Source organism: Gobio gobio, assembly GCF_949357685.1.
Source record: "Gobio gobio genome assembly, chromosome: 13".
NCBI classification, from domain to species: domain Eukaryota; kingdom Metazoa; phylum Chordata; class Actinopteri; order Cypriniformes; family Gobionidae; genus Gobio; species Gobio gobio.
Genome location: NC_137106.1, coordinates 9,768,773 through 9,840,755, shown reverse-complemented (window position 1 = coordinate 9,840,755; position 71,983 = coordinate 9,768,773). Strand labels below are relative to the sequence as shown.

General features: G+C 37.9%; 2 protein-coding genes across 2 annotated transcripts in view; both read right to left on the bottom strand.

The window, feature by feature from the left end:
- The window catches only part of plekhd1 (pleckstrin homology domain containing, family D (with coiled-coil domains) member 1), a 13,467-nt gene extending 9,060 nt beyond the window's left edge, over window positions 1-4,407 (bottom strand). Inside the window, exons 1-3 of the mRNA XM_079833881.1 lie at window positions 4,041-4,407; window positions 3,366-3,459; window positions 2,732-2,821 (exon numbers count right to left, since the gene is read on the bottom strand). Of these exons, the coding sequence (XP_079690007.1) occupies window positions 2,732-2,821; window positions 3,366-3,459; window positions 4,041-4,192 (336 nt within the window). The 5' untranslated portion in view covers window positions 4,193-4,407. The remainder of the gene's footprint in view (window positions 1-2,731; window positions 2,822-3,365; window positions 3,460-4,040) is intronic.
- A 7,084-nt stretch (window positions 4,408-11,491) lies between these two features.
- On the bottom strand, window positions 11,492-46,417 carry slc39a9 (solute carrier family 39 member 9). Its single transcript, XM_079832866.1, has 7 exons — window positions 45,840-46,417; window positions 43,162-43,270; window positions 39,021-39,221; window positions 38,875-38,949; window positions 34,107-34,192; window positions 31,752-31,886; window positions 11,492-13,405 (listed from the first exon to the last, which is right to left on the bottom strand). Exons 1-7 carry the CDS (start codon window positions 45,933-45,935, stop codon window positions 13,172-13,174), a joined length of 936 nt encoding a protein of 311 aa, XP_079688992.1. The 5' UTR covers window positions 45,936-46,417; the 3' UTR covers window positions 11,492-13,171.
- Window positions 46,418-71,983: the final 25,566 nt, after the last annotated feature.

Here is a 71,983-nt window from a genome sequence, read left to right as displayed (position 1 = left end):
GCGATATGTGGCTAGAGAATTCTACACACCCCCGTTTTTATAGCATCAAATAACTAACTAAAACCAAACTTATTTATAGAACGAACACTTGAACTGACATCTGTGTGATGATAATTGCGTAAAATGACTGAAACCATCTTTGAAAAAATTATATTTGAAGTGTAATTTGATTGTTTAGTATGTCACATTACATTTCATGGAGAGGGCGGGGTTTATGACATCACCCATAGATTTCTGAAGAGCGTTTTTGAATCCTAAAGTCGGCCATTGCCATCTTGGCAGCGCGTCACTCCTGGATAACTGAAAATGCGGGATGTGGGTGGAGCTGAGCTAGGTGCCTGGTTGCTGAAACCATAGATATCCATAATAAAGGCTAGATGTCTTACGGCGGAGTCTCTAACGTCATCACCGGCGGCCATCTTGTCACAGCCAGGGCTCTGTGGTACCGGGTGTAAGGCGAGTGATCTGCATGAACACAAATACTCTTATCTCACTGAAAACTTGACGGATTTACAAATGGTTTGGTTTCTTACAAACATTATTAACGTGGCTATAATTCTGGATGCTTGAACAAATTATGAATAATTTTTCATAAGTATGCAGTGTCATAAATACATCTCTGACGTTTATAACAAACCAAACAGTTTGAAAATCGGTAGAAAATTGAGCAAGTTATGGTTATTTAAAAAAGTGCAAGCACCCATGAAAACATTGTTACGAGTGAGTGAGCTGCCTGTGACAAGATGGCCGCCAGGCACGGACGTCGACCTCCATTGGCCAGCAGCGCGCACGAGACATCTAGCCTTTATTATGTACATCTATGCCTGAAACCGCCTGCCTAGCTCGACCATAGTGGCAATCCACCTGTCACTTGAGTGGCCACGCCCTTAATTATGCAAAACTAAATATAATTTAAATGGTTGAGTTATGAAAAAAATTCACCCCCCTCACAGTTATCATGAAGGGAAAAATTAGCTGTATTGACCAAAATCACCTTTTGGACCAGGCTGTAAACATATGTGAAGTTATTAAACGTAATTTCGGGAGGAGTACGCCCATCTAATCTTCCAATTAATACCAAGGTATAAAACCAGCAGCTTACCTCTTCCCATTTTTAGTTCCTGCAGCATCCCTCCTCCTCCCCTGCTCCTCCTTTTGTACAATTTTGCCTGTTATAGGGGGGCAATCGGAGCTCGGGTAGAATATCCTCTCCGAGCCCCTCTATAGCAGACAGCAAGCCAAATCTGTTTACCACTTTCACTAAGATTATATGGGCACACGAACTCGTGAAATATTTTTTCTGCAGTAAAGTTTGGCAGTTTAACATGGGGGAGAGAGATAAAGATTTGACTCCATTTTGGAGGCGGTCTCTAGCAGCCAGTCGATGAATTGCAGTTTAAGTCACTTCCGCGTTGACTTCAAGAGAGACTGCGGGATTTTTTTTACAAAGGCAGTTTAGTTTGGGGCATGAAAAATTGGTAACGTTAATGTGTGTGAAAGCTGTCACGCGTACCTGGGAGCGCACAAGGTAAGTTAGGCATACAGAACCAGAAAGCAACAACACGGACTCGGGTGCGCGCTTTTTCGGGAAGTCCATTTAAATAAGTAAACTTGCGCACGCGTTTTAGCTGATTACAATGTATTTATTTAAATAAACATGTAAGGAATGATAGTGTGTTGATTATTTACCTTGTAAATGAGCGAGAATGAGCCTGCAGTGCAGTGTATAGCGTTACACGTGTGCCATCAGGGCAGCAAATGAATGGCAACCCACGTTACCCACCGTCTCCTCTAAAGAGTCAATTTGCAAGCAGCAGAAAGCCACCTTCATACGACACACATACAGTAAACTAAAGCCAAGTGTCGTTAACTCAGCTGCGCATAATAGCACCAAATTATTGAAAACACACAATATTGACCCGCGTTCTGGTTTCTATCATGCGCCGTGCACGTTTGTGATGACGTAAGATGCACGCAAATGCACCAGGTTCAATAGAATCAAGTTGAGTGTGAAACCAGACCAACGCTACGGGGAGAAAACAGTTTTCTCATTGAGAAGTGCATTACAGGTTATATCAGAACATGTAAAAGTGTTTTTTTTTATTTATCTTGGATGCATGTATACCTACTGTAGAAGACAACATTAGGATATAGGCAGTGATGCCAGTAACACGTTACTCTAATCTGACTACTTTTTTCCAGTAACTAGTAATCTAACGCGTTACTATTTCCAAACCAGTAATCAGATTAAAGTAATTTATCCAAGTCACTGTGAGTTACTATTGTAGTCATTTTCCTTAGTAAATATATATATTTTTACTTTCTTCTTGCGTCTCGGTAGGAGTATTTATATTAAGTGAAGTCAAGAAAGACTGTCTTTATACATTTTTTTTATTAAAACATGTTTTTGTTTTTTTTCAGGAAATATTTTCTTAATTTCAACTTAATGTCAGGAGATACATTGTTGACGTTACTGTTAAAAATGTACTTCCAATAAAGTGAGTGAGCAAAAACGGTTGTCATTTCTATGTTGAGGCGGCAGGGGTGTTGTCGGCAACTGCTGAATGTAACTAATAAAGTAACTTGTAATCTAACTTAGTTGCTTTTAAAATCAAGTAATCTGTAAAGTAACTAAGTTACTTTTTAAAGGAGTAATCAGTAATCAGATTACTTTTTCAAAGTAACTGTGGCAACACTGGATATAGGGGCACAAAAAATATACTGCTTTTACAGTGAAGTCCTCGTGGTTGATGACCATGGCAAACGGCATGCTTTGATCTTCTCTTGGCTCCACAATGCATCCACCCAATGGAATCACCCCCTAACATGGAGGAAACGTTTAAAATACATATCATGACTATAGCAAGAAATATATTAGAACTAGTGCTGTCAAAATAGATTAATCGGATCCAAAATAAAAGGTTGTTTACATAATATCTGTGTGTACAGTGTATAATTATGTATATATAAATACACACTCATTCATAATACATTTAAGACATATTTGCATGTTTATACTGTATATATAATTTATATTATATATATGAATATTTTATATATAAATTAAAACAATTCTTAAATATATACATGCATCTGTGTGTATTGTATATATACATAATACTCATGCACAGTACACATACATATGTAAACAAACTTATTTTGTATGCGATTAATCACGATTAATCGATTTGACAGCACTAATTAAAACAAATTGGACATATTTTGCTCTGTTATCTGGTTAGAAAACCTTTTAAAAGTAAGCAATTATCATCTGAATAGCTGAGTGGGATTATATATAATTAAATATATATGAATTAATATTTAATTAGCTTAAAATGCATAATAAAAATAATGTGCAACCGTACCTTAGGGTGAATGTTGAAGTATCTATTGGTCTCAAAGCTTTTTTTCTCGTTCTCTGCATAGTACAACAGAAAACTATCCTTGATGATGAAGAATCTGTGGTGAAAGCACAAACAGCAACGATTTACAGTAACAAGAAATTCAATAATCACCTCGCAGCTAAACACATTTACTCCTTTAAAATAGGTAAGCACTAGTTGAAAATTCCCCATTGCTTCTTTCACAAATTCATAAACGACCATAAATATAACATTCATTTTACGGGGATTGATCTTTCCTGGAATTGATCTTTATAAGTCCTAATGTACGCAGTACACAAACCCGGCGGCAGCACAGAGCGCCCTCATAGATCTGACTTACTCAGCTTTAAAGGTACATTTAAAGCATCTCAGTTCAGTAAGCATTATAATGATGGGTTACTCGATATCAGCTTAGCTGCAAAGCTTTTAAAGTGCTCTATAACAAGGCACCAAACAAAAAATATAATGTGCTTAAATTAAACATTTGACTGCACAGCAAAAATACCAATGTAGCTTCTTCTTATGCCTCGCTATAACATTATACATTACATAACATGCACTTCATGTGTGTCTCTGCGCAGGGAATGGAAAACATAATGAAAATACAATAATTTTAATTTCATCTTTATGTTTCTCTTTCTTAGAGATTGTTCATACCTGCGGGACCACTTGGCCGAGGGCCTTCCGAAAGGTCTCTTCCACAGAACCCCATGCAGTTGCACTTTGGTGCTGATATCCAAAGCGTCCGTGTCTGCTTGCTCCATGGAGGTCCAGGATGAGAGTAGGGAGGACTTGGACGAGGAGAACATAGCTGACTCTTTAACAGGAAGTGGGAGACGAGGAGGTGTGGTAAAAAAATGTCAATGAAGTTAAAATAGTAGCATGTACACTCTCCAATAATCCTATAGAGATGCACTCAATCAGGCAAAGTCTGTGATGATGTCCTCCAGTCATTCAGCGACGTGGAATGATGTATCTGCCAATAGTGACATCAGCTGGTATTGGACAGTGTGGAAATAGAATCAGAGAGGGAGGGAGGAATAGATATGAGAGGGTTAGACCAAGAGGCTTTGGGAAAGAGTGTTTTTTTTTTTTTAATCTGAGGTACGTCATTTGGTATTTTGAGGGGAAATGCTATATGGATTATCTCACTTATGACGTTAGATCTTTTTAATGTCATAATGTTTCTAATGTTTTAAAAAGAAGTCTCTTATTTGGTCACCAAGCCTGCAAAAAAAAAGAGAAGAAAACAGTAATATTGTGAAATACTTTACAATAAGCCGCAGGAACTTTTTATAATAAAAATATGATCATCTAACAAACCTTTTAAATATTATATATATATATAAAATGTTTTTTTAATTTTTATCTTTCTTCCCAATATTTGCATTTTTCACACATTACCTAATTTATGACGTTGGATCTATATATATGCAGCCAATATATATGTATATATGTATATATATATATATATATATATATATATATATATATATATATATATATATATATATATATATATATATATATATATATATATATATATATATATATATATATGTATATATATATAGATATATATATATATATATATATATATATATATATATATATATATATATGTATATATATATAGATATATATATATATATATATATATATATATATATATATATATATATATATATATATATATATATATATATATATATATATATATATATATATATATATATATATATATATATATATATATATATATATATATATATATATATATACAGTATGTGTGTGTATAAAACACTGTTTTTCTAAACTGTTCAGAAACAGTTCTTTTTCCCCCTATGCCCCAGACCAGGGGGGCGAACTCAGGTCCTGGAGAGCCTCAGTTCGGCAGAGTTTTGCTTCAACCCTAATCAAACACACCTGAACAAGTTAACCAAGGTCTGAAGGGTTACTAGGAAGCAGGTGAGTTTTATCAGGGTTGGAGCTGAACTCTGCAGGACTGAGGCTCTCCTGGACCGTAGTTCTCCACCCCTGATCCATTGTGGAGCAACTATGCTCGAACCAGAGCTGTTCGGACCAATCAAATTGTCAGGGCAGGCTTTAGACGATGATGGACAGATGATCAACAGTAACGTAATCATCCACGTCACCAAAGAGCACTTAGGTTGAATTCGCTCTAATCCTTAACGGAGAACTTGTTGGTGTATGCATTCACCTTTACTATTCCTCTCAAAAATGATGATTGTGTTGGTAAGTACTTTGTGTCTCCTTAAATTCTTTTTACAACAGATTTTACACTCATCTTCTTCTACTTCTTCTTCCAGCGTGTGTGCAGTTGAGTTCTGTTGACAACTATGCGTCGCTCCATTGCTCTGATTGGTTGTAGGTCTATCCAATTAAGTGCAGAGGCATTTTCTTTCCTGGTTCGGTTGAAACATGCCTCATAATCACAGCCCAATGGAGCAGGAGCAGACTCATATTCTGACTAGAATCTGAGTATGACGACGCCAGGCTAATCATTTCCACTACTAATAACAAATGTTGCCCCTAATAAAGTTGTATCAAATGTTAGCATACTTGGTAACCAAGGAGACAACAGTGTCAATAAAAACCATGTTGAAATGCACAATTTATTAAAATATTATTTAATTGCATTACTGATACTTAAAATTTTAGAACATTTTATTCCAAAAATGCTTAAAATGTAATTTCTACCACACAATATTTCCAAACACAATAAATAATTTGAGATACAGTGTGGTGGAAATTACATTGCTTCGCAAGAACTAAGAAATTTGTTTGTTTTCTCGAGATGGCAAGAACAAGAACAAAGTTCGTTCTGGCCAGGACATTCCATACTTCACGAAAAAAGCAGGTGTCAAACTTCCAGGGAGTCCTTAGAGGCCCCGCCCACTGCAGAACGCGTTTAAATTTCGACCAATCACACAATAGTTCTCGGACACCCACAAGAAAAAAGTTCTGCTCAGATGATGAGTCGAGAACAAGCTGCAAGAATCTAATGTTAGCTTCACTTCCTGTCTCCAGAGAAACCTTCATCTGATCAATTTTTGAAGGCAGCATTTATGTATCCTTCGCTGCCTTTGATATCCCACAATCCTGTGCGTTCCATTCTGTGACAGTTGAGCTGGAAATAAAGATGGCGTCCGAAAGTTGCGTTTGCTGGTCAGTTTGTGTGTAAACGTACGTTTTTTACCAACACTTTCCACCTCTGATGTCATTTCTAGCGAGAAATTACTAATGTAGTAATTCAATATTTGTTTAGTTCTCACCAAGGCTCTCTCTATTTTGCTGTAGATCATGAAACTGCCTAAGAAGTCTGTCTGAAATTAGTTTTGTAGGTGCCTTCATGTACAAACGCTGCCTTACAAGTCATTGTCTGATAAGGCAGCGAGGCAACAAGTCTAGAAATAGAAGTAAAATAAAGTAAATATTTAACGTAGTATTTTTTTTTTTAAAAGTCCAGAGGGACAAATGTACTTATAGTTACCAAATATAACCTATATTTGACAGGTGGGGAAAGGAGATTTTAGATACTGTTCTTCTTACATAAAAGAGCAATCTGTCCAATTTCACAGACAGATTAATCGGCTAAAGAGCCATTTGGTGTGTTTGTGTGTGTAAGTGTTAGGAATACAAAATGTATTCCTTTCCAAACTACTTCAGCAAACACGCATTATGGATCTATATATGCTCGTAAATCTGCTATGTTTACAGCGTTTCATCTTATTCACCATTGAACATATGGTACTGCATACGTTTATGAGCATGTAGTTTGCTAATGGATCAGGGATTATGTACCCCAGACACTTAACACAGCTTTAATATCCAGTGGATTTATATTTAATAACACTTCATCTGTGACTTTACATGTGGAATAAAGGTTTACAGTCTGAACCTTGTTATTTGCGTATACTGTACATCTTAAAGGAATGTTCTTGGTTTAATGCAAATTAAACTTTTAGCCACAGATGCTGTCGATAACCACAGAACATGATTTCAGTTTGTAAAGCAGAAATCACATTGACTGAAAAGCAGGCATATGTAGGATTTAAAAGCAGGGAACTGAATATTCTGCTTCGTTATATTGTATATACAGGGAGTGCAGAATTATTAGGCACGTTGATTTTCTGATCATATTTTTTTTCCAGGCACATTTGACCAATTCCAAACCACAGTAATCCTAATAACTACTATTGATTTAGTATTTAATAATGTATAAGTGATATATAATTGTTCATGAAGGCTGGAAATGAAAATCACCTTATATTCAGGTGTGCAGAATTATTAGGCATGTTTTCTTTTACAGATAAATTGAGCCAAAAAAGAGATTTAACTCAGACTGAAAAGTCAAAAAGTATTAAATGCCCATGAGAAGGATGCAATACTAATGCAATACTAGACATTGCAGTTAAGGCGTGACCATTGGACAGTGAAATGCTCGTTGGGTCAGCAGGATCTGACAAAAACATGTGGCGGAGAAAAGACACCTGTTAACTGCAAAAGAATTAAGAATTAAGGTGAAGAATTAAGGGTGAAACCATCAGGAACCCTTTAGTCTCCAGCGCCACCATTTTCCAAAGCTGCAACCTACCTGGAGTCTCCAGAAGTGCAAGGTGTCAGGATCTCAGAGACTTCAGTTAGGTAAAGAATCCTAAAAAATGACCCCCACTAGATAAGAATCACAAGCTGAAGTGTTGTAAAATACATGAAGAAGGTTTTTTTATAGGCTTTATGGACAGATAGGTTGAGAGTGACTCTTGAAGGACCAGCACCACATCCTCTAGTACCACTGTTTGAAGAATTCATCTTCCAGAATCTGGCAGTACATTTTGGGAGTTCATTTTTAGTCCATCTCTGCAAAACGGACTTCAGGATGGACTAAAATGAACTCCCAAAACGTACTGCCAGATTCTGGAAGATGAATTCTTCAAACAGTGGTCCTAGAGGATGTGGTGCTGGTCCTTCAAGAGTCACTCTCAACCTATAAAACATATAAAGCCTATAAAAAAACCTTCTTCATGTATTTTACAACACTTCAGCTTGTGATTCTTATTTAGTGGGGGTCATTTTTTAGGATTCTTTTCCTAACTGAAGTCTCTGAGATCCTGACACCTTGCACTTCTGGAGATTCCAGGTAGGTTGCAGCTCTGGAAAATGGTGGCGCTGGAGACTAAAGGGTTCCTGATGGTTTCACCCTTAATTCTTCACCTTAATTCTTAATTCTTTTGCGGTTAACAGGTGTCTTTTCTCCGCCACATGTTTTTGTCTGACCCTGCTGACCCAACGAGCATTTCACTGTCCAATGGTCATGCCTTAACTGCAATGTCTAGTATTGCATTAGTATTGCATCCTTCTCATGGGCATTTAATACTTTTTGACTTTTCAGTCTGAGTTAAATCTCTTTTTTGGCTCAATTTATCTGTAAAAGAAAACATGCCTAATAATTCTGCACACCTGAATATAAGGTGTTTTTCATTTCCAGCCTTCATGAACAATTATATATCACTTATACATTATTAAATACTAAATCAATAGTAGTTATTAGGATTACTGTGGTTTGGAATTGGTCAAATGTGCCTGGAAAAAAAATATGATCAGAAAATCAACGTGCCTAATAATTCTGCACTCCCTGTATTGTGTTATTGTGCCCATGCTGACCCTGTCCAGCACCTAAAGCGGCAACAGTGGACACCTGAGCATCAGAACTGCACCACGGAGCAATGAAAGAAGGTGGTCTGGTCTGATGAATCACGGTTTCTTTTACATCACGTGGATGGCCGGGTGCGTCTGTGCGTCGCTTACCTGAGGAACACATGGCTCCAGGTGCACTATAGGAAGAAGGCAAGCCGGCGGAGGCAATGATGCTTTGAGCAATGTTCTGCTGGGAACCTTGGGTCCTGCCATCCATGTGGATGTTATTTTGACACATACGACCAACCTAAGCTGCAGACCATCTACACCCTTTCATGGAAACGGTATTCCCTGGTGGCTGTGGCTCTTTCAGCAGATAATGCGCCTGCCACAAAGCAAAAATGGTTCAGGAATGGTTTGAGGAGCACAACAACGAGTTTGAGGTGTTGACTTGGTCTCCAAATTCCGCAGATCTCAATCCAATCGAGCATCTGTGGGATGTGCTGAACAAACAAGTCCGATCCATGGAGGCCCCACCTCGCAACTTACAGGAATGAAAGGATCTGCTGCTAACATCATGGTGCCAGATACCACAGCACACCTTCAGGGGTCTAGTGGAGTCCATGCCTCGACGGGTCAGGGCTGTTTTGGCAGCAAAAGTGGGACCAACACAATATTAGCCAGATCTATAGCATTTCTCACAGCGGGCGTCAATGGCGGAGCAAACCCACTATAATTATAAAAATACTAGTTATTTTCGCTTAGTTATTTAGCTAGATTGTAGTTGTTTGGACCTCAAATATGCGTAAACATAGCACCAATTTGAAAATTTGTTTAGAAGTTTTTGAAGATGTGAGCTCCAAGCCGTTCAGCTATCCGCCGAGAACAGCATCATCCCGGCCAGTCCTTCGGGAATTTGCAGCTGGCTCTTATGTAGATAATATAGATAGTAGGGGTGTAACGGTACACAAAACTGACGGTTCTATGCCGACATAGCATTAAATAATCAAGACATCACTAACAGGTTAAGTAGAATTAATATATATATATATATATATATATATATATATATATATATATATATATATATATATATATTGCATATATTTAGTGAAAGAGTTGATTTCTCTAGTGAATTAACAGCTGTAGACACTGAATGACTTCTGACTCTGAGGTAAATGATGCTGCGTGACATTGTTTACAACCTGTTTGACGTCTTTCCGCGATTGAAACACTGATTGAGCGATTACAGGACATATGATACGTTTCAGTAAGTGTTATCCTCCACATACCGTAAGATTCTTACCTTTATTCTTCTGGAAGAGATCGCGTTCACTCGCGTGCGCGCGCCGTGGCCGCTTGAATTGACGCGCGCCTATACAGTGATCAGTCCTCACATTGAAGAGCGTCAAAACAGCATTTATCGTTTGAATTTCGTGATAAAATGGACTGAATACTTAATATGTTCGAGTGGGAACTAGGATTGAAGTGTGTTCCGCGCTTAAAACAAGCCGACTGTTAACTGTTAAAGATTGCATTCATAACCGTTCGGTACACACGCGCACTGAACCGAAAGCCCTGTACCGAAACGGTTCGGTACGAATACGTGTACCGTTACACCCCTAATAGATAGTGTTTAAACATTAGGTATAATTCATTGTGGGTATATCAAACAGGAAATCTTCAGTCTTATTCATCTATTACAGTTCAAATCGACCAGAGCAACCATTGACTACCATAGTAGGGAAAAAAATACTATGGTAGTCAATGGTTGCTTTATCTTCTTTGTTACAAACATTCTTCAAAATATCATATCTTGTGTTCAGCAGAACAAAGAAACGTTTGGAACAACTTGAGGGTGAGTAAATGATGACAGAATGTAATTTTTGGGTGAACTATCCCTTTAAGGTCCATAACTTTATATTTTTATTCAACTTAAATCCTGTAGAGTGCTGCTTCTGTACTATAGACTGACTTTTTTTGCTTGTTTTTATTTTCTTTTGTACAAACTACTAATACTTTTATCATGCCTATGGTGGCCTAATCACAGCCGTGCTGATAGAGCCATATCGCACTCATACTCAAGTAAAATTGCTCATATATTTCATCTAATTGAGTAAGCTACTGATATTATTTGTAGAATATCAGAACTCAGATGTAATCTATAATAGCATCATATTTCTGGGCTTCAGTGAGACACCACTAAAAGTTGAAAACGTTGTAAAATTTCCTAGATTGCTGTCAAAACCCATAAGGTGTGCCTGTTCTTAATAACTGGACAATAACTGTGTGAAAAGCGCAATCCCAATAAATGTGAATTGAAAAATGGTCTTTAAACGATTACTCATTTCTCATTTATTTGCTTCATTAATTTACAATGTGAAAATATTTCCCAATGCAATTCCAAATGTGCTTGGACAGGCAAAATAAGGTACGTAGTAAGATTGGCATCCATTAAAAAAAGAAAGTTTATTCAAATCATGAACAAAGACTTTTGCAACCATTTTAAGTTAAACAATTGCGAGAAAAATAAGGCATACTCCTCTTGTGGAATGATCACATAAAAGCCCCAAAACTCTGAACTCATCACGCTTCATTGTAAAATCTCGATCCCAATACCATCACCCTTCCAACCCAGTCTCTGCATCAGCTCTGAGCTTAAGAAGAATCAAAGTCAATATGGCACAATTTCCCCTAACCAATCACCATTAAGTTCCATTACGTATCTGTGCCAAGTCTTTAGGAGGAGGTCATGTTGTAAGATTCGCATTTTCCCTTCAAATCAGCATGAAATCTTTCTCGTCCATATCTTCCACAATTTGAGGTTGATGCTGCGCTTGTGCACTACGGTAAGATGGGGGTGCTAGAGAGCTAAAAGCATTAACATAGCTTTCAAATACACTATAACTGTCATTTTTCAGAGCAAGAATGCAACACTTTGTAAACCAGGACCAGGATGTTGCTGGTGTCCAAGTTCGCCTCTTAACGCTTTCCTATTGAAGCTTCAGAGGCAACCTTAAAAATAGTTTGGTGACAAACACAACCGCTTTCCAGTTCATGGATCACTCCTTCAATTTTACAAGTTCAGAAATCCCCCATATAATCTTCCCAACTCTCTTCGGTTAACACAAAGAATAAAACTCATTCCATAAGCAAAAATGAGACTAAAAACTACTCTATGTCAAACAGGGATGTCAAATACGGCGGTTTTGTCTTGTCATTTATACAGAGAATACATATTTACAGTACACAGGCTCTGCTCTGAGCAGGCATCACAGTACAAAACATCTGACTGACCAATGAGATCCTTTTTTTCCAGGACTAAACAACCAATCATGTTCGAATAAGTCAAATAATAATGCTGTACATGCACTGAACTCAACAGAACAATATGTTCATCCGCTAAACCTTTGGACACCGAACATTTCAAGCGTCATTAAAACAGAAAAAGAAAAGCTTTAATATTTAAAACTCTACTGGCAAAATTAAGGTTATATATGTCCAATACCCAGATGCATGATGTAATTAGTTTATAAGAGGAAAATAATTTTAGCGGTAATCAAGTTAAGAAAAAAAAAGCCCAGTTTATGTTCCCATTTTAATGGAATACTGTTATCGCATTAAGATCTGTGCAAAATCAACTTTAAAAATGACTCTGCGTCAATGAATTTTATGTTTGTAAAGTATCAAAACTTTTTTTATTTTTGTAAATGGGCACAACTTTGCCGGTTCATCTTTTAAAAGATCCATGGACATATTCTCCATATAAAAAAAAAAAACAAGAATACTAAATTTAAAGCATACATGACAACCCATCAACAACCGATTCTTTTAAACAAGCCCCGCTGAAGAAAAAAAAAATTAATGAGTTGGACACTTGATCGCTTTTATTCGTGTATGGTCGTCGTAAGCCGTCAGTCGCAGTGTTTTATGGAGCGGCAGGGCAGCCCATTTCAGAAGTCCATATGCGCTTCCTCAAATCCTGTTCGTGACAGCAAAGTTCCTGCGTTTATTCCAACCGCTGACTTGAATAAACCGACAGAGGCATGATTCAAACCACTTCTGTGAGCTTGTTGTTTGGCCAATGCTGTTCAAAGTCCCATTTGCACTTTTCGGACGTGTGAAGAACACTAGTGCTGGTGGCCGATGGACAGCACTAGAGGTATCAGACAGCCTAGAACCAGAGCTCCAACCTCCACTTTGCTCAGTCCTTTCCCTGAGCTGCCCCCGGGCGAGTGGCTGTGGCCGCCCATGCCGCCCACTTCCGGGAGGACGTGCACTGTAGCCACGTACAGGAAGGTGCCGGCTGAGAACAGCATGGCCACACCGGTGGCGTTGACGTCAGAGAGTGCCTCTTTACTACTCTGGATAGAGAAAAGGGAAAAGTGTTAAGGCCCAGATATAGTCAAGTTCATTTTTGTTCTTCACTTGGGGGGTAAAACAAAGTTCAAAATATGTGAGCAGTGATGTACTGTTAAGCTGCGTTTCCACCGCAGGAACTTTCCCCAGGAACCAGGGACTTTGGGGTGGTACTCGGTGTGTTTCCACCGCAGGAACCAGGGTCTAAATGAAGTTCCGGGTAAATATTTCCCCCTCCGAACGGCCCAGCTCCTGAAAGTTCGGGAACTTTAGGGGGTTGGACTTGGGCGCTGAACATGCGGATTGGTTGAGCTCACGCAGCATTTTATTTCAACCGGCATTTTTAAAAGTCTTGCAAGGTCCGTTCTGCATTCAGTAAATATCAGTCTTGCGCTTTCTGTCCGATGGCGCGCGTTCATCTCAGCCATCTCACGATTAATGTCCGTAATAGATGATTATAACATACGTTGTCTTATTTTAAATCTAGCTTAACGAGCTTTCAGAATACGCTTTAGTATCAGTGCTCGTCTCTTTTCCGCCGTTTTGTTAATTACCTTTTTAGTAAACCAATACATAACCAGCAAAAGCAGCGCTGCTTGCATCTCCTCCAGTTGTTATTGTTGCAGACAGTGTCGCGCAAAACTGATTACTGTCCGTCGCTGACTGGGAGGAGCAGTCGCACGCTGTCCTACATCACTGGACATAATTTGCCTAATCTTCACGGTACTTTAGACTGCAGTGGAAACGCAGACAGTAGCAGGTCTGGGAGGAAAAAAGTTCCTGTAAAAAAAGTTCCTGGTACAAATTGTTCCAGGTAATTTCGGTGGAAACGAAAAGTCGGGCTTCAGCGAACATCCGACGCCGCAACACAGCTGAGAGCTATGGTTTGAGGAATATGTAAATATGTGCTGCACGCTTTCCTCTCAAAAGCAAAATATAAACAACAAAATTATGAAAACAGCAAAAAAAAAAAATGTATAAAACATAAGAAATCTGATCATAGCAAAATGGATATGTTTGCACGGGCTCTGCAATTCAGCACTCCAGTAAAGTCACGTCACGTTTATTTATATAGCACTTTATACAATAGATTGCTTAAAGGGTTAGTTCACCCCAAAATTTAAATTCTTTTAAAATCTTTGGAACACAAATGAAGATATTTTTGATGAAATCCGAGAGCTTTCTGACCTCACATAGACTGCAACATAATCACCACTTTAAAGGCCCAGAAAGGTAGAAAAGACATTATAAAAATAGTCCATGTGACTCCAGTGGTTCAACCTTAAAAGGTCCCATGGTGTGGATTTTTTAGAGAGAGAGCGAGAGCGAGAGAGCGCGAGCGAGAATTTTTTTTTGATTTTTGGAAAAAACTTTAATCACAAGTAGCCAAAAATACACTAATTCACATTTTCACTTTTTTTTTTTTTTTTTTTTTTTAAATAGACAGCTTCAAAATCAAAAACAAAAGATTAGATCATCTTCAATTATTGTACACAACACGTCATGACTGCACCATTTCATTTTAAAAGTGGAAAGATCATTCATAGCATTATAAAAGCTGAAATCAATCAGCGTTCTTGCTTTGAGTAAGGACCTAAAAACCACAATCACATCATCATTACACCTTTGTTCTATTTTGCTTTTTCTACTTGTATAAATCGCCAATTTAGCTTGGCCAAGAATAAAATTCAGTAATTGAAACTTGATACGTTTTTTCTGCACATACTTGAAACCAAAAATAAAAGTTTCTGAATAAAAATTCTCATTGAACCTGTCACACATTTCTTGAATCAACACAAATAAAGGTTTAAGCCTAAAACAGTACATAAAAGCATGAAAGACTGTCTCTTTTTGAAAACAAAAAGGACAACCTGAGTTGCTCTCAGAATCCAAAACAGAAATAAAAGAATTTACCGCAATGGCCCCATGAAGAATTCTCCATTGCAAATCTCCCGTCTTTTTTACTAATGGTGGTTTATATAAAACTCTCCATTCAGGTTTTACATCATTTCCTACTTTAAAAACTGAACGCCATGGGGTATCAATTCTTTTGTCAAGCATTTTCTTGTTAAGGATAAGTACACACATTTTATACAGGTCTTTTCCTATACAGGAAAAAAAAATCAACTGAAAGGAATTTTCCTTGATTTAATAAAATACCCGTACACTCTTCAAAATGCGGCTGGATTAATAAACAAGGAAAAGGGTCCTCACTATCAGGGAAACTGTTCCCTGAAAAAAAGTCCTCCAAAATAAGTTTTTCTTCAGTTGTCAAGGTTTCCATCAGCTTGTTTACAAAACGAGTGGTCGAGCAAATAGATCTTAGTCCCATTTTTTTGGTAACAGCCTCTGTGTCTTTAAAATGAGGTCCTGTTAAAGACAGTAAATGACTTAACACAAACACTCCTGAATTTTGTAGCACCTTGCTGAATCCCTGTAGAAAAGTGGGAGATGAAATGTCCAATCTTGCCTTGAGAATCAAAGGTTCATTCAATAACCAGTAAATGGAATGAAAGTTCTCAGTCTTTTGGATGTGGAAAAAACTCCAAACTTTAAAAAGATTCTGATAAAAAGGGGACAACTGTGAGAGGTTCAGACTTTTGGGGTCCATCAAAAAAAGAGGTTTGTCCATGGAAAAACCTCCAACAGTCCGTAGTAGAGCGCAACTAATAGCTCTCCAGCTTACATTCACTGGGCCATCTAGAAGTCTTTGTAGAAAAAGTAACCGAAAAGTTGTAATTCTGCTTTGTAAATGAATTAACCCTTGACCACCTTCTTCTTTAGGTAGATACAATATGCTCTGTGGGATCCAATGAAGTTTATACCAAAAGAAATCAACAAAAACAGCTTGAATTTCAGCCATCAGTTTTGCAGGGGGGTCAATACATGCCAGTCTATGCCATTAAAATGATGCAACCAAATTATTGACAATAAGTGTTCTTCCTCTATACGACATATTAGGTAGAAGCCATTTCCATTTGTCTAGACCAGCGGTTTTCAATAGGTGAGGCGCGCCTCCCATGGGGGGCGCCAAAGAGCCACAGGGGAGGCGCGACGTGAAGAAAAAATAAAAATAAACCATATACTCGCGTCGCGGTATACTGGGTAAAAGCTATGCGGGATACTCGCGTCGTGGTACAAACGAGTTGACTGATTACTGACAAGTAGTAATGCTGACAGATTAAGCAATGGCTCCTTCTGGCTCAACGTGTGCACAGGTGCTCAAAAAACTGCAATACAATTATTTTTTTAAGGGGTAGGCTATGTTTATTTTTTTCAATCATTTTAAAATTAATTGGAGAATTAACTTGAATGTGCCTAATAGCCTATGTGTTGTAGCCATTAAATAAGCGCATTTAGTTTCATATGTTAAAATATTATATGTTATTTTTTTTCCATCTATATGTTGATTATGAAAACTGAACGAGTAAGATAGGATACATCGGGGACATGGAGTGGGTCAGACATGACCACTTCATTAAGTTTCGTTTTGTAGAAAGACTTTCTTTAGTTTAAAGTGAATTTCGTTTTGTATAAATTGTATCTTAATTTTAATAAATGTTTATTCAACAAATTGCCTGGATTTAATAAATAAGAAGCAAATATAGCCGCGATCAATTGCATTGCACGCGTGAACTGGAGAGCATCATAAATTCATATCTCATATCTCTTTAATTTTTTATTATAAATTAATCGAAACTCAGTTTATGCCTCATAGACATGAAAAATATTTAAGAAAGCTTTACATTTCTTTAAACGAAACTATTCAAAACGAAAAGAAATAGGCTAGCTAACGTTACTCAATGTAATCCATGATGTGCATTTCTCTCTGTAGGCTTGGCTTCTTCAATACGGAGATGGCGATCTTCAACTTAATTTTTGCAGCTGACACAGACAGAAAAGACTAGTGTAGGCCTAATACAAATCAATGCACGAAATCGAACTTTTTTATTTTAAATTTTTATTTTATTCAGCTCGAATGGGGACTTGAAGCAGAGACTAAATGCCGATCACGCGTTTCTGGTTGTCTGTGGAGAGCGAGTTCCCTCAGATCTCCACTACGGCTATGCAAGTCCTAATCCCCTTCACCTCCACTTAGGGTAGAGTGGGGGAAAACGCCCCCCTTAAGGAAAATGTGACATTACAGTGAAACAAAACATAAATGTGACTTGAATTGCCATCCCGGTTTTGAGTGACTATGGCAGGAGTTATTCACCAAATATTAAAATTGCACAGCCTTCATAATTAATTAGTATTTTGACTGAAAATATTTTTGTACAAAGGGGGCGTTTTGCCCCAGCAGTGGGGTAAAACGCCCCCCAAGGTGGGGCAAAATGCCCCCTTTCTTCCCAACCAGTTTGCTTCATAGATCAACAGCAAAATGAGCAGACTATAGTTTTTAATCTCTCAAAGTAAAAGGCAAGTAATGTATCAACATGTATATATATTAATATTTATTTGAGGAATGTCCAAAATATCAAAATTTTTACCATTTATATTTATATATAAGCCATGCAAACAAATATGTTGTAATAAATAAATAAACATTAATTAATTAGCCATTCACAGCCATTTTAACATTTATATTTATACATATAACTAAGCCATGCAAACAAATATGTTGTAATAATAAATAAACAAATAAATAAATATATACATAAATAAACATTAATTCATTAGCCATTCGCAGCAATTTTACCATTTATATTTATATAACTAAGCCATGCAAACAAATGTGTTGTAATAAATAAATACATAAATAAACAAATAAATACTAAATAAACAAACAAATAAATAAATACATACATAAATAAACTTTAATTCAGTAGCCATTCACATAATCTAATATGTTATTATAGTAATTATGATAGAGAGAAACTATGCCCTTTGGGGGGCGTTTTACCCCTCAGCGTAGGGGGCGTTTTACCCCACAAGCTATGACTTTTTAAAAAAATGTTTAATTTTTAAGATATAATTATATTCCTTATAAATAACATTTCCTCTCAAACTACAGACTTCACTATTCATCTATCATACATCACTGTGATATCCTGCAGAACAATATTCTCTTAAACACTTGTTTACTAATATCTGAAAATTATAGCACTTAGCATGTAATCCTCTTCTCTTCAAATACGTCGCTGGTGTCAGCTTCTCCAAGGAGATTTGTTTATCCCCGTTGTCAACGAAGTGCATAGCAACAGTGAAAATATATCTTGACTCCCTCTAGTGGTTATTTTGGGAAAAGCAGGTGGGGGGGCGTTTTACCCCAGGGGGGCGTTTTCCCCCACTCTCTACTTGTGTGAGTGTGGGTTTTCCGCACTGACCATGATTAAAAATAAATACAGATCAAGGCTGCTGGTGGAGGACGACTTGCGTTTATTTCTCTCTGAAGTGCAGCCCCGCATCGAACACCTCTGCGCGTAAAAAGCGCGTCCTCATTGTTCCCACTGATATGGGCGGTTATTCAAAGTTCAAAATTAAAATTCAAATGACGTGAATGACACGTGCAAATGACGTAAATGGTGCATTTTGTTTATTGTTTAAATCTGAATGTATGATTATAAATAATTTTAGCCAAAAAACATTGTAATGCAAATCTTTTTGAACATGCCTTCAATGCAGTTGACTGTTATGTGTTATGCGCTGTGAACAAAAAGCGTTGTCGTTCATTGATCAGAGAGCTGTCCATTGTGCTGATTTTGTTCGAGAAGATGTGCATTAAAATGTGCGCTTAAAGAGATAGTTCACTTTAAAATGAAAATTCTGTCATCATATACTCACCCTCAATTTGTTTCAAGCCTGTATGAATTTCTTTCTTCTGCTAAACACAAAGCAAGATATTTTGAAGAATGTCAGTAACCAAACAGTTAACTGGTCCCATTGACCTCCATAGTATATATATTTTCTTACTATGGAAGTCAATGGGACCAGTTAACTGTTTGGTTACTGACATTCTTCAAAATATCTTGCTTTGTGTGCAGCAGAAGAAATTCATACAGGCTTGAAACAAATTGAGGGTGAGTATATGATGACAGAATTTTCATTTTAAAGTGAACTATCCCTTTAAGACCCAGACACAAGTTTCACACTTGTAACATTCACATGTTAAGCATGTTTTGTTGACTTATGGTTAGGCCTACTGATGTTCTGTGATTTTTAAAAGTAGCCTCAAATAGGCCTGCATAAAGTTGGAAGTTATTTGCTGTTGCAAAGATTTATGAATGCACTTCTTAAAAAAAAAAGGAAATAAAATACAATATGAAAAAATATTTACATTTTATTAGTTGTTATTGAAACTCATCATTGCCAGGAACACACAGAAGATGGCATTTACTGCCGAGGCGTGTGTGGGTTAGAAGAGGCGGACAGGATTTTGGGGAAGGGGGGGCTCGGCTGTCCTTACCTACTCTAAGGGGAGGCTCACATTCACACAATTTGAAAACCCCTGGTCTAGACGACCTCTGACTTTTTGTAACATTCCATCCCAATTTTTTTGAACAACATTATCATCTCCCAAAAACACCCCAAGATATTTTAAACCCCATCGATTCCAACATAAATTTTCAGGAAGAGTTGGTTTTCCATCATTCCAATCTCCTAATAAAAAAGCATCACTCTTTTTCCAATTTACCTTTGCTGAGGAGCATTTTTCAAAATCTTTTAATAATTTTGATAAAACATGTATATCTCTTTGACTATTGATTAAAATGATAAGATCATCAGCATAAGCTGATAAACAAAAATTAAAATCACAATGTGGTATTCTTAACCCCTCCAATTTCTTCCTAATTTGTTGGAGTAATGGTTCAATTGCGAGAGAATATAGCATCCTGACAATGAGCATCCTTGTCTGATTCCTCAAGTAACCTTGAATGGAGAACATAAAACACCATTAATCTTAATTACACTTTCAATGTCACTATAAAGATTTTTTACCATACCTAAAAAATTCTCATGGAAACCAAAAGCTTCCAAGGCACACAGTAAGACTGATCAGCATGGATCACCTGTCCCATTACTTTAGCCAATCTACTTGCCAGTGTTTTTGAAAGTAACTTATAGTCACTGCATAAGAGTGAGACCGGCCTCCAATTTTTAATCTCAATGAGATCTCCTTTTTTTGGAAGAAGAGTCACCACTGCTCTTCGGCAGCTCAACGGCAGCCCGGCATTCAACAAGCCGTCATTGAACACCTCCAGCAGATCAACTCCAATCTCAGTCCAAAACGTTTTCAAAAACTCAACCGGTATCCCATCTATACCAGGAGTTTTTCCAGACTCCATACCCTGGAGTGCACCATGGAGTTCCCCTAAAGTTAGGGAATTCTCCAGCTCATTGTTGGATTCCACTGAGATCTTAGGTAGGTTTTCTAAAAAACATCTCTCTCCACTATCTTTAAGCACACACTCACTTCTATACAGAGACTGATAAAAACGCATTGCCTCCTCACGAATCTCTCTAGGATTAGATAATAAATTACCATCCTCAGACCGTAAGGCGTGAATTATGCGCTTTTGCCCATTTTTTCTTTCATGGCCAAAAAAGTATTTAGAAGGTGCGTCCATCTGATCAATATTCAAAAATTTTGCACGGACCAGTGCCCCTTGTGTTTTATAATCTATCAAGTCTTTGAGTTCAGCTTTTTTTCTTAAAAAGGTTTCTAAAAATGTAATATCACTTGAGGTTTGGGTCAATTTCTGTAAATCCATTATCTGTTTTTCAAGAACTTCTAGTGAGCGGGTTAAATCTTTTGTGACATTTCTAGTGTATTGTTGTGTAAACTGTTTTATTTGCACCTTGCCATAATCCCACCATTGTTGTAAGGAATTAAAAGAAGACTTTGTCTTTTTAAACTCTTTCCAAAAAAAACCAAAAGATTCTATAAAAAACATATCATTTAGAAGGTTCGTGTTAAAGTGCCAATATGCACTTTTAAATTTCACTGTATTTAAAATAAATTTACAACTCACCAAATGGTGATCAGAAAACGATACTGGTGTGATATAGCATTTATTAAACATGTTCAAGTGATGCTTAAAAACATACAACCTGTCAAGCCTAGCTAAAGCTAAATAATTATCCCGCGTATGAGCCCAAGTATACTGTCTTTCATTTCCATTCAGAGCTCTCCAAACATCACACAAATCATTTTTTCAATTAAATGAATTAGACGTTTTCTCGAGACCATATGCGGTTCAACATGATTTCTGTCTCTATCAAGTTCAGTGCAATTAAAATCACCACCTACAAACAGTAACTCTTCTGTGCAGCAATTTTGTAAGGTTGAACAAAGAGTGTCTAAAAGCACTATTCTTTCCACCGGTGCAGTCGGGACATAAATACAAATCAAAACAAAAACAAAACTTTCATAAGTAGCTCTAACTTTTAACATCCTACCTTTAATAATTTCATCTACATCATACGAAATTGGTTTAAAATTCTTACTAAATAAAATGGCAACTCCGCCACTTAAATTAGAGTTGTGACTTAAAACAGGTATTCCATTGAATTCTTTCATCCAATCAATAACATTATCTGAGCTACTATGTGTCTCTTGTAAAAAAGCTATATCTATACCTTTCTGTTGAATTTCATCAAAAATGTTTGCTCTTTTCTTAAAATTCCTTGCACCATTAACATTTAAAGAAGCGAGATGCACTTCACTCATAAGGAAAAGAAAAAAAAGATACAATTTACAAGACCAAAGAAAAGAGCTATCTTTATTCTTTATATTAAATAGCATCATTATTTAGGGCATTGTTGGTGTTCCTCACAATTTTTTTCAATCTATAAACTTCTTTGTTGGTGAAGCAATCTCCATCCATCAAACTTTTTGCTTTATCAGCAAACTGTTTCATATCAGGGAAGTAATCTTGTACCCTCACTCCTCTCTTGTTTTTCGTTGATCTGAGGAACAATTTTATATCCTCAAGTTCATATGTACGATACACAGATTCGCTCTGTGAAAAACTTGCGCTACATTCTGAGGAATCACTGTCACTCTCGGTGTCTTGCGTATCTTTTAAGTCATCAGTTTTACATATTTTTGCATCTAGAGACTTATTTTTCATTTTTCTTTTTTGAGGTATCTTAAAAAGGAGCTGCTCTTGCTCTGATGTTAACTGTACCTCACACGTTTCGCTTACAGATGTTACAATCTGTTCATTTGTTATCGTTCTACTTTCTTTTTTATTACCGGCTAAAGAAGCCAAACTCATCGACTCGCTAGAAACCGCAGCTACGGATGTGTCATTAAGCGTTGACTCTGCTTGTTCACGCCGAGATGGGGCTAACTCAGCTTCCAACTCACCGGGAGGATTTTCAAAACTCTCCGTCACAACCGAGCCTCCAACCGGCACAGTCAAATCAGCCTCCACTTCCCCGTTACCTTCACCATTCTGTTCAACATTTCTATTCTCGTTTCCTTTCTCCACTACATTGCTTTTGGTCGGGCAATTTCGAATCAAATGTCCCGTTTTTCCACATCCGAAACACTTAGTCTTTCCAGTAGTAACAAAAATAGTGTAACTAAAATCCTCAATCCGAAAATTAAGCGTTAGATCTAGATCAGCGTCATCTGGAATGATCATGTAGGCGAATCGCCTAAAGGAAACTATATGTTTTAATAAAGGGGATTCACTACTAATTGGTATCTTTTTGATTGGAGACACCAATTTACCATAACGTGACAACGCTTGCGTTAAAATCTCGTCACTCACAAAAGGTGGCACGTTAGATAGAGTGACTCTTTTGGCAGGCAAGGAAAAAGGAAGAACTGAAACAAATTCTCCACTAATTACGATTCCCCGCTCAACCAACTCATTAGCTTTTTCCACGCTATCCAAAAAACCCACTAAAGCATGATTCATCCTGGAAGCGGATAAAACACCAGAGTGTCCAACCACTTCCCCAACAGCCAAGCAACAGTCCTCTATGTTCACCCCCGACGCCACCTTAACTGCGTGACGTCTCGTGAGTGAACACAAACCCTGCACCCGCTGGGCCGACATGCTTCCTACAAACGGATAGCACACGGCCCTAGATATAGTACAAAAAAACAATAAACACAAAAAAGACAAACAAACAAGACAAAAAGTCAGCTTAGAGAAAAAAAATGATAGAAAAGAGAGAGAGAGAGAGAGTCTTCTTCCTCCTTATTCTACATGTGGAACTCCTCTTGAATACTTTTACAAAAATTTTTTTACCATCACAGCCGTTGTGATGAACGAATCGTCAAAGTGTGGATTATAGCATTATTTTTAGATCTTTTCCTATCACATTTAAAGCTGCAGTGATGAGCATTGAGTAAACAGACAGTCTGTTGATCACGTCAATGCAGTGATCTCCTCATTGCAACGCTATTTCTCTCACAAAATGCCATCACCACAACTAACAGCAAACACGACGTCGACATGAATACACAGGGCTGTACGTTAACTTTTTATATAACTCCGATTTTATTTGTCTGAAAGAAGAATGTCATACACCTAGGATGACTTGCGGGTGAGTAAATCATGGGCTAATTTTCATTTTTGGGTGAACTATCCCTTTAAGCAGAAAATATTTCCACGTGATAAAAAGCAAAGCCTCCGCGAACACCTACCTATAACGTAATCGCCAGGGACCAATGGTAGTACAAAGGTGTTTACCAGCCGGAGCTAACTTTTCCGGAAAGTTTGCTATGGTAAGCCGTTTCAAACTCCCAAAACAAATGTAGTTTTGGCCTGATTTTGTTCTAATGACGACATCAGTTCGTTCTTCGATTTCGCTTGAAGTATAAAAGGCCCTTTAGATGGCGGGTGAATCTAGGACACAGTGAGGACATTAAATATTTAAATACTTTTTGGGAGGACATTAAATATTCAGGATGCTCGTTTACATCCCAGCAATAAAAATCACATCGCATCTAAGCCTGGAAATCAGAGAAAGCAGTCTAAAGAAACACAATTATGGGGTGTTTCACAGCAGGGGAACAAGAGGTGAATAATCTCTACTCTGCCACCTCAGCTGTTCCCATGGCAATGGGATGCCTGCGGGCGAATCTGAAAAACATAGCGTGGGCCTCCATGGTGGTTATGTAACCCTGGTGAAGCATCAGTTATTGCTGTGAAGTTATACAGAGAATAATAAACCTTGTGCCATTATAGAGACATTAGTAGACGTTACAAAACAAAAAAACTAACACAGTTACTAAAAACCTATATGCAAATTAAGTACATATTTAAACATTTACCGCATGATTTACTCACCCTCAAGCCATCCTAGGAGTATATGACATTCTTCTTTCAGACAAATACAATCAGTTATATTAAAGGGGAGATGAACTGAGAAATCAACTTTCCTTTGAGCCTTTGGTGTATAAAAGTTCATCGTGATATAAGAATATCCTGTAAGTTTCAGAGCTGAAAATGTCCTTGTTAGTCAAAGAAAAGCTTTTATAGACACCAGGCCCAGAAAACGAGAGATCTCAGAATAATGTTGACCATTGACGTAATAGGACGCAGAAGCACCGCCTCAAGCCCGCCCACCGACTCGTGAAAACGGGTCGCGCTACCGAGCAATAAACATCCCGGTTCCAGCTCACGTGCGTAAGACATTGCGTTTGTTCGCTTCATTTCACCGCGGAATCGATTGTAAACAAGATAGAGGTCGAGACTGGATTTGCAGACATATTGAGATTAAAACACAATGCTGTGCCTTCTATATTGGATCCGACAGGAACGGTGCAACACACACTTGTGAGTAAAACATGTTTTTATATGTGTTAGTATAACGTTGTTACATATCGTTTGATATCTATTGATTACATACCTTAGCACGCTGTCACAGACTGGAGAAGCTGTTATTGGTTCATTCGTGATCAGACTCGGACTTGTAATGCCAGCTCGCAAAGCCCAAAGTCCCAGGGCTATGTGATTTTCAGATGGGCTATAGTGAAATAACATTCCTTTCTTGTGCACTCGCGTGTGTGTGTGTGTACGGTTCGCGGTTATATTCACTGATGATTGGGCAAGCCAAGTAATACAGAAATAACATTCCAATCAATCGTGGGTGGATGAGAGATGAATCATTGTGTTTGTTTGATAAAGATATTTTGCGAGGCCTGTGAGCGTTTCCCCAGACGCTATCAAAACAATTCCTCACGTGTACTGACAGGGGAGCTGAAGCTCAATAAATATACAAATCTTATCCAATCCTAGCCGTGTGCGTTTACTCTTTACAAGTCTTCAGCGCGGCACGCCCATCAAAACCGACCGTTTTTTTCAGAGAGAGTCAAAACCAAGGCAGAAATTAGCCTATTACTTATTCATTATGATGTTTCTGAATGTAAAAACCACGCAAACGTCAGAAGTTGACCTCAGACAACAGTATAATTTTTTTTAAAAAGTGCATCCATCCATTATAAAAGTGCACCACACGTCTCCAGGGGTTAATACAGTCCTTCTGAAATGAAGCGATGGGTTTGCGTAAGAAAAATAAAACTAAGTTTTAAAGGACAATATTTAAAACCAAGTAAAATATCTAGTCCGTCTTCTGTATTCAACTTACTGAAAGGTTGGATTCTGAAATCCACTCCTGCTTCAAAATACCTATACATATATCCAAATTAAAATTCATAATCAAAGCCTTAAAGCCTTAATCAATATTTATCTTTCTATATTATATATTTTTTTAAATGATTCTTTCCAGTTATTTTGCTCAATCAATAGGACCAATGATTGTTTCTTCCTTTATATTTTCTAAAGTTTGAGTGGTGACTGAGGGTCTGTCCTAGTGATGTGTCACTAAACACGAACATGTTGTCGTGTGTTTGGATTTTGGAGGCATCACACACCCCTAACCTGATGGGAGTGCAGTAACAGTGATTGCTCATTTAGCCCGGCTTCCAGAGATGAAATATGGATAGGTCTTTTATTTTTATATTATATTTTATTCCCTTCATATTTCCTTTTACTGAAACACTAAAGAATTATGAATATGGCCTGTACTATTGTCGGTACCTCTCACTGAGAGAAAGCGCATGTTATCAGTATGTTTAGGGAAACTTTTTCTTGTTAGTACTAGAGCTCACCAACTCCAACCTTGAAGAGACTGTGTATCTGTGTATGTGCGCTGTATTCCATGTTACAGATCAGAATTGGAGGTGGATTACGGGCATCCTAAGAGATGGGTGGACTTGTTGTTCTGGGCAAGCTGGCGCCTGCTCCAGAATCTGGAAGGTCACTACGTGCCTAATTTCCGGGGTGAAATGACATTTTTTAATATAACTATAAATATAATGTCATATACACCTAGGATGGCTTGAGGGTGAGTAAGGCCCAACCCCAATTCTATTTAATACCCCTTTGCCTTCACCTACACGTTCCCCTTGCAAGAGAGAAGCAAGGCATAGGGGTGAAAATATTCCCCTAAGAAATGGAAATCATCATACCCCGTTTCTTTTATTAGTGTCCTGTAACATTTAACCAGTATGAACAGCAATGAAGTGCATAGGCAATATCTAACAGAAATCAGGCGCGAGCACGTTTAACAAATTACTCACTCCCAACGTTGTTTTGTGCTGAATTTGGACTTAATAAAACGGCGCTCGTTTTCAGTTCAAAAAAAAAAAAAAGAGTATGAGCCTTCGAGTTTCCTAAGACGATATGATAAAGAACATACAAGACTGGTGAAGCCGCTTTTCCATCGGGCCAAACTGTTCTGTTTGTTTATTAAGCGTCCCATTCCGTGCAGATCTGAGCCAGCTGGTGCCGATATGGTTTTGTTTTCTACTGTGGTGCTGCAATAACGATCATACGTTATATGTCAAGTCAGTCGTTGCCTTGGTAGTTTACAGACAATAAGTGATGTAAATATCAACTGCGTTATGAAGGATGACCAGATATATATATATTTTTAATTTTTAAACCATTACTATGACATTTTATAATATTATTATTTGTGTTCACATCACTAGTTCTCATCAATAGTGCGTTAAGCAAGCTACAGAGAAACTGGCAGCCAGGCGACACACAAGTGATCACAAATCCTGAGTGGCAACATACACACATTCTAGCAGCACGGTAGCCGGTGGAGGGAAACTCATCATACCCCTTCGTTCGAAGTGTGGTCCTGAAAAATCTTCATTTGAAGGGCTATCTGGCCCTTCCCCTTACCCCTACCCCTTCACGTGAACGCGCAAAACGAAGGGGTAGGGGAAAGGGAAGGTCTAAGGCAGTGGTTCTCAACCTTTTTTCAGTGATGTACCCCCTGTGACATATTTTTTCAGCCAAGTACCCCCTAACCAGCGCAAATTAAAAAAAAGACTTAAAACAGAGCACTGTGCCATCGGTGTCTGATTTATTCAACTTTGGAACAGATAAACACATACAAAATTCAAACATTTAAAAAAAAAAAAAACTATTTTGAACATTTTAAATGATAATAATCCATGACTAAATTTATTGCAAAAATGTATCATCACTAAAATGTAGTGATTCAAACTAATGTAGTGAAAACAGTGACCATATAACCATTTAAAACTCCATAAATGTGCAAAACACTTCTCATTTGTAGTGGTCTCAATTGAACTATTTGAAAATAAAAAGATATAACTAAAAAAAGAAAGAAATAATTAACTTAATTAAAATAAATAAAGATTTGTGCACCTAAAAATAATTATCAACATAAAGTGTCCTCTTTTGGTATCATAGTAAAGATCTGTTCTCAAAAATAAATTATTAACTTAAATAAAAATTTTAATTAATTAATTAACATTAATTTTAAATAAAAGCAGAAATTGCTAAAAATAAATAAAATATCCATCTTAAAATATCTTTTTAAGAATCAAAAAGAAGACTGACATCTTAACTGAGTGTTTTTGCACTTTTAGTGAGACACTTGGGCTTGTGCTTCACTGAGGATCTTTTTCATTCTTGGTGGCAGGGAGGCAATTGCTGTGATCAAGCTCTTCTCCAGGCACAGTCTGTTTCTCTGCTTTGTTTTGATCACAGTCATTGCAGAGAAGGAGGCCTCACATAAATATGTGGAGGCAAAGGGTAGTAGCTGCTCCAAAGCTTTCTGTCCCAGGTCAGGGTGCTCCTGCTTCACACACACCCAAAACTGTGAAAGTGTGGACATGGCAAACTTCATCTGGAGGCCACGATCAGATGACACTTCCAAGAGTTTTTCCTGATAGGTGACCGGGAGCTTGCTTCGGTTTGCTTCGGACAAGAGAAATGGGTTTCTCACCCAATCCAGCTGTGCAGATTTCTCCTCCATGTCAGGAAAGTAGGAATGAAAATCCTGAATCAACTTGGTCAAATGTCCCACTATGACCAACTTGACTGGAGCTCTGTCCACATCCTCACTAGAGAGAAAATCATCCAGCTGAGGAAAGCAGGTAAAATCCTCCTGTTCACAGGCCATTCTCCACAGCTCTGTTTTCTTCAGGAAACCACCCACCTTGTCATACAGGTTTAAAATGCTGGTGTCCTTGCCCTGCAGAGACATATTCAGTTCGTTCAGTTTGCTGAATATATCTGCCAGATAGCACAGCTTTGCAAGCCAGTCTGTGTCCTGGAACAAGGTGGCATGGGGAGATCTGTGCTCAATCAGAAAGGTGTGTACTTCGGATCTTAATTCCAACAGCCGGTTGAGTATTCTCCCTCGAGAGAGCCAGCGTACTTCTGTGTGCAGCAGCAGTTGTGTGTGTTCTGCTCCCATATTTTCACAGAGGCGGCGAAACAGGCGTGCATTAAGTGGCCTTGACTTAATGAAGTTGATCACTTTGATGCTGCTGTTCAATACGTCATGCAATACAGGGCTCATTTTCTTGGACGCCAATGCCTCTCTGTGTATGACACAGTGAGTCCACATCACGTCGGGGTTTTCTTTTTTAATGCGCGCTATTAGTCCTTTCGCGCTGCCTGTCATTGATGCTGCCGCGTCTGTACAGATGCTGCTGCAGGATTTCCAGCTCAAACCGCTTTCACAGAAAGCGGCATTGACAACATTAAATATATCCTCTCCTGTTGTTTTCCCCTCCAAACTTTTGCAGAATAGTATGTGCTCATAAATGTCGTCAGTATCAACATACCTCACAAAAGCAACAAGTTGTGCATTTCCGCTGACATCTGTGGATTCATCCAGCTGGAGTGAAAAGGAGTCGCTAAGTTTTCCCACAACTTGCTCGACAATGTCTGTTCCCATTTTATCTACTCTGCGGCAAATAGTGTCATTTGACAAAGGCACAGTCTTTAATTTCTCCGCTGCGTTTTTGTCCAGCATAGTCTCAGCCAGCACTACAGCCGCTGGAAGGAGCAGGTCTTCAGCGATAGTGAATGGCTTCTTGGCTTTAGCTACGAGCAAAGACACTGCATAAGAGGCCTCCAGGGCTTTGGCTGATGTTGTGGAGGCCTTCAGCATCGTGTCTTGAGATGATCTGAATTCAGACAGTTTCCTCTTAAAAAAGTCAGGTGGCTTACCAACGTGACATCCATGTTTTGTCTTAAGATGCCGCTGCAGATGTGCTGGCTTCATGCTACTGTTAGCTAATTTCTCCCCACAGAAAAAACACAGTGCCTTGGGTGGGATGCAACTTGTGGACGTAAATCCAATTAAAACATATTCTTCAAGATACAGCCGGAATTTTGACGGCTCTGGTTTGGCCTTCTTTGCCACTTGTCCCTCCGTGTTTTCAAAAGAATTGCTGCTACGCTTCAACCACGACTTCATGTTTGATCCAAGTGATTGACAGGTGATGCCAGGCGGCATTTGACAGGTTGGGTCAAACCATCCTGGTATGGGGGTGACTCATGGGTTTTTAGGATAATGAAATTGAATAGCCTACTGAATATAAAATTCATTTTATGAACTTATACTTATATTTTCCTGAAATATTTATAAAAAAATTATTTTAAAGGATTTTTGCATGCTACTTTTTAAATATATGAATATTTTAAAATCTCACGTACCCCCTGGAGTGCCTTCACGTACCCCCAGGGGTACGCGTACCCCCATTTGAGAACCACTGGTCTAAGGGGTAGAAATGGGATTGGGCCTAAATTATGGGATAAATAATTTTGGGGTGAACTATCCCTTTAAATAATTAATGGCTGAAATGTTTTAGAAGCAAACTGTAATATTCAAAATAAGTTAGCCTAATGTTAATAAATACAACATAACATCACAAACAAATGTCATAACCTATAAAAACATTTCTTTCATATTTTTATAGACATTATTTTCATATTTTATATTGTTTTATTTCACCGCATGTATTAGCGAAAATGAGCATGTATATTTAATGTTACCTATGCTTTGTCAATGTTAAGATTCTTTTTAATATGCCAATTAAAATACTGCAGGCTTTCTTCAGGTCTTTATCACTTTGTTAATGCTGCGCATTTGCGAGCTTGCAGCGGGAATCTCTCAAGTGAGCTTACAGGCTTCCGTACGTCGTGCCCGCAGCATCTTCTGGGATTTCTAACGGTTCGATTCTCACAAGCCTGCACTCGATGAATCCTCAATACCAAGGACACATCCGGGTATTTTCATGCATCCTCTGTACTTGCGTTCTTGAGTAACTTCGACGGTTGATTATGATGTAGTACGAGAACAAAAGGACGCAAGATCCCTTACGGGCGTCTTTTTTGAAGCTGCCAGCGTGTTTTACATTATACTCCTATGGAGCAAACAGTGTTTTCAAAAATGTTGCGAGCGCTTTTTTAAACACCAACGCTGACGTCTTTTTCTGCAGCTCAGCGTGTCTTTTCAAGTTGAAAAAAGTTCAACTTTTCTGATAATAAAGCCCTACGTCAAGCGCCTTTTTGACAGCTGACCAATGACAAACGAGTAGTGAGCCCTGACTCGTTTCCATAACAAGACAAATGGAGAAGGTGCCGGTAGATCGACTAAACAGCAGTGGCAGGTCTTCAAACTGACTTTTGTTAAGTCTAAAATATGCCGCAAACCGCGCATCATCCAACCGGAGCTCCTGGATTCAATTATTGTAAGCACCATATTGTTTTCTTCCCCGTATAATGTTGTGCATTCACAAACGTCGTTGTGAACCGACAATCTCCTCCCCATTAACTTCAAAAGCCAACTTTCTCAATATTTTGTACCTCTGCACCACACAGCACTCGTGTTGCAGCTGTTGTTATAGCAACAAAAGACGCCATTGGCTGCTTGAGAGACGGCCAATGACTCCTTTTATTTTATTCCGCCATATTCTCCCATTACTAGTAATATGAGTGCACTGTCATTGTATCTCCAAAGTTTTTGTTTTAACCCAGTTCAAATAATATGCAGATATTGTCTATCAAATTGACACTAAAAAGGTTTTATTTTAATATTTGAACATACCTGACTGAGTCCTACATAGGTGAGCATGGCCAAAACGGGGGCAGCCAAGGCAAAGACTAATAGATGCTTCCGGATACGGTTTCTTTCTAAACCCGCATGCATGAGGAAAGAGACGAGTCCAAATGCAGCAGGAGCCTGAAATACAATAAATAGCATCAGATTTCAAATTTAAATGAGCATTAAAAAAATGAAAAAAATGTAAAGCATAAGAAACAGTTTAAAGCTACACTGTGTGATATTTTCCCCCATCTAGCGGTTAAAAGATATATGACCATCCAGTGAATTTTAGTTTCTGTTCTTCTCAATTCCGATTTCGTTTCAACTCCTACGGTGGCCGATTTAGTCCAAGATTAACATGGCTTCCAGTTCGACCTCGTCCACATTCGACACGGTGCCTGTGGGATATTCTGTGCGCAGTGGGATGGTTGGAACTCAACTGGCCTAATTATTCGGCTAGAAAGAACTGCAGCTAATCCAGAGTGAACTTTGATGATAGTAATGTTTATTCAGTCATCCAATTGCAAGGCATAAACAGGTTTGCGTGGATATGTACATAAATGTGGTTTCTGTGAGAGAACAAATAAGGATGGTAAATATACATACACAGTTAAGAACTGTATAACTATACTTATAAGTTACATTTGTATAATGTAACCGTAAACCAGAGCTTATTGTACCATATATAGGCGCTAAAGGCAGCTGCATTAAAAGGAGCTGAGCTGCCGCTGCTAACAAGCGGTGTCCGGTTACAAAAGTGTGTGCGCTGCTTTAACGTTAGCACTGCAGTGCGCTCTGTATAACAATTGTTAATATGCCGATCAGACCTGATACATATTTCCATCAACATACATTACAAGCAAATATTTTCTAAAAACGAATAAACATTGTTGATAACAAAATAACTGAATTATTATTCAAATAGGTGAGCATTACGCTATTGTATGTTGACACAAAAATACTTCTGAGGTGACATCAACTGAATTACGCGATGACACACTCTGAAACACATCTACAATGACAATAACTATTATTACTTACGGAGTTATTAACGCACAGAAATACCACACAAGCAAAAACAGACTTTTGAGGAATAAACAAGCCAGGAAAACTCCATATAACTCTGTTACTGGACGCTGCTGAGATGAAAACTCTCTGCACATGCACCAGACAAGTCTGAACAAGTTGACACGCACATGCGCGAGGCAGAGAATTTTGTACAGTGCCATCGAGTGAAACGCGAAACGCGAAGCTTGAATTTACGGGTATGTCCCTCTTTGGCTAATGTACTTTTAAGATGGAGGGGCAACATGGCGACCACCGTTAGATCCCATTACCTTATGTATTTTCAATGGCATATTATAAACTTACGAGAATACTTTATTACTTGAAAGAAGTAAATATACATTAATGAGCACATATATTTTTGAAAGAACTAAGTGTTTTTAGCTAAGAATAGACTAAAAAAGTTACACAGTGTAGCTTTAAAGCATAAGAAACAGTTTCATAAGGCTACACAGTTCACAAAAAAACGAATCAAGCAAAATATAGCTGTATTGATTTATAGTCAATTAGATTTTTGTTGTTGAAAGAAATGAATACCTTTACTCAGCAAGGATGCATTAAATTGATTGATACAACAGTAAAGACTATTACATTGTTACAAAAGAAAATCTATTTTTTCTCGCGTGCGCACGCGCACGCACACGCACACACACACATATATATATAGTTTTGAACTTTCTATTTATCAAAGAATTATAAATAATAAGTATAATTGTTTCCAGAGCAGCAAATCATCATATTAGAATGATTTCTGAAGTATCATGTGACACTGAAGACTGGAGTAATGATGCTGAAAATACAGCTTTGAATTTTACAACAACAACAACAAAAAAACAACAACATTAAAATACAGAAATGTATTATTATTATTATTATTAAATAGAAATCATATTTTATATTACTGCTTTTACTATTTTATCAATGTGTTACAATCATCGTCTAAAATTAAATGCAAAGTAAGTGTTGTGAGTGTGCACTATTTATACTTTAAATTAAGCAAGTTCACGCTTCTAGGTTTGGCTGCCTGTTTGTGTCCACTAGCAAAACATAAGTGAACTGTTATTTTTTTTACTTGTTTACAATATATTGTGCTTATGTTCTGAAATATTTGGAGAATTTATTTGGAAACACAATTGGAAAGGCACCTACATTTACTAATATTAATCATTCAGCAGGTCTTTCTAAACAAATAGATACAAGTGACAAACAGCACAAGCAAGTTATCATAACTATATTCACAGTAATACACAAGCTACAGTAGAAGTACATTAACTTCATTAAAGTTGACTGTACCTTATGCAACATAATGGCCACAAATACAATGAGCTGGACGCTGGTCTGAGACGTGGATGCAGCCGCTCCGAGAGCAACGCCATCAGCTGGAGCCACAGAATGAATCAAATATCATCACTGGTCAAATTGAACATACACTACTAGTCAAAAGTTTGGAATAATTCAGATTTTTCAGGTTTTTGAAAGAAGACTCTTATGATCACCAAGGCTGCATTTATTTACAGTAAAAAACTGAAATTGTGATATTACAAATTAAAACGATTTTAAAATATTTTTTTTTTCCTGTGATGGCAATACTGAATTTTCAGCATCATTAAAGGCCTGTTCACACCGGGACGATTTTCGCACGCGTTTATTGCCGACGTTTAACGCCTCGGGACTAAACAATGGGCGCCAATGTGAGTGTTCACACAGACGCGCAAAAAGCCAGGCGTAAAAGCGCCATTTTTAAAAAACGCCTCGGGTTCGTTTTTTTATTTTGACGCGGCGCGTAAAAAACTGTCCGACCAATGAGATCGGCGCTTTTGTTCACGTGCCTGGAGCAGCTGAAGTGACAGTAAAACACGACTTGGTGGCGCTCAAGCACAAAACGGTCTTGCCGAGCACATACTGATACGACGAAGAAGTAGTAAGTAGACAAAGAAGAAGATGAACTGCTAATGCTGCTTGCCAGTTAGCAAAAAGTGTGTGAATGGTTTTGTCCATATACATAATATGTCTCTGGTTTTGGCAAGCACGTAAATACTGTCTCTCTTCTCCTTCTGTGTGACAAGCGAGTGTCAGAGGCTTAAAGTGCCGCAGCATCATCTTGTGTACCGGGAGCGCAGGCCTGTACACACCGGGACGAATATCGCGCGCGCTTATCGCCAGCGTTTTTCGTGCCGTTTTTCGGCGCGTCTTGAGTGTTCACACCCAAGCGATTTTCACTGGCGATGCGCCGAGTGAACGTGCACATTCAGTCGATGCGCTCCCGGTACACAAGGTGGTGCTGCGGCACTTTAAGCCTCTGACACTCGCTTGTCACACAGAAGGAGAAGAGAGACAGTATTTACGTGCTTGCCAAAACCAGAGACATATTATGTATATGGACAAAACCATTCACACACTTTTTGCTAACTGGCAAGCAGCATTAGCAGTTCATCTTCTTTGTCTACTTACTACTTCTTCGTCGTATCAGTGTGTGCTCGGCAAGACCGTTTTGTGCTTGAGCGCCACCAAGTCGTGTTTTACTGTCACTTCAGCTGCTCCAGGCACGTGAACAAAAGCGCCGATCTCATTGGTCGGACAGTTTTTTACGCGCCGCGTCAAAATAAAAAAACGAACCCGAGGCGTTTTTTAAAAATGACGCTTTTACGCCTGGCTTTTTGCGCGTCGTGTGAACACTCACATTGGCGCCCATTGTTTAGTCCCGAGGCGTTAAACGTCGGCAATAAACGCGTGCGAAAATCGTCCCGGTGTGAACAGGCCTTAAAACGGCAGGCGTAAAAGCGTCATTTTAAAAAAAACGCCTCGGGTTCGTTTTTTTATTTTGACGCGGCGCGTTAAAAACTGGCCGACCAATGAGATAAGCGCTTTTGTTCACGTGCCTGGAGCTGCTGAAGTGACAGTAAAACACGACTTGGTGGCGCTCAAGCACAAAATCGGTCTTGCCGAGCACATATTGATACGAAGAAGAAGTAGTAAGTAGACAAAGAAGAAGATGGGCTGCTAATGCTCCTTACCAGTTAGCAAAAAGTGTGTGAATGGCTTTGCCATAGACATAATATATCTGTGGTTTTGTCAAGCACGTAAATACTGTCTCTCCTTTTCTTCTGTGTGACTAGCGAGTGTCAGAAGCGTAAAGTGCCGCAGCACCACCTTGTGTACCGGGAGCGCTATCTACTGAATGTGCACGTTCACTCGCCGCATCGCCAGTGGAAATCGCTTGGGTGTGAACACTCAAGACGTGCCGAAAAACGTCACGAAAAACGCTGGCGATAAGCGCGTGCGATATTCGTCCCGGTGTGTACAGGCCTTTACTCCAGTCTTCAGTGTCACATGATTCTTCAGAAATATTTCTAAATATCATCTATGTTAAAAACTGTACTTTTATTAAGCAATATTGATATTAATAGAAACCATTATTAATAGTAATTGAGCACCAATAAAATTGCTATCAACTGAGCACAAAATCAGCATAGAATTATATCTCAAGGATCATGTGACACTCAAGACTGGAGTAATGCCATGTAACGTGTGTGTGTGTGTGTGTGTGTGTGTGTGTGTGTGTGTGCGCATGTATATATATTTTGCATTATTTTATTAATAATTACATTCTTATTATACTTACATTTATTATATTTTATTTATAATAGGCTACTAATATTTATTATATTATACTTATTTTTAATTCTTAATTTGAAAAAAAAACTTAATTTAAATTGATGCCTGTCATGGTGTTTCTTATTTGTCGCCTCTGATTTAGATGCGTGTCCTCAGCAGATGCGCTGTACTGTTTAAAGGTGAAGTATGTCGTTTCCGCGACATTAGTGGCACTTTGCGAAAGTACAGAAACACAGCATATTTTGCAAACGCACCTTCCACATGTCTCGCCCAAGCCTGCCACACTAGTGTTAAAAAAACTGAAGCCAGGATCAACTGAAGTCACGATCGCCCGCAGGTGGTTGGTCCCAGTATAGCTCATAAAACCGCCCCTCCGTGTATTCTAATGGACATGAGACAAACTAAACAATCAAAGTACACTTCATATAATTTTTTCAAAAAGATGGTTTCTATCATTGTAGGCAGTTTTTAATCACGATTTCATTTCAAGGTTTCGTTTTAGTTGGCTATTTGATGCTATAAAAACAGGGGGTGTGACGTCATGATTGACAGCTGAGATTGACAGCTTCTCTGAGTGAAGTTGTTACTGAGGCACCAACTGACTTTTTTCTGGATTTTTGGGAGGAAATTGGAGCTTTAAATTTAATTTCTCCATTTCCATAACTGTTTATTTCACACTAAAAGCTTGGATTCTGAAATCCACTGCCGCTTCTATATATCGATTCATATATCCAAATTAAATCCATAATAAAAGCCTTAATCAATATTTATCTTTCTATATTATTATAAAGATTTTTAATGATTCTTTCATCTTGTGTTATATTTTATTTCATTTCATATTTCCTTTTACTGAAACCCTAAAAGATTTGTATGAATATGGCCTGCATTATTGTCTGTACCTCTCACTGAGAGCAAGTCTCTTCTTCTACACATATATCCTTCGCCATAATAATTTTTCTTTTATGATCTGAATAATCAAGTATAATCAATTTATGTATCCCTTTCTATACTTTTATATAGAGATCTCTTACTTTTTTCTTTAAAGAAATATAAAAGAAAAAATGCCATGTGTACTTCTCTCTGAGGAGAGATTGTTGTATCAATGTTTTGGTAGTGGGTGTTCCGTTGATAAAGTTCAGGTCCCACTGACACTGGATAAGAGGCGATTCCCTAGTTCTTGAGTGTGTGTGTGTGTGTGTGTGTGTGTGTGTGTGTGTGCCATATGTTCTGTGCAGGTCTGTGGACCTATCTGACCAGTCCTCCTGACACCCTAGACCCACAGGCGCCGGTCTGCGTGCCAAACATCCTGCCTAAACAACGACACTCTCGTCTATCTATGTGACAAATTGTTTCGACTTTTATGTTTCTTGAGCCAATAGAATCATCCACCTTGCAGTAATGACGTGGCTAGACCTTGAAAACAGTATAACTGTTGAGAAATTGTATGTACGATGGGTTGGTAGAGGGAGCGCGGCCTACGAACTCCTTGTGAGACTTGAAGCTGGCTTCTGCTGATGAAACTGCAAAATATTCTTCAGTAAATTTCTCTTTAATTAATTGCACTCCTGACTCTTGGTCTTCATTTTTCACTACAGGTCCTGGGTCCTAAACTGTTACCCCAACAACACAGACATAATGAGTTCTGCATCTGCGAGAGTGTGGGCGGGCTTTTGATATCACGGCTCTACTTCCTGCTCTCTACTGTGCAGACTCCGGCTTCCCTTTTCTTCAATGGAATGTAGTGAAGACACATCATCCATATTTTTTTTACGCTCTATGGTCACGCCTGACTCAACTGGAACACAACTCAACAGCTTTTACAGGTGCTTGTGAAGGCATCAACAGGTAAATGAAGGCTACTTTCAATAAATAGTCAAATATATTTGGAAACTTTTAGCTGTGTTGCCATGTGTCATGAGAGTATAGAAGTGAACACGCTTATTATAAAACTCATCCAACGTTGCATTTTTGACAACGCGTCACCCAGCATACCCGGGTAAAAAAAGTCACCGCTCGCCACATATACATATATACTGTGTTCCAAATTATTATGCAAGTGACATATTAGTAGGATCTTTAAGTTTCCATTTACCCAAGCAAACCTGGAAAACTATTTAACAAACCTGTCTGAGATCGAGACCAGTTATCCAAAAAGATGAGAAATAAAATAAACATTCAGATTTAGTGTTTGTTTATTGTACTGAAATCCTACCGATACATCACTTGAATAATAATTTGGAACAGTTATTATAAACTATAATAATATTTCCGATTAGTATTTTTCTTTTAACAAATTTTTACAGCCTTGGTGAGCATGACTTCTAAAATGTATTCAAATATACTGTAGTGTGCAGCATTACAAATATGGCAAAAATACACTACATAGAACACATTTGGATAACTCACTTAAAGATGTTTCATTAACAGTTTCTTCAATCAGTTTTACCTGCAGCATGGACGACCAATCCAAGCGTGGTGGTGACTTTAGAGCTAGCAGTCCTTGCTGCTTCTGGATCTAAAGCTGTGGAGAGAACAGATTCAGACACTTTATGCCATCATCAGTTTATACCATTCTAATTCGCCATTACCGACCATCACTGTTGTGCATGTGAGCACTGCCGATTTGATCCACCAACAGCATGAAGACGAAGCCCAGCACCAGAGAGACGCCGATATAAGCGTGGAGCTGCTCGTGACTGTGGCTGTGTTCCCCGCTGGGACCCACGACTCCGTCTGCAACCTTCTGATCAGAAACCTCTGCTTCCACCTGCCCATGGCCATGGTGGTGCCCACCTACAGCAAAACAGGAACGAGTACAGCTTTGGATAGGGTTGCGTACCGTTCACATTTTAACCGATACCCGTACCAGTACCTGAAATTTGGTACCCAACGGTAGCTTTTTTAGGTACTTTAGGGATGTTTACATCAATAACTAAGTCATTTATAGAAGTGTTATTGACATTATGCCAGAGCTGCCCTGGTCGCTGTCTGCCATTGACTGTGATGTTTGTATACTGTAATATTTACTAGTAAATAGTAGGCTACTAGCTACTTAATTTAATTAAAAAAAACAACCATATTATATTTCTTTTTTTTTAATTTAATTTCAATGAAATATTTCCCACAAATGATGTGTATTTTCTGGTAATCAAATGAAGACATAAGACATGAATTTAATTAATCTTTCAAACAAGTGCTGCACAACTGAGCATTATACTGTTAAAATTAAAACATGAACACAAATTGTAATTTATTACTTAAAAGATAAAGTTTTGATAATATATTATTATTACATTAGTGTTAGTATTATTACTACATTGAGACGTATTCTACTGTATTTGTCAAGTTCATGTACTAACTAGTTTTTAGTACATAAAAACTACTATTTATGTAGTTTTTAAATACAAAAACTGCCATTTAATAGCTTTAACGGTATTAATCATATACATACAATTTATGTGTTTGTTAAGTAGGCTAAAGTGGGACATACTTGTGTGTCATCAATTTTTATAAAATAAATATGCTTGTTTTTTTTTTAATTATAGTAAATGGTAAAAATTAGACTAGTCTACAGTGCAGACATTTTTTTCAATTGAGTTTACTCGGGTATGCTAACTGCTCTAAAGAAAACATGAAGCCAATGTATAAAGTTAGTGGCTCCAAAACCGTGACATGAACCAAACCGGGGTATAAGTGTAGTTACTAGAGGTCAACCGATTCATTGGTTTTGCCGATTAATCGACACCGATAGTTGATTGGTGGAACAATCGGTTATCTGCAAAAATCCACACCGATAGTTTTTCCGTGTTGCGTCCATTGCTGGAGCGGCTGAGATGGATGTGCTGTCATCACACAGTACAAGAGCATTGAGAAGGGTCTGCTGGCATTATATAGCACGAGTGCAGCCTCTAGAGGCCAAATAAAAACTATCACTGACGCCTTGTGTTTACAGTCACACGTGAGGCTGCACTCGGCGCTGAGCGGCGAGTGCTGACACATCAGATGCGCGTTTAAAACACGACAGCGAAACGGTATGAATACTGAACACTACAGTACTTGTTGCCAAATCATTATAAAGTAATTCATTTCTTGACTAGATGCTACATTAACAGGTAAATAACAGCAGTGTGTATGTTTGTCAACGAGACTGAGAGAAGGCTAACATTAGCAGTACCTCAAGCAGTTAAAACAATGGGATAAAAACACACGCAAGTCTGACCCAAATGTTGCATATATAAAATTGTGATGTGAGATCACAAACTGTATGGTCATGCTGCCGACAGAAACATAAACAAAGCAGAAACGCATTCATTTTTTTATTAGATAATCTCCTTCTAAAAAAACAGACTGTTTGGATTTGTATGAAATGGTAACACTACAATAAGATTCCATTTGTAACATTAAGTAAGGTTAATAAATGCTGTGGAAGTATTGTTCATTGTTATGTATGTTAATTTCAACATTAAATTTTTATCTGTTAACCTTGGTTAATGCACTATGAACTAACATGAATGATCAAGGTACAATTGTATTGCTCATATTAATACATGCTGTAAAAATGTATGCATAAAGCATATAGTTCATGTAAGCCAACACATCCTTGTTGCATAGGGACTTGTACGTGCATGAAATGTACATGCATGTTTCTAGGTTATAGGTAAAGAAACAAATTTGACCTGTAATCTTTCAATGTTTAATTTTCAGAAGAATTTGTTCTGTTAGAAATTCTCATTTTAATATTCATATTTATATGTTTTTAAATGTAGCACATTTTCATGGATCAGTACTGTTTTTTATTTCTTGTATTTTTCGGCAAGTGCGGTCCAACCTAGTTATCAGTATCGGTAAAATCCAGTATCCACTATCGGTCGACCTCTAGTAGTTACACCCCTAATGAAAATTCATACAAAAAGCCAATTTAAAAGGAATTCATTCAAAAATCCTTGCCGTTTTGTGCCAGAAATAATAGATGTCTAATTGCATTAGAATTCCTATCATCAATATGCATTTAATAATATAACTAACTATAAAAATAGTCAGCAACTTTTCAGCAACTTTTTGTTAGTAGTTTAAAGTGAAAATTTTAAAAAGCGTGAATATAACTACTTCAGATCATAAAGCTACTAGCTGCTCATAATTTAAAGTAGAGGTCGCCCGATAGTGGATTTTACCGATACCGATAATTAGGTTGGACCGCACTTGCCGATGACCGATTAATGACTGATCGTTTTTAAAATGGATACTGGATAAAAAAAAAACAGTACTGATCCATGAAAATGTGCTAAATTAAAAACTTATAAATATGAATATTAAATTGAGAAGTTCTAACAGAACAAATTCTTCAGAAAATAATTTAAACATTAAAATATTACAGGTCAAATTTGTTTCTTTAGCTATAACCTAGAAACATGCATGTATATTTCATAGGTAACACTATGCAAGTCCCTATGCAACAAGGTCCTTATATGCATACATTTTTACAGCATGTATTAATATGAGTAATACAATTGTACCTTGATCATTAATGTTAGTTCATAGTGCATTAACCAAGGTTAAAGCTACACTATGTAACTTTTCCGTCCACTAGAGGTTGCCTGTTCAAAACAAAGGCGTAGTTTGATGACGCCACGTTTGAGCGCAGAATCTCGGGAAATGTGGTCTTCACCTCACAGCCGGTGGGAAACAGTCAGGATAGGACTCGGGCAGAAATCATGTTCATGGATGCGATTATTAACATTAATGTAGTGAAGCAGAGCAGGACCGAGTGTTGTGGAGCTGAGCAAGGCCGCAGGAGCGATTGAAGAGCGGGACTGTTATTATGGCATAGTCGCCGGCGGGACTTTTATTATGACACAGTTGCCGGCGGCACTTCCTCTTCTCCAGTGCTGAGTGTGAGGTAACGCAGCTCTGTTTATCGTATTAGATATATCTGAGTGTGTTGAAAAGGAAGTTATGACGTTCGCTCGGCGGCTGCTATGACACTTGTTCACACTGCAGTGAGAGTAAAGTGTTTCACTGAATAAAACCGGAGACCGAGGGTGACGCAGATATGACGCAATCGACAGGCGACTCCCTCACACGCATAGCTCACACGTCCCGGCTCCTTGGTTAAAATAGCAATTTTCTCACGATTTACAAATAGTTGAAAACATTTGGGATATTCTAAGTACTCAACTGAACAAAATATATAACACTGGCCTAGTGGTTTCTGGATGTTTTACTGCAAAAATCCTACATAGTTCACCTTTAACAGATAAAAATTCAAATTCAAACTCAATTTAATGTTGAAATTAACATACTAACAATGAACAATACTTCCACAGCATTTATTAACCTTAGTCAATGTTACAAATGGAATCTTATTGTAAAGTGTTACCATTTCATACACATCCAAACAGTCTGCTTTTTTAGAAAGAGATTATCTAATAAAAAACGAATGCGTTTCTGCTTTGTTTATGTTTCTGTCGGCAGCATGACAATACAGTTTGTGTTCTCACATCACTAATTTTATATATGTTGTTCCACCAATCAACTATCAGTGCCGATGAATCGGCCGACCTCTAATTTAAAGTAGCATCATGTCTACCACTCATGAACGCATTCCTGCAGATAAACTTCTAGATATCAGTTTAGGATTTATGCATGGATAACTCTGCCCGAAACTTTGATATATATTTTGCGTTATAAGGAAACGGAATCAACGCATCTACTGAAGTGTGAGCTTGAATGTCACCTTCCAGCATTTCCTCATAGAGTGCATGAACTCCCTCGGGAATAATGACAGCCAGTGCAGTGCCACACAACAGCCCGGCGCCCAACACCGTCACCAACTTCAGCTTCTCCTGGAGACAGAACACAAATCAGAGAATCTCAGTGGGCATGACTGATAATCTTAAGCGTAGGAGCATATTTGACTTATTGAAACTGTATAAATTCACATAAGCATTTTGTCACCCTCCCGCTTTTTATGATCAAACGTTTTGGTGGATCATAAACCATAAAATTAGCTTGTCCAGAAAATCAATCTGAACTGCATTTTAAGACAAAACACGGCAGTTTAAACAAGATCACTGTGGGTGGTAGATTAAACAGCTCATGTCTATTGTATAAACTTTAGCTTGATATAACATTCAACATTCAAAATAAGACCATTTGCCCTTGAAATCTTGAAGGGTTAGTTCACACCCCCCAAAAAATTCTGTCATTAATTACTCCCCCTCATGCTGCTCCAAACCCGCAAGACTTTCGTTCATCTTCAGAACTCAAATTAAGAGCTTTTTGATAAAATCTGAAAATAGAATAATATTTCTGTCCCTCCATTGACAGCTACGCAACTGACACTTTGACGCTTAAAAAAGTTTAAAAAGAGATTGTAAAACAAATTTGTATGAATTGAGCGATTTAGTTAAAACATTTCTTTATATGATGAACAGATTGAATTTAGGCTTTTATTCACATATAAACATTCATCATCTCACACTTCAGTTGTGGTAAACTGAAGCTCAAGCATGTTCGCTTGACGTGCCAGAACCAATGAGGTTCATTCTCATGTTTCGCATCACATTTGAGCTTCAGCGAGAACCAATGAGGTTTGTTCTCGCACATCACTCATGTTCGGTTGAGCTTCTGTTTATGTTCGCTGATCAATGTTAATATGTGGATAAAAGACTAAATTGAATATTTATCACATAAGGCGATCGGGTCTCTTCAGAAAATTTGGACTAAACCGCTTAATTCATATGGATTCATTTTTCGATCCCTTCATGAAGCGTCAAAGTGGTAGTTGCATACCTGTCAATGGAGCAGAAATCTCTCAGATTTCATTAAAAATACATTCATGTGTTCTGAAGGTGAACAAAAGTCTTACGGGTTTGAAACGACATGAGGGTGAGTAAATAATTACAGAATTTTCATTTTTTTCAAAAATGAAAATTAGCCCATGATTTACTCACCCTCAAGTCATCCTAGGTGTATATGACATTCTTCTTTCAGACGAATAAAATCTGAGTTATATTAAAAATGTTCTGGCTAATCCAAGCATTATTATAGCAGTAATAGTTGCTCTGTTTTTTAAGTCCATTAAAAATGCATCTGTCCGTCAAATAACTGCTCCACACGGCTCCGGGAGGTTAATAAAGGCCTTCTGAAGCGAATTTGTGTAAGAAAAATATCCATATTTAAAAATGCATTTCATTTTTTTCTATGGCTCTGCATCAACCATCCCCGCGCCATCACTTCCGGCGAATAAGGTCAAAATACATGCAAAATACCGGCGCGATCATAGATATATACATAGATTCCTTATTAGTGCCTGCGCAGATCGGTCGAATGAGGCATCTACGTATATATATATCTTTGATCGCGCCAGTATTTTGACCTTATTCACCGGAAGTTATGGCGCTTGGAATACTAGATGACATTCGTCTGGTAAAAAAAAATAACAAATGCTGTTCGGTTTCTCGCAGAAACCGATCGTTTCGTGTCTTAAGACATCAATGTGTTGCCACGAGCCGCAGGGTTTAATAAGGATTCGTATGTCTATGTGTTTTTACTCTCATTGATCTCATACTCTAAAACAGTGGTTCTCAAAGTGTGGTATGAGTACCACTAGTGGTACTCAGGATGCCTTTAGTGGTACTCACAGGAATCACTAAATAAATGAATGTTAAAACACATACATTTTAATTTAATATTTATTTGAGTTTTTTTTTAGTTTTTTATGTTTAAGTACAGTACAGTTTTAATTTAACTTTACAACACATTTTAATTTCTTCATTATTTAATTTACCTGTATGTAAGCACAGTGCAGTGTTAATGTACAAACTGTGAATTTATAATGTTAAAATGGCTGACAACAATAAATATTCTTAGGAATAAACTGCCTCGTTTTTTAACTGTAGAGCTGTTGCTGAATAGTTAGGCCTACTACGCTACTGTATTTTAATTTTGGTCATTATGGTGGTACTTGGAGAGCCAAATATTTTCTGAGGCGATACTTGGTATAAAAAGTTTGAGAACCACTGCTCTAAAATATCCCCATTGGCATGCATTATACGACTTTCACACTGCAACGGTTGCAGATAAAAATCTTCATTTGTGTTCTACTGAAGAAACAAAGACACCTACATCTTGGATGTCCTGGGGGTAAACAGATAAACATACAAATTTCGTTTTTGGGTGAACTATCCCTTTAAAATGGGGGTGCTCAAGCTTTTGGAGATCAATAATACAGATCTCAATCCTGTTTCTGAAAACACCAGCACTGCACATTATGGATATCTGCCTTTTCAAACACATCTTTTCCTGCAGAGAACTAAACACTCCGAGACTCACACGGACTGAATGCTGAGCACACCTGTCCCTAAATAAACTGCTGTAAGTTAGACATGGACAACTCGGGATAAAGCTCACCTCAGAGAAGTTGACAGCCAAGGGAATAGTTCCAGCCACATAACAACCGACTAACATAGCCAGAGACAGCAGACTGATGGAGCTGAAGTCATCCATTTCTGCTGAAGATCCAGAAGTTTAACAACAAATCCTGTGCAAGCGGTCAATGTTTGGTGCCAGTTGGGGTATTAGCCGGTTAGCTAATGAGTTGTTTGCATCTAGCCTTAAAAATCACGAGATTAAAAACGCACATCCACTGCTGTTCTACCGTGAAGGCGGTTTTGGAGCTCTTGGTACATTGACCTGATCGATTCTCTCAACGCTGTGGCTCAACTAATCACACAGAATCCCGTCACGCTTAGCAACGGCTAAAATCATGACAATCAGTCTGCGAGTAACTACACAAATTAACAGATTTGTTTACGCTTTTCATGGTCTACTTCGCTGGTCTCAGGCCGCGGTTAATGACATGGTGATTCCTAAATAGTCAACATTTTTCCGTCGCGGTAAACTCATCTAGTTCGCCACCAGTATCGACCCACACACTGATCGCTAACTAGCCGAGTATGTGATGTTGGCAGTCTGAGCGAAGCACTTCCGGGCCACGTCGCTGTCAAAACAAAAGCCCCCACCCCTCTCTTTAAACTACGTCAACAAATATCATCAAGATACAGCTCAATTTAAATTGTTTGCTGAGTTCGTTACCGCGTACTACTAGTATAATTCATACAATTATTAGCAATACTATTATTATTAACAACAGAACACAGATGATATTTAGCAAAACTGCTTTGAGAACAAAGAGACACGAGGCACTTATTTGAATTAACAATATAATTTAGGCCTATTTAGAATATAGTACGTCCGGATTACATTCATACTACACACACACACACACACAGGTTTTTTTTGTGTGAAATGTAGGGACATTCCGTAGCTGTAATGGTTTTTATACCGTACAAACCGTATTTTCTATCCCCTTACACTGCCCCTACCCATCACAGGAAACTGCACAGTTTACTTTCTGTGAAAAAAAAAAATCATTCTGTATGATTTATAAGCATTTTGAAAAGTGAGGACATGTGTAACGTCCTCATATTTCACCCTCTCCTTGTAATACCTGTTTCATACCCATGTCATTATACACATTTGTTTCCTGATATTTCACAAAAATATGCCCACACACACACACACACACACACATTTGGCACTGTGAAGTTATTACTTATTCAAAATAAGTACCTACTCAAGGGAATATGAAATTTCCCTTTTTTATATATAAATACGTATGGGAAAAACTGTAATAAATCACCATGGTAAATAGATAATGTCTGATAAAATGCACGTTGTTGCTGATTTTAAAAATATTAATGCAGAGATGCAGAAGAGTAAAACGAACAATGTCTAAAAAGTGGTTCTAAACAAGGAGGCCACATTTTGTGAAAATTTGCTAGATGTCTGTTCTGTGTGAGTGCTGAAGAAAATATTGTGTTTGTACATAGTGGCTGTGTAAATAGGAGAATTAATAAAGCACAACACACTTGTAGCCAATCAGCTGTAGGGGGCGTGTCCACTTATGATAGGGGAGGAGAGAGAGTGAGATTACTGTAGAAAGAGAGATGGATGAGAGACATTAAAAAAGAAAAAAAGGCAGAGGAATATCACATGACAAATAAGGGTTATGATCAGGCAAGAGCTTTAGGACTTTAGGACTTTAGGATTAATATTAGAAAAGCTTTCCAGAGCTGGAGAGACATTAACGGGAACGCAATTTTCCTTTTCTGCTTGATATGTGAGTAACATTGATTTTAATATTTTTTAATATTATTTTATTATTTTTAATCAGGGACAATATACATTAATAATACATCAAAATATATTAAAAAAATGCTAGATTTAGCCAACACTGGCTAACTTTCATCCGTAGTCCCTTGGCAGTTTGATGTTAATGACAGGGACAAGACAAAACAAAAATACTATACCAAAATGTCTATACAGTAAATGATCACAATTTTGATCATTTTGATTATGTTTCACAGAACCAAGATATGCTGTTGTTTTTGCTACTGAATCATTTATACTCGCTTGAGCTGTCATAATAGTGGTTGCCTGTGTTGTATAGCGAGTTTGTTCAGTCGGAGGAATGAAGGGAATGGTGTGTTGTTTGTTTAGCTTTCGATTTCAGATATCATCAGTGTTTCTCAGAAACCTATGGAAGCTTGTTTCCGCCACAGAAAAAAAAAATCCACGGCTATTTGCACTAAGTGAAAATAGCATGTTTTTTTTTTGTGATAAATGCTATTTATAGCTAAATATTTTCTGAGTTTGAGAACCACTGCTCTAAAATATCCCCATTGACATGCATTATACGACTATCACACTGCAACGGTTGCAGTTAAAAATCTTCATTTGTGTGGGGGTAAGCAGAAAAACATCAAATTTAGATTTTTGGGTGAACTATCTCTTTAACCTCCCTGAGCCGTGTGGGTATCTTCTATGATGGATGTTTGGATGCACTTTTTTGGAAAACAGAAACAGCCATTCACTGCCATTATAAAGTCATCCTAGGTGTATATGACATTCTTCTTTCAGACGAAAAAAATCAGAGTTATATTAAAAAATATCCTGGCTAATCCAAGCTTTATAATGGCAGAAATTGCTGTTCTGTTTTTGAAGTCCATAAAAAATGCATCTGTCCGTCAAATAACTGCTCCACACGGCTCCAGGGGTGTTAATAAAGGCCTTCTGAAGCGAATCGATGCGTTTGTGTAAGAACAATATCCGTATTTAAAACTTTATAAAGTAAAGCTCCAGCCGATCGCCTTCCGTGGAAAAGTATTGAAAGTGCTTTCTCGCAATTCAAGATGCTTACGCTACGCCTGACGAGCGTACCTGGCAACATAAGCCTTTGATCGGCAGAGGCACTTTCAACACTTTTCCCAGAAATTGAATACGGAAGATGATCGGCCGACACTGATATTTCTCTTACACAAATGCATCGATTCGCTTCAGAAGGCCTTTATTAACCTCCTGGAGCCGTGTGGAGCAGTTATTTGACGGACAGATGCATTTTTCATGGACTTCAAAAACAGAACAACAACTACTGCCATTATAAAGCTTGGAAGAGCCAGGACTTTTTTAATATAACTCCGATTTTATTCGTCTGAAAGAAGAATGTCATATACACCTAGGATGACTTGAGGGTGAGTAAATCATGGGCTAATTTTAATTTTTAGGTGAACTATCCCTTTAAGAGCAGGTGGGAACAGCAGCATCCCATAATGGGAAACCATCTAAGCTAGTCTTTTTACTGGGGGAAAACAACGTTCACAAGTAAATACCAACAAAAATTCAATGGTTAAAAGCAAAACTAAAACCAGAGCATAGAAAATAAATATAAGTAGCTAAATGAAATGTTTTGGGACTTCATTTAAATGCAAGCTGACAGCCAGACATAACCCCGGGTCTAATTAAGTCTGTCAGTGTCAAGAGTACATGGGTGCACTTAGGACATCCCTCATTTAGATCATGGAGTGCGCTTGGAATCTGTTCAGCACTTGCACGCAGCAAGGTGATACAAACAGTATAGTGATGACTGATGGCTAATGCTCACAGGCTTCCGATTGTCCTGGACTTCAAGCTGAAAGGCCCATAGTGCCAGAAACAATGCACTGCAAATGTGAAATATATTGTTTGAAAGAGTGCCTGAATGTGAGCTAATAGCCGTTGGCATGATGTAAAATCAACAAAAAAAGGAATTTATTCCAGGCACTAATGTTTCCTTATGAATGTCTAATTGCAGTTTTTGCACACTATTGTTGTCACCGTTACAATTTATTAAACACATTGTGTGTTTCGGTATTTTAAATGAGCCTTTTGTTCTCACAATTACTACTTCATTTGCAATGTAATTTCTCACTGTTTGGATAATACATTTTGCAATTAAGATATGACAGTTTTTTTTATGAATTTATAATTCATAATTATTAGTATTTCAAGTGTAATTTTGAAGTCACCACTACTGTAAATAAAATTGCAGTGGTAAAATGCAAAATGCTACGATAAAATTTTTATTTAAATGTCTTTGTTTCTTATTAGTGAAAATGGTATATGCAACATTGTTGATAGAGGAATTATGCTAATTTCCTTTTTTTTTCTTAGCTATTGAGGAATTAGCATTTGACCTCCAGTTTAAGGAATGCTAACACTTATTTAAACTTTCATTTGAATTATTATACAAGTCCTTGAACATTGCTTGATTCCCCCTGTAGTATCTAAACCTTTAAATTAATTAAATACTACCTTGACCAGACCTATTTTGCCAGTAGAAATCTATTATCTTTTCTGGCCTTGGAGCATTAAACATTAAAGAGACAGCACATGCACATATCCACTGAAAATGAGCTCTTCTTTTTGGCTTTGTGGTCTTTGAAAGCAAACACTAGATGGAACTGTTGTATTGTTTGGTAATCACTCACTTGTTGGCCGAACCCTTTTCAGGGGCTTGGCGTTACATTTGTCAGACGCATTTATCCAAAATGACATTGCGTTAAAGGTATACATCTTCATGCATACAAGTTCATGTATTCCCTGGGGATTTACCCTTTGACACTGACACTGCTTGGGCCATACTCTTTGAGCTACAGGACATAGGGACAAAAAAAAAAATTTAAATAAAAAAATTTGTGCTATATGGCACTAAAAGTGGTTATTGGCTTGTAATCATAGGGGAACCTCTTTAAGTGCTGTATAGCATAATTTTTTAGAGTGTATTTTGTGTATATCTTAACCGAACATTTTAAGATATGGTGCTATATAGGCATAGCAGCAAAAGTGGTTCCCCTATGATTACGACGAAGAACCACTTTTAGTGTCATATAGCACCATTTTTTTAGCAGAAGACGAAGACACCAGTGAGCGCGAATGTCCAGGTAGGAAGGATCTCAGGGAGAGCAGGTTGAGTGTGTGTGTAACAGTGGCAAGACCAGACGCACCCTACGGTGAACTAAGGAATGTGTAGGCTTGATATAGTGGGTGGCTGACGAGGGTGCACACTAGCAGATGATTAGAACTCCGGTGACTGTGAACAAGTGGGCCGGGCGGGTGCTGATGGTGTGAGTGACTCCGTGACTATTATATTATTGTATTGTATTGTATTGCATATTATTATTATATTATGACTGTCAATACTCATCTGGGGCCGTATTCATAAAACACCCTAACAGGGTTAGTTCACCCAAAAAAGAAAATAACCCTCATGTCGTTCGACACCCGTAAGACCTTTGTTCATCTTCGGAACAGAAATGAAGATATTTTAGTTGAAATCCGATGGCTCAGAAAGGCCTCCATTGGCACAATGCACTTTACACTCTCAAGACCCATAAAAGCTACTAAAGACGTTGTTACAAAGTCCATCTCAATACAGTGGTTCTACAATAACTTTATAAAGCGACGAGAATAGTTTTTGTGCGCAAAAAAAACTAAATAACGACTTATATAGTGATGACCGATTTCAAAACACAGCATCATGAAGCTTCGAAGCGTTATGAATCAGTGAGTCGAATCAGCGGTTTGGATCTCCAAAGTCACATGATTTCAGCAGTTTGGCGGTTTGACATGCGTTCATAACGCTTCGAAGCTTCATGATGCAGTGTTTTGAAATTGGTCATCACTATATAATTCGTTATTTAGGTTTTTTTGTGCACAAAAACTATTCTCGTCGCTTCATAAAGTTATTGTAGAACCACTGTAGTGAGATGGACTTTCGGATCGGATAGAGTAAAAGAGTAAAATAAGCCTATTTTCGTGCTGTCCGAGGGGTTCAAGGGCTCCGAGCTCAGAATTTAGCCCAAACCCATGAGTTCTCCCCCTAATAATAAAATCTTTATTTGAATATGGTAAACATTTTATTTAAAAATATTTATTTGAATATGGCAACATTCTTATTTTAAAACCTTTTTTTTAATATGATAAAATTATACATTCTACAATATTTTTTATTATTAAATCACTGACAGAGACTCCCCTATCAGCCAATCACTGTGGCCATAGTTAGTAAGCGTGATGACATCATCCATAGCAACGAGGTCTACCACGCCCTTACTCTTAGCTTAAAGGAACACGCAGACTTTTTGGGGACTTTAGCTTATTCACCGTATCGTCCAGAGTTAGATAAGTCCATACATACCATTCTCATCTCCGTGCGTGCCATAACTCTGTCTGACGCACCCACCGCTAGCCTAGCTTAGCACAAAGACTGGAGTAATATCATTGCACCACTGCACTCATGGTACAGCTCAAAGTTCCTTGATCATTACACAGGAATGACAGTATAGTTCCTAGACATATCGGTCTAGAAAATCACAACTTTTCATTTTCCGTCAGTCTTAGTACACGATGTAACTATACACAATCACAGCATGTAAATAGGAAAATGTTGGCATTATTTTGTCACTTATTGAGCAGTCGGCTAGCTGGAGCCATTTACCTCCAGTCTTTGTGCTAAGCTAGGCTAGCAGTGGGTGCGTCAGACAGAGTTATGGCACGCACGGAGATGAGAATGGTATGTATGGACTTATCTATCTCTGGGGGATACGGTGAATAAGCTAAAGTCCCAAAAAGTTGGCGTGTTCCTTAAGATTTCTCTCTATTCCTTAGTAAAAGTTGGTCTCAGCAGCTTTGTGAATAGGATTTAAGAGAAAACTCTTAGCTATGAACTTGTACTGCTATTTAGGAGAACTCTTACTGGTAAGATAAAATGTTTTGTGAATACGGCCCCTGGTCACTGTAGTTCCTGCAGTGTCAATAAACAAACTTCTCATCTCGTTCTTGTGTCTCAGTATTCTTGACAATTACTGAGAAGCTATGAAATAAATACATTTTTATATGTAATATGTATTAAATACAGATGTTTTTTTTTAACTTGTGCATATACATATATTGGCTGTAATATAATATAATATTTGATAATATATAACATTGATTACAGAATAGCTACAGGTATATCTGTATTTTAAATGACATTAGCCCCAAGTGCACCGGTCCTCCCTCACTGCTGCACTCCCTCACTCACACTACAATTCCTATTCTTCAAAGGCCGTGAAGTTTGGACCGAGCTAAATGGGACGGAGGACTAGCCTACGGAGGACTGTTCTTGTCGCCTAGCAACTGTGACAGCTGCTGTTGACGAGTGACGTTTGTACTGGACTTTTTTGAAAGTTGTAGTAAACTGGCTGAAAACAAAACAGGTTCACAAACTGTCTAAATATCTTCACCATGGTCCATTTCTGTGTATAATAAAGATATAAACAGTGTTGGGGGTAACGCATTACAAGTAACTTGAGTTATGTAATCAGATTACTTTTTCAAGTAACTAGTAAAGTAACGCATTACTTTTCAAATTTACTACAAAATATCTGAGTTACTTTTTCACATTTATTTGACTGACAGCTCTCTTGACCCCATGTTGAAAAAAATTGAGAGTAAGTGCAGAGGCGTTGTCTGTAAACATGATGGTTATTGTAGTTCTAGACTAAATGTGAGCATTTATTCATCTCACTTGCACAATAAAGATTCAGTACTCCTCGAAATGAATAAAATCAGTCAAATGCAAAATCAGAATACTATGCAAACCTCCAATAATGAAATGTTAAATAAAACTAATATTTTTATGCATTTAATCTACCTTTATTGTCTGGCTATCACCAGACCAAGCTCAATTTAAGATTGAACATTGGTCTGGGGAGTCTGCTATGTATTTTCTACTGGACAAGAGGCGTGATAAACTAGCATAATTCAAATAACTCTGTACGCAATTGGATAGTCCTTCAACCAATCAGACCACAAGAGGCGTGATCAACGGGCATCAATCCATCGCTTCTCTACCCGTCATTGTGTTAAACCCGCCAATAGCGCGCCAGATGGATAAGCCATTTTGTGATTGGTTCCCGCAAAAGTGTAACAGAAGCAGTAGAAATTAATGTTCCAGATTTCCAGGTTTCCAGACTGAGTTGCAGGGACGAAATCAAATCGCCGACAGATCAAGCTGGGTTTACCCAGTCTACCTCAATTGTCTTGCTGCTTACCTTTGATGACTCAGTTAAACCATGAGCAAAAAATTCCTAGATGTTTTGTTTTTATTGGTAAAACTTTTTTTCTCCTGCATCCTATTCTTCCATTATCCAGAATGGCAGCACAGCTGAGCTGTGCCCTCTACTGTTCAGGCGTGAATTTTTATTATTTCAATTTTGGTATGAAGAGGTCTTTACATTTGCACAAAAATAGAACTTTTTTGTTATAAAAAAACAAAAACAAAAAAACAAGCCCAACCCAGGTGAGAAAAAGTGGCGCAAAAGTAATGTAACGCATTAATTTTCTAATTAAAAGTAACTAAGTAATTCAATTAGTTACTTTTTAAGGGAGTAACGCAATATTGTAATGCATTACTTCTAAAAGTAACTTTCCCCAACACTGGATATAAACTATATATCGTCGCTGTCCGATGAAAACCACGTATGTCCATTTTGCCGATTTTGAGATTTTTCGACGGATTGAATGTCCAGGTTCATTTCCGTATACAGTATGCTTCACATATCGAAATGGCCAATGAAAAGTTGTGAAATCATGTCATCTGATTTTCACGTATATCCATTGGGTGTCAAAGCTGTCACGTATCTCTCGCCCTGTGGAAGCCTCTCGCCGGTCTCGCCGGTCTCGTGAAGTTGTTTCATCGAAGCTCAGCACTGGATAGCCGAAAGTACGACATTGAAGCTCTCCACAGTTTAGTTCTAATCTAGTTCTTCACAGATTAGTTTGCTTGCTAGTATGTAAATAAACTCGGTCTCATTGATAAGATTCAGCCTTTTTTTTCTTAGTCAAACTGATCAAATTATAGCCTGTAATGCTACTGTCATGATTGTCACTAGAATATGCCTCACTCATACTGCAATCACCGCTTGCCAGAGGCTGAGAATGTCCAGCACGTATTCCTCTGTCAATATGAAACGCGACTTGGCCATTCTAATTAATGATCGGAAGAACGCGTATCGACCACCGTTACTGTAAAATATGCACGTATGTCCATTTAAACTCAATTTTGGTCAAATGTGGATTATATCATTACACTGGCAAGAATATGCTTACATGTAAAGATGCCGTACCAAGTATGACAATGCTACATTCAACTGTTTTTGAAATACTGTGTTTTTTTCACTTCCTGAAAAGTAACCGTTTTGGACATACGTGAGTTTCATCGGGCAGCGACGATATAATCGCATCTTAGTAAAATATAAGTCAACATTTGAACTGATTAAAGGGTTTTTGTTTTATTTTTACATTGGTAACATTCGATATTTGAATAGGATGAAACCCAATCCTTATGTTTAAAAGTGTAATTCTGCAAAAAAAATAAACATCCTGTCGTCACTGGTGTGGGTAGGCAAGGCCATGAAAGATTCATCTGTTGTATCCTTCATTTCACAGGAAAGACGCATTTAAGGGAGCCTTCGAATTGGGACAGCCTTTGTCACGCCGCAGTGATTGGCCTTTGAAGGATGCTGCCTCTGAATTTAGACGCAGCTTATTGTTTGGTCTGGGTTAGGAGAAAAGGACTATTTACCTGTGCTCCAAAGCTCTGATTCTTCTGTGTTTCTCCAGTGTGTTCCTTCGTGTCTCCATCGTCTCCAGTGTTGTCTACCTGTGTGTTTGAAAATTGCTTACCAGTCTTACTCAATTATCTACTCACCATCAGTGTTAGGAATGAGGTGTGTGCATGCCCGGTCCACAATCTCCACATCTATCTCCTTCTTCACCTGCAAAGACGGTAAACTCAAGTCATCATCCATTCATCATCACTATACTGCAATAACTTTGATTTGCTTACCTGCCTTTCCCATTGCTCTGAATGAAAGAGTAGTTCTCTTCAGAATGAAACTTTCCAGATAATTTACTCACCCCCACATCCTCCAAGACATTCATGTCTTTTTCTTCAGTCGAAACGAAATTAAGTTATTTGAGGAAAATATTCCTGGATTTTTTCCATATGGTGGACTTCAATGGGGTACAATGGGTTGAAGGTCCAAATTCAAAATTCAAAGCAGCTCAACATGATACCAGACGAGGAATAAGGGTCTTATCTAGCGAAACCATCAGTCATTACATGACGTTGGACAGGTACCGTGGTAGGCCGAAAAAAACTCTCAATTCCTCCTCCAACTACTGTTGTCTGAGGAGCTCAGAAAGAAAATAATAGACGAGCATAGTAAAGGTAAAGGCTACAAGACCATCTCCAAGCAGCTTGATGTTCCTGTGACAACAGTTGCAAATATTATTAAGAAGTTTAAGGTCCATGGAACTGCAGCCAATCTCCCTGGGCGCAGCCACAAGAGGAAAATCGACCCCAGCTTGAACAGAAGGATAGTGCGACTGGTAGAAAAAGAACCTAGGATAACTGCCAAAGAGATACAAGCTGAACTCCAAGGTGAATGTACGTCAGTTTCTGATCGCACCATCCGTCGCTTTTTGAGCAAAAGTGGGCTCCATGGAAGACGACCCAGGAGGACTCCACTTTTGAAAGAAAAACATAAAAAAGCCAGATTGGAATTTGCTAAAATGCATATCGACAAGCCACAATCCTTCTGGGAGAATGTCCTTTGGACAGATGAGTCAAAACTGGAGCTTGTTGGCAAGTCACATCAGCTCTATGTTCACAGACGAAAAGCTTTCAAAGAAAAGAACACTATACCTACAGTGAAACATGGAGGAGGCTCGGTTATGTTTTGGGGCTGCTTTGCTGCATCTGGCACAGGGTGCATTGAATCTGTGCAGGGCACAATGAAAGCTCAAGACTAACAAGGCATTCTGGAGTGAAACGTACTGCCCAGTGTCAGAAAGCTCTGTCTCAGTCGCAGGCCATGGGTCCTCCAACAAGATAATGACCCAAAACACACAGCTAAAATCACCCAAGAATGGATAAGAACAAAACATTGGACTATTCTGAAGTGACCTTCTATGAGTCCTGATCTGAATATCGAACATCTATGGAAAGAGCTGAAACTTGCAGTCAAACCTAAGACAGCTGGAGCAGTTTGCTCAGGAAGAGTGGGTCAAACTACCTGATAACAGGTGCAGAAGTCTCAGTAGCCGCAAAACTTATACGTTATTTTCTAATAGTCAATAAAAAAAAATTGCGAAATGACGGCGTTTCCATTAACTGATGTTATGCGAAAACTATTTTTTTCCTCTCGTGATAAGTCATTCCACAAATTATATTACGTATGTTGTTAGGTTTATGTATATCCCAGCCACCGCACACCATTATGTTTAATGGAAGGAGACGTGCATGTTATTCAAGCACTGATGGCAAGGAAAACACCTTATACTTGAGCGGCATATATGAGATGTTTCTGGGTGTTTCTCTCTCTTTTCTGGGTGTTTCTCTCTCTTATCTGCTTCAAGGTCTTGTAAATTGTTAGCCTGGGAAAACCCAGACAACTTCCGGCAAATTTAGATTTGCTCTGCAAGTAGTCTGGCAAAGACCTCATTCAAACCCATTTCTAAACCCTAGAAATCGCGGCACCAATTAGAAACGTTGGGGCGGGCTTTAGACGATGACGACAGCGCAGCGACATTGAAGCAGATTTGCCACTACTGTGGAGCATCACTCGTTCGAATCAGCTATCGCGTCTGTTTTAAGCGATTTAAACTTTTCCTTTTCGTTAAAACCCGAGCAAAGAACAACACTCGAAGCCTTCATATCTAAAAAAAGATGTTATCGCTGTCTTACCGACTGGATTCGGCAAAAGTCTGATACCAGCTTGGCCCTTTGGTGGCTAAACGAATGGGTCTTAGCAAGAGCCCTCTGGTAGTGTTAATGTTTTACAAAATATAGTTTTAAGTCCTTTTCAGGCGTGAATGTAGTTGTTTAAAGCTCAAATATGTGGTTTATTTATAAAGAGAGCGCCTTTTTTAAAATTGTATCTGCCGTTTTCGGAGTTGTGAGCGCCAGTGGTTCAGCGGCGCTCAATTGATCATTGAGCCCGCCGAGAGGCGCCTTTCCTCGGCCAGTCCTTCTGCCGTCTGCCGCTGGCTCTGATGTCTCTGTTGTGGTTAAACCGTCTCGTCTTGTGTAGATCTAACGGCTGATCTTTGCTCTCATTAATCTATAATTTGTTCCTAGACAGATCGTTTTGTCTGAGGGTAAAGTGAAGTTTCATAACTTTATATTTTTAAGATATTAAACTTTACAGTTGTAGTCTCCTAGCGCTGACTTTGACTGAATTGCTTTATTTATTGTATAGCTTCTTATACCTTTTACTTTTACTTATACTTTTATGATTGCTATGGACGATCACACATAAACTGACATTTTACAAAAAGAGACTGGGTTGTGTTTTGTGTCATATTTAATTTATTACAGTGATAATCATAGCCTATATTATGTGTGTGTGTGTGTGTGTGTGTGTGTGTGTGTGTGTGTGTGTGTGTGTGTGTGTGTGTGTGTGTGTGTGTGTGTGTGTGTGTGTGTGTGTGTGTGTGTGTGTGTGTGTGTGTGTGTGTGTGTGTGTGTGTGTGTGTGTGTGTGTGTGTGTGTGTGTGTGTTTTTAAATGTAAACAAAAAGAGGCTGGGTTTTTTATATTTCGTTTTGTTATAAACATGCATTGAAGATAATATGCACTGCCTGCACTACATATACAAATATATACTGAGTGATACTGTCAAGAACGCTGCTTGTCCATTAGCAGACTAGGCGGACTAGTTTCCTCCCGTCCTCGGGTGTTCATTCTCCGGAGTCAAACTTGGTAAGTCACAGAAGCAAGTCAGAAGTTCGCGTACGAAATATGTCATAAAAAATTTGCCTCATTTCATAAAAAAAAAATAATAATAATTAAACATAATAATAGCCACACGAATGTGGTTCAGGCAACGCATAGCTAGGCCTACATTGATTATCTTATATATTTATAAAAAAACGAAGTATAAAACACCATGCCTCTTTTCGTTTACATTTTAAAAATAATATATTAAACATTAATATGTGGTTTAGGTAAAGTGACCAGATTTCTGAAATGGAAACCGGGGACATTTCCTATTTGAGAACACAAGTACAGACAAGAACGCATATTGAGAAACGGCCAGAGTCTCAGATGTTTCTCCGTCGCTCTGCATACGTCATCTCCCTCATCGCTCTGATTGGTTTTAGGTCTATCCAATTGCGCCGAGAGGCATTTGAGCGACGCCCGTTGGTGACGCCCCTTTGGAAATGATTTGTCTATGAAGCTTTGCCAGACCATAACTCAGTTACTACTGAGAATGGTCTGGTTTTAACCAGGCTAGTAAATTGTGGCATTTTATATTCTATTGTGTTTTATGAGTTTAATAAAGAACTCGTCTTCTGTCCAAACATACCATCATCTGTAAAGAATGATCGACTTTTACATACACCAGGTTATTGTGACGCATTGCTGCCACATACAGAGATGAGCGAAAAGTTTGAATTTGCATGAAGGTTTTTTTTGACCACTTCGTTATTTTGGCTCGGAATTTCGTTTGTTGGAAATATAAACTGAATTTAGAAATGCTTTTGAAATGAATGCATTTAATAAACAAAATATATTTTTGAAATGAAGACAGCGTTTGGAGTGGAGTGCAAAATAATCAGTTCCCTGAGTCCACGGCCTTTGCTGTTATTGTGAGTGTACAAAAATAAAAGTAGACAGTTTACTGTTTATAATTATATCTTGCACTTATCTGTATGCCTAAAAATGACGGAGTATTGTGAGTTGTTTCCTCTGTCATAAAGGAAAAAAACCATCAGAAGGCACAGACGACTTCATCCGACAGACGGTTAAAGAAAACAAAGCTTATTTAGTTTCATAGTTAGGCTATGTTTAAATATTATTATTATTATTTTAATTTCATATTTGTTGATTATGAAAAGTGAGCAGCATGAATAAGGCACTTAATCAGATGCGCATATGTCTGGGGACATGGATTTTGAGCACTTCATTGAATTTTTTTTCTAGAAAGTCTTTCTTTAAAGTTAATTTAGTTTCGTATACGTTGCATTTTAATTTTGATCAATGTTTAATCAACTATTTGGCTGTATATTTAATAATAAGAAGCAAACCAAGATTTGCGAACTTGACGCGTTTCCATTGGGCGTATTTTCAATTCGCAATTTCAATTTGCGCAATTTGAAGGGTAATGGAAACGCGGCTACAGAAAACGTTTGATTGCAGTGATTGCCTCTAAAGGTTGTGCAACAAAATATTAGGTTAGGGGTCCCATAATTTTTGTCCATGACGTTTTCGTTTGTTTTATTATTTACAATATTATGTCGAATAAAAAAGCAAAAGCAAAGTCTGATTTCTATTAAATATAGAATAAACAATGGTGGATGCCAATTACTTTTGTCAGTTTCAAGTTGTTTCAGTGAAAATGGTGCATTCTTCGTTTTCTGTGGAGGGGTACCAACAGATTTGAGCACATCTGTATATACATTTTTATACAGTATATTTTTGAAAATGACTGACAGTTTCGCTAGATAAAACCCTTATTCCTCATCTGGGATCGTGTTGAGCCCTTTGAAGCTGCATTGAATTTGGACCTTCAACCCGTTGTACCCCATTGAAGTCCATTTTATGGAGAAAAATCCTGGAAAGTTTTCCTCAAAACCCTTAATTTCCTTTCGACTGAGGAAAGAAAGACATGAATGTCTTGGATGACGTGTTGGTGAGTAAATTATCAGGAAATTTTAATTCTGAAGTGAACTACTCCTTTAATTATTTCATAAATCAAAACAAGATATTCTTATAACAGAGTAGGCCAAGCCATCGTAAGTGTGTTTCCCAAGCAATAATTGTGGAAATGTGAAATGTTTAATAGCTTTTCTGTAGTCTCACTTAAATGTTGGCCTACACTGATACTGCATTGACTTTCAAAAATTGAATCTCAACCTGAGAAACATTCATTGGAGATGTGACAACTATTCCCAATCTCTGTTTATTACTGGAGAAGTGTCTCTCAAAGAGGAGAATATTACCTCTATTACAATGAGCACATGCAAGAACCAATGAGGTTCAAAAGACCCACATCTCTCTCTGTCTTCAGGAATCAATCACCTTTATTTCAACATTCATGCACTCGGATTTTTAGTGTTCTTTTTACAGCACCAATTTTTCAAACCCAAGCCCATTATACTTAAAGACGCACAGAACTCTACTCAATTATTTATTCTCCAAATCTTCAATTGGATGCTCATGTTTCATTTCATATAGTGAATGCATGCTGACTTGTTACCTAGACAACATCTGCTGAAATTGTCATTCCTGCTGCAAGATGAAGAAAAAAATTTGCCAGTGTCTCTTGCAATGTTTATGCAGTAGGTCTGAATTTGAGAGAAATTAACCATTTGCTCCAAAGCAAGAGGTAAATCAATTTTCCATTTTCTTAAGACTTAACTTCTATCTGGTGTCAGGCTAATGACAACGTGCGCTGCGGGACAGCGGTCGTTCATCAAAGCTGTTTTAGCTGAAGTGAGGAGCGTCGTCCCCCTCTCTGCTCGTTAGTTCCAGCAAAATTACTTCTGAGGGTTACTGCTATTACGTGTAGTGTGTGGAATAAAAAGCCAATGCAATCAAATTTGGAGCGCCTCTAAAAATAATTGAACGTCTTCGTCTGTGCTGCCTGCATTGTGTACTCGTGCCCCAATCAGTTTTGGCCAATGTGATTATAAGAGACTTCATAAGCTATTACATCGAGAATGATAGACAAAGCAAGGCGCATGGGCCACAGCAAGGTGACTTTACTAATGACTGGGTTTGGTGTAGAGTAAAACAGTTTGTTTAAAGATTAAAGGGTCTAATTTCTGCCGCTCTAATGTCACCAAGCTAAATTGCATAAATAATAAGAGTGGCAGGAATAATGATGGTTCGCATCATTAGATGGGACACTGAAACAAACAGAGCAATTTTATTGAAAAACCACACTGGAAAAAAAGTGTTAACCTAAAAATATTAACTGATTTGAAAATATTGTTTAACGTTAATGAACCAACATATGTACATTCATTTATACCAACAAAACTCATTTTTAATGGGTTAAATCAGGTAGCAATCACACTTTAGGGTAACAATTGCAGGTTGATATACTTTTTACAGTGCATGCAATAGTTATGTTATGTTTAAAATACATATACACCGATCAGGCATAACATTATGACATTATATTGTGCAGGTCCCCCTTTTGCTGCCAAAACAGCCCTGAGCCGTCGAGGCATGGACTCCACTAGACCCCTGTAGGTGTGCTGTTGTATCTGGCACCAAGATGTTAGCAGCAGATCTGTCAGTTGCGAGTTTGGGGCCTCCATGGGTCGGACTTGTTTGTTCAGCACATCCTACAGATGCTCGATTGAGATCATAGTAAGAAATCATAATGAGAAACATAATAATTATACACAGTACACACATATATTATGTATACACAAACTTTTATTTGGAATGCGATTAATCACGATTTATCGTTTTACAGCACTAATATATACATACATATATATATTATATATATATACATACATCTGTCATATGCAAGCGGCAACCTCCCCCAGTTTCTCTTGGAGCCAATAGAATTGGTCGGCATTATTGGGAACGCCCACAAAAACATCATATTCGCCATATGCCGTGGGGGAAAACAAGCCATTAGAATGCTTGTTAGACGCTTTATCTTCACTCTTTGTAATGATTACGATTTATTTTTGCTTGGTGCAGTCCCGAAAAGTTGCCATGTGGCGTTCTGCACCTCTAGTAAGTTATCTGAAGTTTAAGAGTAAAGATAAAGCGTCTAACAAGGTCTACGTGCATTCATTCTAATGGCTTGTTTTTTTTTCCCCCACGGCATTTGGCGAATTTGACGTTTTTGTGGGCGTTCCCAGTAATGACGAGTCTATACGGAAGTGACTTAAACTGCAATTCATCGACTGGCCCCAGAAGGGAGCAGAATCTTATTGAGCCCCATGTTAAAATGCCCAACTTTACAGCAGATTAAAACATGTTTACAGTCTGGTACAAATTGTGGTTTTGGTCTATATATCTAATTTTGCCTTTTATGACAACTGTGAGGGGGGTGATTTTTTTTATTGCTCATTTGTTTACATTATATAAAGCCTTAAAGTTCTGCATAATTAAGGGCGTGGCCACTTTGAGTGACAGGTGGATTGTCTGCTGTCTGTTAGTCACAGCTCCACCTCAGCTCCACCCATGTCCCGCCTCTTTGCCCTTTTTCAGTTATACAGGTGGGACGCGCGGTGACACGCTGCCAAGATGGCAACGGCCAGCTCGACCCTACTTTATGCTTCAAAACAGCTCATCAGAATCCTGTGGGTGACGTCACGGACACTACGTCCATATTTTTTTACAGTCTATGGTCACATGCTATCATATGATTTTGCCATGCTTCACAAATTATTCAAATCACGCACTACAAAATTCATGAAAAAAAAAGATTTTGAAATGATTATTACCATATTCATGGTATTTCCAAGGAACTTCATGGTAATACCATGCCTGCCACACTTTCTTGTAAAGGATGTGCAATGCATATTAAACACTAGGTTGAGATTTTTCCTCACAGGTGTTTATATTCAAATTTCAACAGCACTTCACTTTTCTGCTATTTTTATTAAAAGAAAATTCCTCTGGCACCTGAGGCAGAATCGTAGAATCATCCGCACATACTCAATATTTTGGACAACTCTCAAATGGGCTCCACTGTAGTGTGGAGTTATTAGAAATGTGTTTTTTTTTTTTTAATTCCATGAAGCTGTAACAATAAGCCATCGCTCTGTGGACATGTGCCTGAATATCAGTCAAACATTTATGAGCACTGGCGAGGATCAGGCCCTGCTCTTGGCTTGGGGGGGGGCAGCCTTTACACACTGCAGAGAAAAGGCTTATGACACAATCCCAGGAAGTGAAGCCCTTCTTGAGAGAAACAACTTGTATTGCTCTTTCATCAAAAGCCCCAGATGCAAAAAGATGTCAACAAACTTTTCAGGAAAATGTAGGAGAATGTCTCTAGGAGAAGAGGATGTCTGGATGTCCTCATGTCTAGACTATATACTGGGATGATGCTTTTGTTGCTTAAAAATACATTCATTCAATGTCCAAAGGCATTTAATTCAGAAAATGACTATGCTTATGGCTATTGGTAGTGTTTGCTATTCCCTTGTGAAAAATGGGTGTGCTTAATTGTATTGAATTGTACTTCAAATATTGTAGTAGATAGTATAGTATTACTGAACTTTCATGAAGTGCACTCACTTTTTAATAATGTCAAATTAAAATAGCATATTTCAAAGTCAATAGAAGTAATTTTGAAATTATATTTAAAGATGTTCTTTAGTCCTGTTTTAGTTGGTCTAAAAAGCACTCTTAACTCTAACTAATTCACTTTAATATACATTTACATGTTCGTTTTAATTGCAAATTGAGGCCACTAAAGGGACAAAAAAAAAGGGTGATGAAAAAATGTATGTCAATGCTTTTGCATTCTCTTGAAAATGTTTTGCGTTACCCAGAGAAACTTTGTGAGGAAATTAAGCACTTTTCCTACATGGTCCACAAAAGTTTATTTATTCAATATGATGACATAAATTATAAACACAAATGTCTAGATGTGGCATATCAAGCATCTATCAATATATTGTTTCGTCCATCTTTCTATAGCACGTTTGAGCTTCAGAAAGAACCAATGAGGTTCATGCTCGTGTTATGCAGCACGTTTGAGCTTCAGAAAGAACCAATGAGGTACATTCTCGTGTTATGCAGCACGTTTGAGCTTCAGCAAGAACCAATGAGGTTCATTCTTGTGTTACACAGCACGTTTGAGCTTCTGCAAGAACCAATGAGGTTCATTCTTGTGTTACGCAGCACGTCTGAGCTTCTGCAAGAACCAAAAAGGTTCATTCTCGTGTTACACAACACGTTTGTGCTTCAGCAAGAACCAATGAGGTTCATTCTTGTGTTACGCGGCACGTTTGAGCTTCTGCATGAACCAATGAGGTTCATTCTTGTGTTACGCAGCACGTTTGAACTTCAGCAAGAACCAATGAGGTTCATTCTCATCAAGCAGGTTTGGTTGAGCTTCTGTTTATGTCTGGTAATCGATGTTAATATGTGAATAAAAGCCTAAATTCAATCTCTTCATCATATAAAGCTCTTCAGAAAATGTGAACTAAACCGCTCAATCTCTTTATTAACTTTTTGAAGTGTCAAAGTGGTAGTTGTGTAGCTGTCAATGGAGGGACAGAAATCTCTCAGATTTAATCAAAAATATCTTCATCTGTGTTCTGAAGATGAACGGAAGTCTTAGGGATTTGTAACGCATGGGTGAGTAATTAATGACAGAACTTTAATTTTTGGGTGAAGTTCAAAACCTAACATTATACAAAACTGAATGAGACTCTTGCACAGGAAGTGTGTTTTCTTTAAAAAGTAAATATCTCATTATTATTATTAAGGTGCAAATAATGCTTGGGGAAGATGATTGAGTGTTTTTATTACATTTTTTATGGTTGCCAAAATGTAATAAAAACTGCCTTTAACAAAACAAATATATAAGATGTAGAGAAATTATTATTCCGCTCAGCTTCCATCAGACTGCCATGTGATATCCTTCACACCACAGATCGAATCTTCTTGTGCTTTGTTTTGAGTGGCTTCATAATTTATAACCCCCATGAAATATTTCCACAGTCCACAGTAAGGCTGTCATCTTCCATCCTAGGGATGAAATGTCAGTCTTACTTTGACTTCTTACACTTTCGAAACATATCTAATATTTACTTTTATCAGAAACAAACAGGCACCATTAGACCAAAGCCTCACAAAATGATACATGTAAGCCGGACTTTAGTCATGGAATTACGAAACAGAGTGCAGTGTATATTCTACTATGCCAAAATGAATCCTAATATGCTTATCCTGAATGCTGCTGACAGGATTAACTGCTTAGGATTTCATTTTTCCCCTCAAGGGATTTTAGGAGTTTCCCCACCGACCATATGTAATTTCAGACAGTCCGATTGTAATTGCTCAAGTTAAGTTGGGGAACATTTGGTAAATCATTCAATAAGAGTCACATAAACAGTAGTCTCGCATAGCCAGACCTTCAGACTGACGGCAGAATGTCTGGACTCCATCGCTGCTTTCGTTGGCCAAGGACAGTCTAAGAGGATGTGTGACCGACATGTAAAGCAACCAATCACCAATTTGTTTTGTTTTTTCCCCGCGTCATGTTTAGGGGTGTGAAAATGTAAAGTCCTTACAATAACAGACCGGCGAGCATCTAATAAATTGATTCAAGAACGTTGTCCACGTTTACGGCAACAATGATGCCGCAAACTTCACATACGTTTTTGTCACAGTTGTAAACACAATAGTTTTCTTCTTACAAGAGGGGGTGGTTAAAGAACACTACACACATGTCTCCCGGAAATACTGGAATTCAGACGACGACTGAAAACTCCCAAAGTGTCTCCCATTTTCTGTGTCTTATGCCTGGTACACATTGTACGATTTTGGGCTGTCCCAGACAAAAGATGACCAATCGTGACGGTTTATGTGGTCGTGGCTCCTAAACGGTGGTCCCACGTCACACAGTGAAAGAGGTTCAAAGACGGCTATTGTCATGGTCTTGCGACCAAAGATAACCTGCAATAATTTTCTGACAGTGTCAGAAATTTAGCATGATCATCTCACAGTGTGTTTGCTGCTATGACCTACGTCTACTGACTAGCCATAAAAATGCAACATGAAATGGCATATTGACCACCGCGACATGCCGCTAAAACTTAAAACTACTTACCTCAAGATTCATTTACAAAATTGGCATGCCAAGTTGGCCTCTTTTCCATAGCAATGACCCTGCAATGTCCATATTCTCTCCTCTTTCGCTTCCTCCTCTTTTTTCAAGCGCATGTTAAAACCGCAATTGCCAAAGTGTGATTCATCTTGCTCTGTTTTCCACTGGCGCATGCTGATGACGTTTTATTCTTCTATACTAACTTGCGTCGTAGACTGCGATTCAGTAGATGTCATCATCGTACTGTCCACATACATTTCGTACCCAAGTTTATTAGATCCATGTCACAGTGTGATTTGTAATGATCTTATAGGATTCCCGAAATCGAACAGTCTGTAGCAGGCATTATGCATCGGACGTTGGACTGAGATGTAGCGTCTGGAGTCTCTCTCTCATAGGATCAAAGGGATGAGTCGTTTTGAGGAACATCAGAGATGCTCTTCTCTTCCACAGCTCTGCATATAAATTAAATCCCTGCTCTAATGGCTCCAACAAGTCTGAGTTAGATTGCACCACTGACTGGTTAATGACCAGCTAGAGTGTGACCAGAAGATACGATGATGGCCCTGTGAGAGCTTCAATTAGATCCTAATCAGCCAGGACCCCTAACTCACCCCTCAGTTGAGAATGGCCGGAGAATCACCTTAACACACACATACATAAGCATTCCTCTTTATTTAGCCTTTAATTAAACTATCCCAGAAATTACATATATGATGATTTCTTAAGTATATGCGTGTTTCCTATATTGTTTATGTTTATGCAATGTAAAAGCCATCTTTAATGCTCAAAATGGCTCTGTAAAGAAGATGCACCGCTTTTATGCGTTTAAACCAAGGCATGTTTGATGTCTAAAGGTTTCTCTTTCTTTGTCTTAGTCAATGGTTTAAAGTATATTATTATGAGATGTACCGTTAGTATGTTTAGTCCTTTTGGAGTGAAACTTGTCTAATTCTGGCTACCCGCAAGAACATTCCATCGAGTAATAAAGTCAGAACAAAGAAATTCTCTCCCGCCTGAAATTCACACCAATTATTGGGCGTAGGTTAATGGACTTTAAAGGACAGTAACACAAGCACATCTTGGTTCAGTCAACTTGCAAGGACTCAGACAAGACTAATTTTCTTTTCCTCCCATCACATCAGCGCGGCTCGCGGGCTTCGGCCCCGAGCTCGGGCTGCCCAGCCAAGCTGGTTGTTTCCTTTGAAGATCGCATGAGGAACCTTCTCAGGGCGGACGAGATGAACTTTCCCTTCCAAGACACTCGCTTCTAAACACCTTTAAATCTCCCTCGGACCGACTATTCAATTCAATTCAATTCAATTCAAATTTATTTGTATAGCGCTTTTCACAATACACATTGTTTCAAAGCAGCTTTACAGAAAGTGCATTTCATAGATGTACAGTAAAAATGTTAGAAAGACAATGTTAAAGAATAATGTTCGAAAAAGTTAATCAATCGTGTATTAATTTAGGCCATAACAACGCTGGCGTTGAGTCGTCTCTTCACAGGCGTGGAGTCGTCTCATCACAGGTGTCGGGGCATCCGAAGTCTCCATGAGAGGCTGGATACAAACTGGAGCTGATGAACTATTTACCTCGGGACTAGTGTCCCGAGATAACAACAGAAAAGCAGATGGGAAATGATTAGCGTAGCTGCTGTTCAGAATATTATATTAATGCTTTTGATCCGATTTAACTGTAGTATAAAAAGATAATTATAATGTGAATGCTTGGCTAAAGAGATGCGTCTTTAATCTAGTTTTAAACTGGGACAGCGAGTCGACTAAGCTCCGGAAGGACCAAACGGAGAGAGAACTTCACTCGCGAACACTCTGAGAAACGCCAACGCACGCATCTTGCTTTACACAACACAAAGAAACCATGCAAGTATCAATTCTATCGAAATTTAGATGCGTTTTAAGATTGCACCCCTGTTTAAGGTGATAATGGTTCTTGCTGGCTCTAGTGGTTATATTTGGAAAAGTGTATGATCGGACCATACCCCTCTTCCTTGCCTTTCTTCTCATCCTCCTTCTTTACTTTCCGTTATTCTGTATATACATGTATTCTTTATTTAGTCGTATGTAATCGTAGTAGTAATTATTAAAACCATTGTATCCACGTTTTGATTGTCATTGTTGTTGCTCACGAAACACGAGTCCCTTTAATGTCAGATCTAAGCTACGAGCTCTTATAAGTATCTTTGAATGCTTTAATTAATATCAGAGTTCGGAAAGTTTGTCCTTTGTGGCCAAAGGGACAAACTTACCGAAAATTGGGTAGAAGACCATGTGAGAGTTGATAAGGATTGTACTGCTCGTTCGTTAAACGGAACAGACCAGAGGAATTAATAATCCACTCCTTAGAGGTTATTCTGTGATTATTTAATATAGATATATAGTTAATTGCAATAAATTGTTGTTAACTATATATATATATATATATATATATATATATATATATATATATATATATATATATATATATATATATATATATATATATATATATATATATATATATATATATATATATATATATATATATATATATATATATATATATATATTGCATAAATACCTAGGTTAGGTATTCCCCTTTTTGGGTGATTTTGGAGATTTATGATTCGATTATAACCTGTTGTGATTAATCATAAATCCCTAAATATTAATACCCATAATTCCCTATTGAGCTAAATTTAAGAGTCAATTTAGTTCATTTAAGCTTTAAATCTATATATACAAAGTGGACTGTGAACATTATTTTACACATATCCTTTTGTTTTCTACAATGTGTTTTAGAATAAATACAAATAAAAATGTTGCACAATCGGTCCAATTTATTCTTAGTCCTTTTGCAAAAGGAAAACACTAGGCTATAGCTTAAGGGGAATTGTTATTAGTGTGTCTCATTAGCCTTTCTATTCAGAGTGATAATAAAATGATCTCATGCTCACATTTCTTGACCATGTGCCTTGTCTACACCTTCTATATGATCCTACGCAATTAAACCCTTTTTCATGACACTGCATAATGCATTCATGTCTCTTATTTTCCGGAATCCATGTGAGCAGGCATCTTCAGGTTTGCATCAAAGCCCCTGTCACTATGAGGTCTTTGGATGCCACGATAGTTCATTTCGTGACAGCCCTCTCAGAGCGAGTCGACTTTCTTCATTTGGCTGATCTGAGACACAGTGGGATATTCTGGCACACTGCTGACACCAGGCAGGAGGACAGATTTCATCTTTTTGATTCGGGGAAAATAATTGATTTATGTTACTTCTACAAGTTTTTGTTCAGGGTTTATATGCTCTATATAGGTCAATATAAACATATATCTCCAGAACATTTAAAGGTAGGGTAGGTAGGTTTGGTTAAAAAACTTTTTTTCCAAATTTGTTTAAACTTTCTTTATATATCAATACATAACAAAATGTAAGTACTCAGAAAAAGAAAGTATAAAAATTGAGTGTCTGTAGACTCACGACTCTCACGACTGTTTTAAAGACAACTCATTATTTCCATTCACTCCACCTTCTCCCTTCTGGGCTCTTTCCAAAGCCACGCCCCCAAAACACATGAACGCGCTACGCCGACTGAGATCAGCTCAGCTGGAAGACGCATTATTTACCTGAGGCGAGCGGAGAAGAAGTGCATGTAGTGACATCATGTCAGAATCACATGTAATAAAAAATCTAACTTTATCATTATGAATATAAACAAATAAGATGTCTTTTAGTACTCACTATCAAGCTAGAATAACGATACTGGTAGTTTAAAATACACACACAACACAGTGTCTACGACACACACAGATACAAGATAAAAACATCAACATAAATTGGTAGAGTATATAAAAACAAACCAAGGGCCGAAATAAACGTGCAGGTAAAGTTCCCGGTGAACATGGTAAAAGAGTTTAGACAGAGGGTAGTAGCTAAAGCTAACTTAGTTCTAAAAAAAGTTCCTGGATGCGGTGTACTAGCTTTTACACATGCATTTTGTTATCTAAAGTTACATTTTGCGAAATTCAACACGACAGCGATCAACTTGAGCTAAGCATATTGAGTATTTATCATCTCTACTAATGGCTCGCTAAGTGTATAACATTGTAACTTTATGCTAAGTAATGTTATGTTAGTTATATTAGGCAGCTACGTGTGCTAGTGATACATGCTTCATGAAAACATAAACCAAAAAAATGTATAATCAAAATGAAAGATTACCTGTCCAGCAGAAATACAGCCTCGTGAACTCAAATCAAAAGGGGGCGCCAGGGTTGCCAGGTTTTCACAACAAATTCCTCTCAATTGCGACTCAAAACAAGCCCAATCGTGTTTCTCCGGTAAAAATCGCGTTTGGGGGGTAAAATATGTGTCTTTTTGGTAGGGCTGCCTCCTAAAATTCGCAAATCCCGGGGCAAAATATCACATAATTGGGGTCGCTTCAACCCACGGACATGAAAAACAGCCCGCGGCAACAGTGTTTGAAGTAGCCCGACTTGGCAACACTGGGGTGCGCGCATGTGGGCAGTTCCTGTAGCAAAAGCGGCGGTAGCCATGGTAGCGAGAGAGAGTGACAGTCGCCCAAGCCAATCACTTGTTTCGGCCCGAACGAAAATAATGAGCGGTGTTTATTGCAGATTAAAAAGTCTAGAGTCACTCGATTTGTATACTCTCTTTTTCAGAGTACTTACATTTTAAATATGTATTGACATATAAAGAAAGTTTAAACAAATTTGGACAAAAGTGTTTAGATCATTCTTACCTACCCCACCTTTAAGCTGAGAAAAGGACATGAATGTAGTGTTGACATTATTATTAGATATACACATCCGGAAAGTATTCCCACTTTTTCCACATTTTGTTATGTTACAGCTTTATTCCAAAATAAGTTAAATTCATTATTTCCCTCAAAATTCTACAGACAATAACCCATAATGACAACGTGAAAGAAGATGGTTTGTAATCTTGGCAAATTTATTAAAAATAACGTGTTTTAAACACCCTGTAGAAAATATATACATAAATAATTATTTCATACTTATTCTTGTGATTCCGAGGAGCAAGCTGGTCCAAATAAACTGGGTACTGACCCATCTTTCAAGAGCAAGCGTTTGGCGAATCCCATGTTTTGAGAAGCAGTCATCAGTAAAATTACGTTTGAGGGCCAAATTTTACTTATTATTATTTTTATTGAATTATTATTGAACCCAAAACCCATGACCTTGCGTGGACCTGACAACCACGCAAACATACAGCAATGCACTCAAAACACCATCTTCACAACCACCCATAAACACAT

Bases quoted from the DNA above. Each gene is read 5' to 3' on its own strand.
- slc39a9 (XM_079832866.1), bottom strand. From the start codon at position 45,935: ATGGATGACTTCAGCTCCATCAGTCTGCTGTCTCTGGCTATGTTAGTC. The intron at 43,271-45,839 runs GTGAGCTTTATC...TTCTGTCTCCAG, and splicing joins TGGCTGTCAACTTCTCTGAG to GAGAAGCTGAAGTTGGTGAC. The intron at 34,193-38,874 runs GTAAAACTGATT...CTGTGGCTCCAG, and splicing joins ATTGGTCGTCCATGCTGCAG to CTGATGGCGTTGCTCTCGGA.